This window comes from Abrus precatorius, unplaced genomic scaffold (assembly GCF_003935025.1).
Source record: "Abrus precatorius isolate BTA unplaced genomic scaffold, Abrus_2018 Scaffold3, whole genome shotgun sequence".
NCBI lineage: Eukaryota > Viridiplantae > Streptophyta > Magnoliopsida > Fabales > Fabaceae > Abrus > Abrus precatorius.
Genome location: NW_020874373.1, coordinates 18,636,836 through 18,699,277, shown reverse-complemented (window position 1 = coordinate 18,699,277; position 62,442 = coordinate 18,636,836). Strand labels below are relative to the sequence as shown.

The following is a 62,442-nucleotide window of genomic DNA, read 5'->3' as shown; positions in this document are numbered from 1 at the left end:
GTTGAGCTCCCAAGCTCAGGTTTGAAGGAAGATTGAAGTTTAGAAGAGGATTTTTTGAGAAGAGAAGGTGAGAGGTCGAAAAGAATAAGAGAGAGATCGGGATTTTGGATTGTAATCCAAGTTCCCTAGGTTGAATCCCCTTAAATACCCCTTAACTTGCGATATGCTCGCTACAGCAAGCTCTCCTCTCGCTGCAGCGAAAAAATCAGACAAAATTTTCCTTTGCTATCTGTCATTATAGCTACAACGAGAGCTCCTCGCTACTGTGAGAGTATCCTTGCTACAGCGAGAGAGCATCAAAATGCCTAATTTTGGATGCTCTTTCTCGCTACAGCAAGAGATATCTCGCTAAAACGAGATACCTTGCAACCAAAACTCATATTTTTCTATACAAGGGCAACAAAATTGAGGGTGTTATAGATTGAGAGCTCTCTGAACCCATTCTCGCTTAGGCAAGAATATTAGAAAAAGCTAGAAAAACCATTGTTTGATGTTTTTGCCCAGGTGTTAATAATTTGGCAAGTGTACAAAGATTTTGATGTAGTATAAAAGGTTTTTGTATCCACAGGAAATGTTGATAGTCAAGTAATTTCATTCATCCAAATTTAAATTAACGAACTTCTAAATATTCATAAATTTACAACTATGGTTGTTTGGTTTTTGGTTGATTGAATTCATGACAATTAAATAGGATGACAGAATGCAGATTTACTACGATAATAAAATGCAAGAATTTGATTTCATCTATCACCAACTTCGTATTATGCACTCCCATTATATTTACTCGTTGGATTCTTCTCAAAGATATATTTATTGCGTGAAAATTTCTTACATAATCAACAAACAATCCAACATTGATAGGAAGAGTTATTTAACATATAATATATTATAATCAATTCCTAGAGTTTCAACTTAATGTGTGAGTTTATCCCAACTGGGTCTTAAGGTAGTTTTCTAACTCACCTCGAATTCCTGGATCGTGAATCATTCCCTGTAAGGTAGAAACAAGAATTAACATCAAAATAAACATCCAACTCATGAAAAATGAACAAGCTATATTAATAAACTAAAATACCCAGAAAGTTGAGATAACATTCAATCCCCTATGGAGTTTTAGTCACTTATAACATACAAAACAACAAGGAAATACCTGAAAGAGATAGAAATTAGTTCCCAAATAATGTAGTTTCGTCACCACGCTTATTCTTTGCTCTACACTCCCTGAATAATGTCAATCCTTTGTGCTATCTCCTTTTTGTTCTTGGGCTCTTTTGAATTTAGGGCAATTAATGAATTCTTGCTTGAGCAAGTTGTAGGTCACTCAAACGAGAACTACACATAAGTGTCTTGGCAACACCAGACGATCTCACTTAGGCAAGCTCTCTTCTCGCGCTCACGCGAGATTCTCGCTCAAGCAAGACACTTTCCACTCAAATGAGAATAAGGTAGAATAAAATATTGATCAACTTCATGTCCTCGATCAGGCAAGCCATATCTCACTTGAGTGAGAGTTGGAGACTTTGTGCACTTTACTTTTTTTCTTTTCACTCTTCATTTTATCAGGTCTTATCCTTGATATCTAGCACAAGAAAAGAAGATCGAATGCCTTCATATAATTAACAAACTTAAGACTATAATTACTAAATTTAAATGGCTAAACTTTAAATGACATGAAATGTAAATTGAATGGATCAAAAAGAAATTTAAATACAACTAATTAAAAGGGAATCAAATAGGTGCCAAAATACACTGAAGACTACTAAAGTATGGCACTTATAACCAGGCAAGAGAGATCTCGCCTAGGCAAGAATGACAAGTGAGAGTCCACTCACTCAAGCAAAAATTTGTGAGTTTTGAGAGGTATTTATAGAATTTTCTATTTTGAAACTTGCATTACAATCCAAGAAACATTTCCTCACTTTTCTCCTCTCTAAACCCTTTCTTCTCTTTCTCTAAGAGAAAACTCCTGCGTTTCGAACTCCTTCCAAATCTGAGCTTAAACGTTCTACTTAATCTCAAGTAAGTTTTGTAAAGCTTAGTTCTTCAATCTCACATTTATTTTCTCTGTTTTCTCTTTTCTCAAAAGTACCCTCCTTTGTAATATCTAGAAAGATCTTGATCTTATGGATGATCTCTTTAGCAAAACTCTTCACAAAATCATCTCCTTAAGTTAAGGAAAGCTTTATTACATTACTAAAAATATTATATACTTTTGTACTCATGAACGTGTGATAGTTGGATTCTATATAAATTATTGAAATTTTTTGTGTTTATATAGGTAATTATATACTCTTGTTTGGAAATATATATTTGAATGAGACTGTTGACAAATTACTTAAGTTGATGAAATATATTTTCTTTGTTCTTGGTTGATGTGAAATATATATTATGTTGAGAATATTCGATTTGGACTGAGTCTAGAAGTGTTCAACCTTCGACATAATTAATTGATGTTATGATGTGAAAAGTAAAGTTGAGCATAATGACAAAAAGGAAAAGGATGGAAGTTATGTTATTATGAAAATGAACAATCTACAGTATGGTGAAAAATGAAAAAGAGTGAAATTATCATAGGAAATAAAAGGTGATAAGGATATGTATGGATTTACAAAGATATACTTGGAGTGTGGAAGACGGAGGCAATTTTAGAAATTTGGAAAAAATGAGGGTGATAAATGCTTTTCTTTTATTGTGCACAATTAATGAGAGTAAAAGCATTACAAGCTTCACACTTATTTTCTAACCTAAACTTTTAACTATGTTTTTGCTAAAAGGGGACTGTGTTGACACATGGCGTATTTGTGTTGCTGTGGCTAACCAACGATTATCTATACAAAAGAAGATCTCAACGGATCCCAGGGGTAGTGAATGATTGAGATAAGGACTCCAGAATACTAAGAATGTTAATGGAATGTAATCGCAATATTGATAAATGTTGTATGTATGTGAAATTACGGTTAATGTGATTGTCATTACTGATTGGTTCCTGTGTCATTTTAATTATGTGTGCTTTGGAACTATTGATTTTGATCATGTTTAGTGGTGAGAAGAAAAGTTCTTTCTTACTAATATTTTCAGCAAGACAAGATAACCAACCTTTAAAGACTCATTAGACTATTCGAGTGGCTAGTAAGCATTAGATTGAATTATGTATTTAGAGAATGGTAGCGAATCTACCATTGTAAGTTCATAATAGATAGTGAGAATGGATCCGAAACTACTTTTACTTTAAAAATGACGATGGGGTATAATGTTCCTTTTAATTACCCTGTCAATAATAAGATTCACTATACTCTCAGTTTATATATATAGAGAGGGGTAGTTAGAATACCTACAACAGTAAATTTTGTATACACCTTCCACAATCATGACTACTTTAGAAGACCAATTTGATTCACCCAAGAACAAGTGACCAATACAGAGGTTGTTGTTGATGCTAGAAATCTCTATGATGAGGACCTAACGTCGAAGGAGCTAGAAGAGTTAAAGAACTGGTTTAAGTATGACGACTAAGATAGCATTCTCAGTGCTTTGGTGTGGGAATAAACTACTCATTAAGAAGACTTAGGGTATTTTGATTCTTTTATAAATTATATAAATGAGTCCTAATGCATTTTTGGAATCATGGTTTGTAATTATCAAACTCTTGTAACTGAACAAAACTTAACATATGTATATTTTCTTATAATTCTGTTGTAAATTTTTTTGGAAGTTAAACGGATTGATATATATATATATATATATATATATATATATATATATTATCATTTTGAATTATGGTACATTTTATAAACTAAGTAATGAAAATGAAAGTTTTAAATTTTTGTTAAATTTTTGCATTAAGAACATAAATAATTCATTTTTTATTTCCCTTCTTCGATATAAATTATTTCACTAATTTGATAATAAAATAAGAGCATTGCATGACTAAGTAATTCTTGGAAAAGTATTTGCCCCTATCTAGATTTGTTAACTTATCACAGAGATTTTTAGTTTTCAACAGTACGAGTCTGAATCCATATTTGGAACATGGAAACGATTCGAAGAGCTTTTAAGTAGGAGCCACTAAAACAAAAAAGAATGGTCCTTTATTATCCAGTTGTTAGTTTTGGGAGGTCCTAAAGTACATTTAGTTTTGCCTCCATGCAGCAGTAGTTTGGTCCAATTCTCTCCAGCAACTCATGCAATTATCCAATTGTAGCCAAGTAGAGAGAGCAAACAGTTGGTGCACTTTTAATTTCTTTGGGATGAACATGTAGGGTTTAAGTGAGTAAGACACTTAGTTTTATTGTAAAAGAGGATGTTAAATCAACATATGCATGCTCCACTTAAATCCTACCATTGTTTAAAGCATTTTTCCTTTTTCTTTTTTTTCCCTTTTTCAAATTGCAATTGAGGGGAAACAAAGTTTGGTCCTTAGGAGCTCTCAATTTAGGCTTATAAGAATGGGAAATACAAGGCTAATATTAAAATGAAAAGGGTAGAAAGGGTGTAGTTGGTACCAATTTTTTTTCTCGCTTAACACTTGGCATTATCTTACCCATTTTGATCAAGCAACCAAGAAAAAGAAAGGTGTTTACCATGTGGTCCTTGGGTTTTGTATGCATGGTATAAACATCTATACAATTTGCTATCCTCTAAGTTGTATTAAGAAAAAGTTTGAGAAATAGAGGCTTGGATTTTGGGAATGGCAATGTAGGTTATATTCTTCTTTCTTACTAATAGAATTTAAAACAATAATTAGAGACTATTTTTTAAGACAAAAAAAATAAGATGTCACAACTACTATTTGAATACAAAAATGTTAGAAATGTGATTAGTAATTGAAGAATGACCAATGAAAATTGTTGGTTGAGTCATGGTTTAGACAAGAGAAAATTGATTCCCGCAAAAGAGTTTTCATAGATTGTTACAAGTTGTTACTGCTAAAGTGTGACCATTTGTATTGGTTCCATGATTTTTTTTGTAATTTGAAATGCTTTTGATCCAATTAATTGCCTAAAAGGGTGGTTGTATAGTTTGGTTGAAAGTTGAAAATGAATGTAGTTATTAGGCAATATACTAGGTTGAGAGTTTTGTTTGCCCAAAGGCGACTATTTTTGAGTTCAATATGTGCTCATAGATTAACACAACTGAGGCATTGACCTAGATAAATGGTTTTAATTTGTTCATTCTACCTAGAGGAAAATATACTATTTTATTTGCCTCACTTTGATAGCTTATTTTTTTTTCTTAAGCCATATATTGTTTACATATTTTCTCATACATCCTTGTTTTGTTTTGATAGTAAATTTTTCTATGAATAATTGTTTTGCTACTATTGAAATCTTGATTGGATCAAACTATAAAAATGGAAGTAAGATTTTAAATTATCTTTAGGAATTGCTTATCTTAATTTAATTTTGGTAAGGATAAGCCTATAATCAATTAGTAGAGTGCCCATGAACAAAAGAAAGTTTTGGATCAAAGGAAGAGGTTTGATTTGTTAAGTCTAATTATTATCAAGAATGATGTCTTTTGACATCTTTGGAGTGACCTTTTGAAGAATAGGACTAAAGAGAATAGTAGTGTCTATAAACGTTAAAATTTTTAAGTTTAATATAGTTGATCCTATTATATTATTCAATGAGATTGATGTCCTATTGCTTAAGATTGTTGTTATGCCACTACTTGTTTCATTATTGTCACTTCAATAGTTCTATTAGTTGAGATTGAAGTTTAAACTATTCAAGTTAAGACTGAAGTTCAAACTATTCTAGTTGAGAATGAAGTTAATCAATTTATTTATCATAAGGTCAGTGGGAGTAAATTCTTAGACCTAACATTACTTTAATAGTTGACATTTTCATTATATACAATTCATTCCTCAAAATGATTACTGGATAGTTGCTCAAAAAGTAATGAAGTACTTGCAAGGAACCAAAGAATATAAGCTTATGTATAGGAGAGTTGACAACTTGGAGATGTGGGGTATACAGATTCAAATCTTGGATGGTGTCTTAATGATAGGAAATCAACTTTGGAATACATATTTATGATCGCTAGAGGTTCCATATTTTGGAAAAATAAAAAATAAACTCTTGTTGCCTCTTATACTATGTAATTAGAGTTCATTATTTGTCTTGTTGCTTGATAAGTCTATATTTTGGTCATTTTTATAACTCATATATTTATGTTTGACCTTTATTTTAATTAGATTTTACACTAATTCATATATATATATATATATATATATATATATATATATATATTGCAGTTTAACATAAAAAGGTTACAATTGGATTTTTGGACATTTTTAGGCCCAAATTGATTAGAAAATAGAGTTTCGCAGCAATTAGCATGCCCAAACCTAGCATTCAACACAGAAGTGCTTCAAGCCTATGCACGGTCGTGCATGTGAGCTTGCACGACTGTTCTTACCTATAGTCATCCCAACTTTTAGGGTTTCAAACCTTATTAAAGGAACCTGGAGAAAAACGAGAGGACACCTTTGAATACACCTTTTCATCTCATCCTTCGCACATCTTTTTACACGAGATCTCTGGCACACTCTTGGTGGAACTTAGAACTTTTGAGAAATCAGACTTGAAGACCATGAATTCTTCTCATCCTCAATCTTTAGAGACAATCTAGTTTGTTTTTCTCTTTTCAACTTGACTTTCTTTATGATTGTTTTAGTTCTTTTCTTTAGCATGAGTAACTACTAAGTCCATAGCTAGGGCTATGAAAATTCTTGTTCATGAATTTATAGGATTTGATGTTTGAATTTAAGTTTGATTTTTGTCTATGATTAGTGTTTGTCTTATTGCGCATAATTGTATATTGTGAATTAACCACTCGTAACATAATCCTAATTAATTATATCATCAAGCAACCATACATCGATTAATTAATGGATCTATAGGATAAAACAAGACAAAAGATTAGGTGAAGCAAACAAATCTTTCTCTTCCAATCATTATTAAATTAACAAGTTCATATGTGCTTTATGCTTTTTTGAATTGATATATTGCATGACCATTATGAATGTTAATTTAGAGAAAAGAATAATTAAATTACATAACCATTGGATATTAATAGTATTTGTATGAATGATTGGTAATCACAAGGAAATCAAATTTAGAGATAAACAGAAAAATAACATAAAAGATTGAATGAGAAAACATATATGTCCTAAGTTCTTCTCCTATAAGTTCAATCAAGACGTGCATTGTGTTACTTATTTTTCTTAATAATTGATTTTATAATTAAATTCTTGTTTTTTCTTTAATTTTGCATCTTTTAGAAAACTTAATTTTAGAATCCTTTCGACAAATACACTTGCCCACAAACATTGCTACTCATGTTTGATTATGGACTTTATTACTAGGTTATTGAAGATTATCTACAATAACAATGTTGTAGTGTTTTATACAAGGAATAATAACTGTTAATGGATCCAAGCATTTGAAGTTGAAATATTTAACTGTTAGAGATCTTGTTAATCATGGTTCTATAATGGTTGATTATATTGACATAAATTCCATGTTGGTTGATCTCCTAATTAAGGAACTTAGGCCCATTGTCTTCAAATGACATGTTAAGAACATGGACATTGTGATTTTTATTTTTTTTATGAATATGCATACATATTTATTATATCAATTGTTATGTTTAAAACTTAGTATTGTTAAGAGTCAGCATGGTTTAGTATTGTTAGAACTATTATATCAGAGGTCGATGCATTTTAGAGTTAAGGCATTATAATATGTAACATCCTTTTCTTCTTTAAATAATTTTCTTTAAATACTTATATTATTAAAAATATAATTAATAAATTTTGTAAGAAATAGTATAACTATGAATAAATGATACATTGTAAGAATGCAAATTAATAAAATTTTACGAATTTAGAAAATCTCTTTACAAAACATTTCGTTGTCAATGAATAAAAATACATAAATGGATTTATACATCTATTATATTGAATTTATTATATTCGAGCAATTCTTTTCCCACAATTTTTGACGAGTATGATCCTAGAATGGATCATCCATCTCCATTTGTTTTCCTTTATTACCTAAAAATATTAGTAATAGTGAGTATTTCCCGCCCTCTAAAACTCTTTTATTATAAATTATTTTAAAAATAACTAAAGTTATTGCCTAATATCCTTATCTAATTCATTATTAATAGTGCACAATTCATATTGCTACTTATCATATTCAAGCACACACAATAAGGCAATCATCAATCAGAGCATATACAATAATTCACTTATTACACATACATTTCTATGTTGACCTGTATGTTATTATACATGTATCATATCTTCTCAATTAATATGTCACAATACATGTATCCCAGCCGCACCCGTCGATATACTACAAAACACATATCATAACAACATAAATCGATCTGTTACGACACATATATTATAATCATACAAATTTTATACCATTTCACATTTATAACACTTTCATAATAATTGTCCCTGAGATCCCTTGAGAATTTCATAGCATAAATAACTACTGGTTGGCCACAACATCATAGATACATGTATGCCGCCCTGGCCCCTTTTTGCAAAGGTATAGTCAGGAGCTTTGTCAGGAAATGAGGATGTGGCCTGTGAATTTCTATTTTTTGTCGTTAGCATTCACCATCCTCATTTCTTCAATATTTCCTAAATCTTCTTCAGACTCTATACCCCCAGTATATCGTTGTACTATCTATACTTATTCTCTTTCTCATCCTTTTTCATTTTCATATTCTTTTTATCGATTAGCATGTCATAATACGTGAGTTACAATTTATATAAATTCGTGGATCACCATAGATATTATAATACACCCTCCAATGTGCTATAATATATATCATAATCACCCTTTTTAAGTTACTTTAACCCACACATTATAATCATGCATATCATTCTTTCTTAAACATATTCCCTTTTCTCTTTCATATATCACATACTTTCAAAATCAATCAACACTTTAATTATTCATGTGAATTTACCTAATTTGGATATATTTCAGCTATCAAATCATATCTATACTTATTGCATCATGTCAGTCTAACATAAAAAATTATCATACAATATCACACCATACAATAAGTACAATAGGTCATTCTGACACATAAACTATCATAAATATCCCACCATACAATCAATACAATATGACGAAGGTCGGACACCTTCGGACTCAGTCCAACTCGTACAATCTCAATATGGTTTTCTAACCTAAAGTTCATTATTTTATATCCTTTATTACTTAACTTATCAGCATTCTAAGGAACTTAGTTCTAAAACTTCTTAAAACTATTCTAACCCATATTGTTTTTTATGAATCTAATTTCATTAGTTTCAAATAAACTCAAAACCTTTCTTTATACTAAAAATACATTTTTACCATATGATTTCATAAAAATTATAGATTATTATAAAAATAAGTTATTCAGATTCTCCTAAGCTCACCATATATGTATATAAAATTAAAATTAGAGAATACTCCCATTACCTGATGACAGTTCCTCAAAATTAGTTTTCTGAGGGATCTACGAAGAGATTCTACGATATCAACGGGAATATTGTCTGAAAGATGAGGTTTCCTAATGTATTTTAAGATAGATGTCTTAATATGAGAAGAGAACCAAAGAAAAGGAATAAAATAAAGATTTGAGCTCCGAGAAACTTACTTAGATCATAATGAAATTGATGTTTGAGCTCAGATCTGAAAGAGATTTGAAGTTCGAAAGAGTTCTCTTTAGAGAGAGGAAGGAGAGAAGATAGAGAAAATGAAGAGAAAAGGTCGTTTAGTGAGAAATGAATTTTTTGAGGTTAAGGTTCCTTAAATATCCTTCTAAACTCGCGCAATCTCGCTTGAGCGATACAATTCTCGCTTGAGTGAGCTTCCATCCTCGCCTGGGCGAGCCTTCCTCGGCTGAGCGAGACAACCAGACAACAAGACTACCCATTTTTCTGATATTCTCATTTGAGCGAGAACACTCTCACTTGAGCGAGATACAATTTTGCCTGAGTGAGTTATACCTTGCTTGAGTGAGTTATACCTCGCCTAAGTGAGATTGAGTCCAGAGAGTACCTATCTTTCCTGCGACTCCTTGCCTGAGCGAGCTCTATCTCGCTTGGACGAGCTACTCCCAACCTAAGCAAGATCCCTTTCTGGCATGGGCGAGAGGACAATTAGGATAATGTTATCTCCTTCTCACTTGAGCGAGGGGTTCCAGAACGTTCTATTTTAGGAAATTCTATGTCGCTTGAGCGAGATATCTTTTACCCATATTCCTATTTTTCCTATCCAAGAGTAATAAAATTAAGGGTGTTACATGATCAAATTTTAAGTTCAACATTGTTAGGACCACTATGTTAGTTGTCGATGTTATTTGAAAATGAGATATGATCATTTTTTGAAAGACTGTGTAATTTCTCTGCCTTTAAAGCATTTGAAGAAAATGTAAAGACTAATGAAGAAAATGATGGTTTGACTTTTGGATCACATTGGCATGTTATTTTCTTACTACACTCCACACTAATGAGTAGTCAATAAAGTGGTTAATATTTGTAAGCATGGAAATTCATATATCAATAAATGATATAACAATTGTCATGATATTATTTGACTTTCATTAGATAGATTTGTCATCAAATATTGCATTATGGATTATGTGTTTTCTAAAATATGACCACATAAAATTAATCATTAACTTGAAAGCATTTTAAAAACTTTTTTTTTAATAAAAATTATGCAATTGATTTTATTCAAGTAGGAGAATATTAGAATATCTAGTAATTTTTAATAGACTAAAATCAATATTTTTTCTTAATAAAGTAGGCCAATTCATAATCCAAAATGGTGCATAAATAAGTTTACTAATTAATTGAAGTGATTTGTCTAAACATCTGTAGTTGATTAATATGAATTAAACTGTAATCCGTAATAAAAGGAAGTCAATATTAGTTCCTTATATATTTGGTTAGGTCTCCTTTATAGTCATTTGAGAATTAATTAGTAACATAGGTTGTTTGATAACTTGTCTTATCGAGAATTGTAATTTTAAGAGAATGAATTATAGATAAAATTTTCACCTATTAGTTATTTCAAAATTTAAAGTCCGAGCATACCTACTTTTATAACAAAGATTATGTGTAACATCTTCAATTTCTTATTCATAGAAATAAATTTTTATAGCAAAAAGAAAAAATAGAATAATTTTATTGTGTTTCGTTGATTTAAGAATTAAAATAAACAAAACTCATATTTCTCTTATCAAATTTTATAGGATTCAAAAACGTTTAAAACTTTCAAAGAGATAGTTTTGGGATTTTAAAGTGATGAGCAAACTTTAAATTTATATCTAACAAATCATTTGGTTTAGGTTGCACACGTATAAGTCTAAAAAATTACTAAGAACATTTTCAAATTATTTATTACAACAAAATTTATCAAAGTATTATAAATTCTAAAATCTGTTATAAAAAAATATTTACAAAACTTGGTCAACATAAAATGTAGTTAGAATAAAATATTATAATTTCTCAAATTATTCTAGTTCTACAGAGTAGTCTTCCTTCCAATATCACTGGACTATGATCCTGGGATGGATCAATCATCTTTATTCCTTCCTCATTCGTCTTCCTAAAAATATTTAGTAAGGGTGAGTAATTTTTGCCCCACTAAATCTCTTATTTGACGTAAAATTTATATAATACGAAAAATATTGGCCAACACAATTCTAACATATATTGGTTAACAATAACACTCGAATAAGATAAGTCATCATTTCAACAGAACACATACATTATTTCAGTCACCTTTGAAATATTTAAAACATACTTTTATACATTAATCTTTATGTCATAATACATGAATCCTATCACATCAATCAACATGTCATAATATATGTGTCCTAATTGCACCCGTTGATGTATTACAACATATATCATAACAACATCAACAATCGATATGTTACAATGCATATATTATAATCATATAATTTCTATAATACTTCATATTCATCACACTTTCACATTCATTATACTTCCATAATCATTGCCCTTGAGATTCCTTGAGGACTTCATAGCATAGATAGTTATTGGTTAGCCGTAGCAACACAGATACATGTGTGTCGATTCGACCCCTTTTAGCAAAGGTGTTGGTCAAAAGTTTAGGTCAAGAAATGAGTGTGATGCATGTGGTGTCTTTTCCCTCTATTTTCATTAACTATGCACATTTCATAGAAAAACATCCACCACCCTCATTTCTCTTAGATTTTCTCAATCGCCCTCATCTTCCATACTCACAGTGTATCTTTGTGACTATCTATACTTATTCTTAGTATTTCTCAAATATTCTCATTCTTTTCCATATCCTTCTCATAAATTAACGTGTCATAGTACGTGAATTTTGATCATATAACTTAATGTATTATAATACATGTTTTATTAGTACACCTTTCGATGTACCACAATACTTATATCATAATCATATTCATCAATCTATTCTAATTCACTGTTATAATCACATCTCTCATAATTCCATCATTATGTCTTATCATTCACTTTTATACATAAAACTCTCTCATTTAAGAATAGTCAAATACATTTCATCAATAACATAATTTTACCCATTTCAACATACATTAATCATCAACAAACATTCATATTTATGGTATGATATCCGTGTAACACAAAAGTCATCAAATAATTTCACACCACACAGATCAATGCAATGTGTCGAAGGTCAAACACCTTCGAACTCAACCCAAGTGTACAATTTAATATACACACTTTCTCGGTATTAGTAAAATCGTCTATTCTAAAGTTCAATATTACTTGCTCATATATAAATAATAGTAAAATCTTAAAAATTTCTCAGAAACTTAGTTACTCATCGTTTTTACTATATAAAATAAATGTTATCTAGATATTCTTTGGAATAAATTATTGATTTCTTATACCCAAAATTTTATTTTTAGTACTAAAATCTAAAGAATCTTGACTATTACCCAAAATGAAAATATTGAAGTTAGGGTTCAAAAAGGAGTTTTCTCACTGAAAATCTATTTTCTATACCATGATTTTACAAAAAAAAAAAAAAAAAAAAAAAACCTTACAGTTTCGTTATTTAAAATCAAGTAGTTGAGTTTTCTAGTTAAATTACATAAATAAGACTTAGGGTTCGAGATCAACTCCCCTTACCTAAATATAGGTCTCTCAAGTCGAGTTTTTCTCAGGGGTTCAAAGGGAGAGGTACAACATTCTGAGAGAGGATATCACCTTAAAGGTTGAAGTTTCCTTAAGTATCACAAAGTATCAAACTTTAGATCAGATAAAAATGAGAAACAAGAATGAAGTTGGAGAACCAAACTCCAAAAAACTTACTTGGATTTGAATAGTTGAACTTCCAAGCCCGAATTCGAAAGAAGATTAAAGTTTAGAGGAGGATTTCTGATAAGAGAGGGTGAGAGATTGAAGAGAACATAGGAGGGGTCGAAACTTTGGATTGAAATCTAAGTTTTTTAGGTTGAAAGCCCTTAAATACCCCTTAACTCGCGATATTCTCGCTACAGCGAACCCTTCTCTCGTTACAACAAAAAACTATATAAAATTTTCCTTTACTGTTTGTCATTCTAACCCTAGCAAGAGCTCATCGCTACAACAAGAGAATTCTGGTTACAGCGAGAATGATGTTAGGTCATCATTATCCACTTCTCGTTACAGCAAGAGAGTATTAGAGAACTTGATTCTAAATGCTCTTTTTTGCTACAACGAAATACCTTGCATTAAAATTTATTTTTTTTTACAAGGGCAACAAAATTGAGGATATTACATTGTCTTTAAAAGCCTAAAAAATTTTATTATAATTATTATTAATATTTCTAATTATTTTAGTGTTTTGATTTCGTATAATTTCATTTGTATAATTTTTTAAATCATCTAACTTAGTTTTATAATTTTTACTTACAAAAATATTATTAAAGTATTAAGATAAAAAAAAAAACTTATACCAAAATTATTTTAATGATAACTTTAAATTTTTATCAACTACATTTATATATATCTTACAAAAAAAATTAATCTTATATAACTAATAATTCTTAAACAGATACCGTTATAGTTATAGGCAGATAAGAAAAAAACTTATACTAAAACTATTTTAATGATAGCTTTAAATTTTAATTAATTATATTTATTGTATCTTTTGTAATCTTATATAGCTAATAACTCTTTTCTATTATACTTATAGGCACTAACTTAGAGTAAATTTTTCTACTCCGTTTTGTTCATAATCATTCATAATTTTCCTATATTTTAACTCAAAATAATTAAACACAAAATTTAAATTATAAATCAGTTTCATATTGAAAATAAGTAAAAAAAAAAAAAAAACATATATATTAACATTTTGCTTTATTGACCCATATAAAATAGGTTTGATGAATGCATTTTATTAATAGGTAAGAATAACTAACTTTAAAGATAAAATATACTTTTCATTTTTTTCAAATGTAATTAAATTTTATTTTAATCTTCTAAATATACTTTTGTTAATTATAATTCTAATAAATTTTAAAATTTTAAAAAAATCCTTTTATATCTTACTTATATCATGACATTCATTTAATTATATCACATTACATACACCCTCAAATAGTAACAAATAGCATGTCTAATTACATATCATTTCATTATTGAGTAATAGAAATCAATATTGAAAAACTTTAAAAATGATAAAAACTAAAACTAACAGTTTTTTCTCTTAACAACTATAAATAAATTAAACCATATTTACAATAGCTTATCATATTTAAACCCCAATTTTCATATTCAAGTAAACAAAAACTTGCATCAAATCTACTCAAATGTTAAGTTTAACCAAAATAATATTTCAAATCAAACTAATTCTTATTCTAATCTTTTTAACCGTAACATTTCAGTCGTAAATAAATCATTTTGATCGGATATAAAATAAAAGATCACTTCGCGATGCTCAATATAAGTTTGGAAATAAACGATGCTATCACATTTTCTTTTTGGTTTAACAGAAATACACATTGCCTTACAAGTACAAACAGTTGTCTCTTTGATTGCATACCAAGTCTGTACTTAATAATACAAAGATATTAAATGTCATGCAACAGCTATAAAGCATCTTCATGGGATACCACAACATTTATTCACCAGGGTCTCACTCTCAACACGCTCCCCTAGTCCCCAAAGATGATCCGCCAAACAAACTACTTTCCAAGCTTACGCTTCATGGAAAATCTGCCAAAAGCACACAGCTGGCACACCAAAACCTACCTATTTTGCACATTCCTTGTTTGCTAATGCTGCCGAACCAGCTTGTTCACATAGGTCCAACAGATCCAGAGTCTGCAGAATCAAATAAGAAATTTCAGTCCATCCAAAAAGGAGATAAAGAAAGAAAACAACAGTAATAAATCAATGTCACAATAATTCTTTTAAATTAAAATAGCAATATTCCATCATACCTCTGGAACTGACAGTTCAAGACGAAACTTCGGACCATCATAATGATGCAATACTGGCCTGAACGAATCTTCTTCCAAAGCCTTGCAAAGTTTCCTGACACGGATTCTTACCTACAATGATGATGGGGAACAAAATATTATTCATTCAACAATTCACAGACAAGCTAATATATGGACTCTCCCATTTCAAAATCCTAGATTCTACCTGAGCTGGAAACCTTGACTCGCCTTTGCATTTTTTATCCTCCCATGCAGTAGGATCTATGTTAGAGCCACCAAAACTTGCTGCCTGCAACATAAGACTTACAAATTAAGCAAACCAACTAAATTTTATTAAGTCTATCGTCAAATTTTCAGTTTTACTAAGAATTGAATAGTGGTTAAAAAATAATACTACTAAAGGAGGCAAGAAAGTATCAAAATTTGGTAAAGATGGACGATTTCCAATCTCTAATCAGAAGAACATACACAAGCAAAAGAAAAACAAAAAACAGGAGACTAAATTAGAACAAAGTCGTTTATATCCTATGCATTAGAAAACCCCATCACTAACTATGCCACTGCATCTGAATGAAAATTCCCAATCATTTAATCCCACATAATTTCTGAAAGAGACAATATTTCCAAGCTTAAAACATCTGTTTTACAGACTTTAATTATTGAGCAACACAAATAGGTCCTATAACTGTTCTTGGTGCATTGATTCTCCCTGAGAAATTATGGCCAGCCTCTTTTCTTACCAGTATAATTTAAACAGGGGGCACAATGTCAATACTTTATAGCCCTAAAAATAAAATATGGTATTTTCCTGCACTGTCTGGAACACATCATAATTAACTGTACCCAGAAATTTGGAATAGCCTACCTCAAAAATACCATGCAGCTGATGCGTGGTATAGTTATACAGAAATAGAGGTAATCCTGGTGTTATTGCCCTAACAGAATCTCGATACCTTGGAGGCAAACCTACCAAAACAATTGAAAGAGTCAGCACTCATTAAATATTTGATTAATAATCTTCAAGATAGAAAAATAGAATACACTTGATAAGCACACACCAAATAGCTGGCGTTTTAGGTCTTCCTGCATTGTGTCGTTGTTACAGACAAAGATGTATCCTCCAAGCACCTCATTACGCGGGAGTGTCTCAGCTGCAGGCAAGGTCTTAAACCTTTTGTCAGCTGCATTTGAGGAGTTGTTTTCATTGTTGTTGTTGTTACTGCTGTTGTTGGTCTCTTTGTTATGCTGAATATTACCATTATACTTGTTACTGTTCACATTACCCACCAAGTTTGCATTGCTTTTCTGATACACTGCATTCATGTTGTAAACACCATTTCGAAGGGCGCTTTTGCTCACATTTTCAGTAATTTTAGAGTCCAGGTTCAACATGCTTAAGTTAAAAGTGTCAAATTTATTCTCTTCCTGGAACCCAAATTTATCCCTTGGCCTTGTTTCAATGGGGCCTTTTGAAAGATCAAGGTTATTCACACGCTCCCCCTTTGATCTTGTCTGCTCAGCCAATTTTGAAGCAACCATTAGCCATTTGTGATCCTCTGATGCTTTTGAGTGTCCACGAAGTTCATCACCCAATTGCCAGAAACTGTGCACGTTGTCCATCTTTTGAAACCCTAACAAGTTTAAACACAACATATACCTTATTAAAGGGGCAAATCAACACAAAAATACAGCATGACATAGAAGAAGATCGCAGACATGCAATTGAGGAAAAAGGGAATACATCAATAATATCTTCCTTTTTTGTCCAAAAATGAGCAAAGACTATCAAATTGATATAACCAACAAAAATGGTTTGTGTATTTATAAAGATCCGCATTTATAAACATCTCACAACAGCATAGATTAAAATTTAACACAGGGGGTACCCCTTAATGCCCAACCCATTGCCAACTCCAGACAAGTAATAATTCCTTCCTACTTCAAAATGTAAATTACATCAACATTGGGGACTAACAACTACAAATACAATAAACTAACAATAGGTAACAAACAATTAATAACATCGACTTTCAAGTCATATCGCAGTATTCTAGAATAGCGGTGGCTTTGCCACTCCTGATACATACACCTATTACTCATTTTCCAGAATCAGGGTCTGCTGACAACAATGGTTTACTCATTTGACTTTCATGCAACCCATCGCAGCAAGACGCAGTCACAAATCTGACATCGAATCGAGAAGGTAGCAACTCGAGTTCAAACTCAATGAAAAGCACGCAAATAGAACAAATAAAAAAAAATCTTCACTCACATCTGAACAAAAATGGCCACAAACACAACCACTTAACAAGTAAACGAAATAACCAAGATCACACAAGTCAATCGAGGATCCAGAACACGCATTCAGTACGAAGAGAAGAATTTACCAAAATCAACACAGTGAAGTGAGCAAACACGAGGTCAAAAAAGAAAGTAAAACACAAGACGAAGCCTCCAAATCAAGAATTGAGGACAAAAATTAAGGTACTAATTCAGCAAATTTCGCATCGAAGAAGAAGCCCTAGATTTGGGGATCCAGAGAAGAGAAGAGAGAGAAAGAGATTACCTTTTTACGACTTCGGTGTGAACCTCGAAGACGCTAGTCGGCGAGTGAGAGAGATAAAACGAGACCAACCAAAGAGTTTAATAAGGTTTATTCTTTTGTTTTACATAAATGCCCATACATCTTTCGCAGAATTACTGAAATTTCTAATGCTGATTTTGACTTTTTCTTCCTTAATTGCATTTTTTGTCTCGTAATTTTTATTTTCTTTTAGTTTTAACTTATTTATCATTTTAATTATTTTTATTTCATTTTCATAACTGTTTAAATTTGATTTTTTGTCGTAAAATGTTGTCTAAAAATTCATAAAAATACAACTTTTAATAATTTAGATATATTTATAAAAAATAACATATATATATTGTATATTTTTATTAATTTATATAAATTTAAAATATATTATATGTATATTAATAATTAAATATTTTAAAAATAATTTAAATATTAAGAATTAAAAAATTAAATTCAAAATAATTAAATTTAAGAAAATCTAAATTATACATCAATTAAAGTATACGATCAAAAGTGTAACAAGTTTTATATTTGATTTTATATTTAGTCGGTGCCTATGAGACGGTATATATACATTGAATGTGGAGGGTGTACTATTGGCGATTCACGTGGCCCTCGCGCATGTTGCCGGAGATGTTACGCCATAAATTGTGGTAAGTGAGGTACAGATAAACTTGGACGACACATTTGATATTTCATAATGCTATGGGTTTTACCCATTCGTTTTAATGGTTTTTAATTGGTACGTTGAAGTAAATATTTTTTTAATTTTTGCAGTTTAATATTAATTATGTTCTTAAATTAGTGCTACTTTTTAGGTTTAACTCATTTCTTTTTTCTAAGATATATGTTGATGCAAAAAAGAAGATAGTAGCCTATGCTGTTTCCTTTGTAAATATGGAGAAATTATTTATACGGAGTAAAATTTGAAGTATACATTGTTCATAAAAATATTTAAATTTTATTTGATAAAAAAGAGTTAAAAATAAGACGACAAAGATGGATAAAATGTTTGAAAGACCGTGATGTAGAAATAAAATATTATCTACGAAAAAGAAATGTTGTAGTTAGTTAATGCACTTAGCAGAAAGATTTTTCTCCGTCTCGCATGAAAATTAAGGAAATAGACTTATACAAAAATTTTAGAACTTTAAGAGCTCATTTGATAAATACAGTAGGAAAGGAAAAAGGATATAAAATAATAGGATAAAAATAAATAAGATAAGAGAATTATTAATTATTATCTATCTTATCTTACATGCATGTTGAGATAACAAAACATATAATATTATGTGATTAATGTTTTTATATAAATAAAAAATAATATAACAAAATATAAATTATATTTAAAAGATAATATTACTCTTTTTATAAAAGCAATTAATATAATTAAAAAATTATTTAAATATTTAACTTGAGCCTTTTGTTGGATTTTCGGGAGAGAGAGTAACACATCAAGATACATTCTTGGTGGTTCATATGAGTACATCGTATAATATATTGTTGGGACACTTTTTTCTAAACAAGTTGAAGGTCATAGTCTCCACCCCTCACCTCACCATGAAGTTCCCCTTGGACAAAGGCAGGATTATTATTGTCTATGCAAACCAAAAGATCGTCAAAGAATGTTATTTTGCAAGCCTACGTTTAAAATCATTACCTAATCCGAACAGGGATGTCAATATAGTATTCCCTCCTCTCGGACATCGAGTTTGATCCAAGAATAAATGAGGGGTTTCAAGTGGAACCTAACGAGGAAAAGACGTCCTTTCAACTAGGAAGAATGCCTGAACAGGTTACATACTTAGGAACTGGATTATTACAGACCGAATGGCAAAAGATTTATGGAGTACTACTCAATCATGCTGAACTATTTGCATGGACAGTAACAGACATGCCTGGGATAAATCTTGGGTTCTTATGTCATCAATTGTCTATACACAAGGGAGCAAAGCCGGTCACTCAGAAAAAGAGAAAAATGGGAGGTGAACGAGCCCATGCAATTCGGGAGGAAACCGATAAGCTGCTACAAGCTGGCATTATCCGAGAGGTGCGATATTCAACATGGTTGGCCAATATAGTGATGGTGAAAAAAGCAAATGGAAAGTGGAGGATGTATATCGACTTCACGGACCTAAACAAGGCATGTCCAAAAGATGCATACCCCTTGCCCAACATAGACGCTCTTGTTGACAGAGCAACCAGTCACAAAATACTCAGTTTCCTGGATGCATACTCTGGCTATAACCAGATTTGGATGTATCACCCCGATGAAGACAAAACAACCTTTATTACTGACTCGGCAAATTTTTATTATAAGGTTATGTCTTTCGGTTTGAAAAATGCAAGTGCTACCTATCAAAGGTAATGGATAAGATATTCACCAAGCAGTTAGGAAGATGTATGGAAGTATACGTCGACGACATGGTGGTCAAATCAGCCAGTATAGTCAATCACATAACCCTCCTAACTGAAATCTTTGATGAAGCACGACGGCACGGGATGTAGTTTAACCCCAAAAAGTGCGCGTTTGGGGTTTCTGGAGGAAAGTTCTTAGGCTTTATGTTATCCGAAAGAAGAATTCAAGCAAACCCGGACAAGTCTCAAGCTGTTATCAATATGCACAGTCCTCGTACAGTTAAAGAAGTACAACGATTGACTGGCCGAATAATTATACTATCTCGGTTCATTCCTAAAATGGCAGAAAAATCATGACTATTCACTGATCTCCTTAAGAAGGCACCGACATTTGCTTGGTCCGAAGAGTGCGAAATAACTTTCAGACAATTTAAAACCACTCTAACAATCCCTACTATCCTAACCAAACCAAAGCTCGGCCTGGACATGGTCGTTTATTTGGTAGTATTAGACAAGGCCATTAGCTCAATTTTATTACAAGAAGACCCCGAATAGATGCCGATATACTTTATCAGTCAGACACTACATGACCCCGAGTCTCGAAACCAATTAATGGAAAAAGCAGGCACTAGTTCACACGGCAAGAAGGCTAAGACACTATTTTCAATGTCATTGAATCGTCGCACATACCGACTACCCGATAGCCAAAGTGTTATGCAAACTAGAGTTAGCCGGCCAGATGATGTCATGGGAAGTTGAGTTGTCTCAGTATGATATCCATTTTGAGGTACGAGGACCACTCAAAGCATAAGTCCTCGCAGAATTCATTAATGAATTTCATCCTAAAAAGACATCTGCTACCAACATTTGGAACTAACATGTTGACGGATCTTCGAATCAACACCACAGTGGAGCAGTTGTAATCCTAGAGGGACTGAACAGGCTGGTATTAGAGCAGTTAGTACGGTTCAGTTTCAAGGCATCTAACAATCAGTCTGGATACGAGGCACTGCTCGTTGGCCTCAGATTAGCAAAAGATATCAAAGTCCAAAAGATCACATGTTAGAGCGATTCCCAAGTTGTAGCTGAACAGATTAATGACACTTATCAGGTGAAAGACCCCATTATGCTGCAATATTACCAAGAATTCAAACAGATGCAATCTAAATTTGACAAGGCACACGTTCACCATACACCGAGGAATCTTAATGAACAGGCCGATAGACTCGCAAAATTGGCAAGTCGTAGAAAGTCAGGCCAACTTCAAAGTATGATCCAGAAAAAGCTTGATAAAACTAGCATTTCGGGACAAAAGTGTATGGAAGTCGAAGACACATCTTAGAATTGGATAATAGACATTATCTAATATCTCGGCACCGATAAGCTTCCTAATGATCTGGAACAAGCTAAAAAACTTAGGATATGAGCAGCTAAATATACCCTCCTGACACGTGGTCGCACACGGGTCAAATAAACCTAATTACTATAGTACGAGGTAAGCAATTAGGGTCGTTTCTCAAAGAATCACAAGGTCGAATTAATCTATTTAGAGAGTATATAAAACAGGGGGTGTGGTTTGTTTATAAGAGAAACCAAAAATGCACTTAATTATAATTAGAATGAAGAGTGAACAAAAATTGAAATTCCAATCCAAGAATTAAGAAGAAAAAAATGACTACTCTATCACTGGATTTTTAAGAGAGTACATCAACAACTAATTCGGTAATTAACAATGAATCCGAATAAAACCTCAATTCGAACTCAGCATTCACATGAAAACCTTCATGCATTCAATTAGCACATAATTAATTAAAATTCAGAAAACTCTAGAACCTAATTGAATTGTGCTAATTTAATTTACCAATGCCGTTAATCGTAGTTTTCAAACCTGAAAATCCAATTCATGTTCCTTAAAACTCAATTACATACATCAATCGAATAATACGTAATCAACCAGATGCATAATCATCAATCCAAATGAACAACTTCAAATCGAAAATATAATTAGCAAAAGGAGAAAATAAGGAATAGATGAAACCGAAATTGTTATTGAATTTATGCCAATGTGAGATCAATCCTCAAGAGTGTCACGTCTCTTTTAATCCTTGAATTAGATGGAAATCTAAGCCTCCATGGATGGAGGGAAACAAGTCGTAAAAGGGGAGAAAAAAATGAAACAGAGAAGAGAGGAGAGGAGAGGAGAGGAGCCAAAAAATTAAAATTCCAAATTCAAAATTAAAAAATTTCGTTCGTCACTTTGTTCTTTTTTTTCGGCTATGAAAACGGCCTCTTTTTGGTTCATGGCCTGAAGGAAAATTGTAGCCTTGGATGTTAGCTTCAAAACGCCATTAGAATAGGCTTAATCAGATGTCTGTGGACTGAGATATGGCCCAAATACTGCACCTTACTCAGGATCCACGACTGCAGCGTTCTGACTTTTTCCAGACCCAGTTTCAGCTTCTTATCATCAGAATTGTTTTTTAACCTCTTCATAGTAATTGTGCACCTTTCTCTTAGCTTTCCGAAAAATCAAGAATCACAATGAAAGGATTTCTACAACTCAAGATATGGCCTAGAAACCAAAATAGTATTAGAATTTGCCAAATATTGGAAAAATTAAATAAAGCCCAAATAAAATTCAAACATCATAAAATGATCTAATTCAACCAATTAGGCACAAAAGAGGATTAATGAGCTAGGAATGAGAGGAAATAATGTTATAAAAATCCAATTGATCACCTCCGTAGCGGAGAACTATACAAAAGAGGGATATCAACTCTGTTGCTAAAGTGTCTTGATGAGAACAAGCCAATTATGTAATGCAGGAAATTCATGAAGGCATCTGCGGAACCCATTCGGGAGGGAGGACCATGGCAGCAAAAATATTAAGAGCCAAATATTATTGGCAGACCTTAACGAAGGATTGCGAGTTCTTCGTCAAAAAGTGTATCCCATGTCAACGGCACGGGCTGCTCATTCATCAAAACGTCGAGTTCCTTCTCGTCACTGGGGGATGAACTTGCTAGGCCCATTTCCTTCGGCCAAAGGACAGTGCAAGTTCCTTCTCGTCACTGTTGACTATTTTATCAAGTGGATTGAAGTTGAACTCCTCGCGAATATCACGGCTAACAATGTTCAAAAGTTTACTTGAAAAAATATCATTACACGTTTCAGCATACCAAATGCCTTAGTCACTAATAACAGCCTCCAATTCACAGATCGGCGCTTCAATAAGTTTCGAGAAAGGCTTAAAATAAAATACCAGGTCACTTTGGTCGAGCACCCTCAGAGTAATGGCCAGGCTAAAGCAGCAAACAAGGTTATTCTTCACAAACTTAAAAGATGCTTAGCCTCAGCAAAAGGAGAATGGGCCGAGAAGCTCCTAAAATTCTCTAGGCATATCGGTGCACTCCCTAAACCACTACCAAAGAAACACCTTTCTGGTTAACTTATGGAACCGAAGTCATGGTTCCAGTTAAGATTGGTGAACCTTCGTTTCAGCGACAAGACTTCAAAGAAAAAGTGAATTCTATCTCTCTAACCACCAACTTAGATGTTATTAACGAAGTCTAAGACCAAGCCGTTATCATGACTGAAGCAAGTTAAAGGATGATGTTGTGGAAGTATAATTCAAAACTCAAATCGAGGCAGTTTTAGACTGAAGATCTGAAGGAAAGCTTGTCGCTAATTGGGATGGACCTTTTCAGGTTACAACCAGCTTAAACAATAGATCTTATAAGCTCGAGACCCTCGAAGGCAAAGCTATCCTAAGGACCAAGAACATATCTCATCTCAAGCATTATTTCAGCTAAGCAAATGTAAAGTGTAAACTCAGTGCACTCTTTTCCTCACTCAGGATTTTCTCCTCTTAAAAGAACGTGAAAAGAGATTTTTTCGAGAAGGTTTTTAACAAGACACTTCATCAATAAAGAACCTATTTATTCAAAGGATATTCTTATTTTCAATATTCCTTCCTGAGTAACCCATTCTGCTAAGGTTGAATAAATATTCATTCCCAAGTACCCTTACTCGGCTAAGGTTGAATCGATTACTCCCCACCAGATATCCTACTTGGCTAAGAATGAATCATGTCTCCCAAATTACTCGGCAACTGACAACAAAATAGTGTGACTCACGAGTACCTTTCAGCTAGCTCATTAAAATACAAATATCGATATTTTCTCGGATAACATCTCGCTTAAGTTAAAAATTTGATCAATCATCTTATCGTTTGCCAATAGATATTTTCTCGGATAACATCGGATAATTTGATTAATTCTCTGTTAGAAATTGCATGTTACATGTCATTTTAATGAAAGTTGCACTGAATAATACATAAAAAAAAAAATATGATCTAAACTTGTGCATTTCATTCAAACGGGCATAAACAGGCCAATAGGTATTACAAAAATTCAAGTACAAAATTCATTTTAATAACCCCACCCCTGATGACAATCACAAACTATGTTGTCAAATTAAATTATCTTGAATTAGATTTCATACAACAAAAATGAAATTATTAGGGCACAAATAGGAATTGAAATAAGAAGAAAATTAATAAAAAGTAAAAATAGAATAGAGATGGAAAATGGCGCCACAATCACAAGATTCATAAGTAAAAGAATGATCGCCACAAGAGTCTTGACTTCTTGATAAGATCAAAGAAAATTGGCTCTCACAAGAGTGTTCAATCTCAATTTGTGTTCAAAACTAATTAAAAGTGTGTTTACAAGAGCTTATATATGTCTAATACTTATAAACAAATACTAACACAAACCCTAATGGGTTTCTTGTACTAACAAACATAAATTCAAATAAACTAAATAAAATAACAAGATTTTATCCTAAATAAAAACTCAAAATAAGTAATGACTAATATTAAAATAAATAAACTAAACATAATAATTAAATCCTAATGAAACACGTTAGAGTCCAAATTCTCTAAGCATATGTAATTGACCATCTTGAACTTTTCTAACTCCAAATTAAGCTCTATTTCAATTAGCACAACAACAATATTTTCTAAGTCTCTATTTATTCTCTTTGCCCTTGCCCTTGTCATTGGTCCTTGAAATCCTTTCAATGCCTTTAATTCTTTGTCTTCAATGGGCCTTCCTTAATTCTCATCAATCCAGATTCTTCAAGAGAATTTGTCCTCAAATTTGACTCTTTATTACCTACATCAAAAAGAGATAAATCAAATATATTAAAAGTAACATTAACACCATACTTACCTAATAAGTCTACTTTGTATGCATTATCTCCAATCCTCTCTAAGACTTAGAATAATTCATCCCCTCTTATTTGAAGCTTTGACTTTCCTTGCATAGGAAACCTTTTTTGCGCATATGTACCCAAATCCAATCTCTAAGTTCAAATTCTACTTTCTTCCTTCCCTTATTGATATATTTTACTTGTTGTTCCATTTTCTTTTCAATTTGATGTTTTATCTTTCTAATTGGAGGTAGGCAGTAAGATACTTCTTTAGAGAAGACATCTTCAAAATCCTACAGAAGAGAGAAAACACCACTAGGCAAAATATTGTTGGTAAAGGAATCCATAAATTTATTATGAGGACTTTCTTTATACAAAAGTAGACACATTGACCGAGAGGCCACAAAACTTTCCTCACTTCTTTTTCTCTCACAAACAAACTTTCTCCTCTTCTTTCACATTGATTTTTCTCTTCACCTTTCTTTTCACTCTCATATTTCTCACTTGTAAGTGACTTCACTTTTTTCCTTTCCATTTTACGTTTGCCCTCAAACTCACTCTTTTTCTTTTCATTTCTTCTCTCATCTTTTTTCTCTTGCTCTCTTCTTAACTTCATGACTTTTTGATCTTCATGTACTTGACTAGGAGTCATGAGTACTAAAGTAATTGTGCACCCTTTATGTACAAACATAAACTTTTTAGAATGATCATCATGAATAGCTTTCTTGTCAAATTGTCAAGGTCTTCCTAAGAGAATATGACTTGCTTCCATAGGCACTACATCACATAAGACTTCATCCTCATACTTGTCAATAGAAAAAGTAATCAAAACTTGTCTATTAATAACCAACTCTCCTTCATCACTCAACCATTGTAACTTATAGGGCTTAGCGTGAGGAGTAATAGTAAGATTCAATATTTCAACAAGTCTAACATTAGCCACATTGGTACAAATATCATCATTAACAATAAGAGAACAAATATTTCCACGTACCAAACATCTTGAATAGAAAATATTTTCTCTTTGTGTAGTGTCATCCTCTTTAGCTATCTAAACATATGTAATTGACCATATGTAATTGACCATCTTGGGCATTTCTAACTCCAAATTAAGCCCTCTTTCAATTAGGACAACAATGATCTTTTCTAAGTCTCCATTTATTCTCTTTGCCCTTGCCCTTGTCATTAGTTCTTGAAGTTTTTCCAATGCCTTTAAGTCTTTGTCTTCAATGGGCCTTCCTTGATTCTCATAAACGCCCTTGACCTAAAATATGTAGTCTTCTTGACCCTGCTCTTCGGTAGTCTCATCAACCGTTGTATTTTCATTTTGAACTGCATCCCGCATGGTTGCATCTAGCCGAGCCTGACAAGGAGCAAGTGCATCAGCCTCAACATTAGTGGCCACCTCGTCATAACTTAGCAACTTCCCTTGAAAGAAGTCCTTCATTGTGTCGAAGTGGAAAGCAAGAAGAACTTGGCAAAATTCCACTGCCTACTTAACAGCATGTTGAAAGTTTGCCTCATGCTAAGCAATAATTTTCTTTTGGTATTCAAATACAAATGCCTTATGTCAGCATCGACTTTCTCTTTATTGCACCTCTCCCTTGCCAAGGCATTGGCTAGCTCCAGACATTTCACCCTTTGTGCCTCCGCGATAGCAGCAGCCTGATTTTTGGTAGTAAGTAGCTGGTTCTCCAGAAAATGAAGGTGCTCCTTTAGCTGAGCCACTTCAACTTCCATTGCTTTATTAGTGTTGGCTAAATTTAGCCCAACCTCCTTACTTTCTTCCAAAGCTTTTTGCGTTATTGAGACTTGACTTTGGACCTTTCCAAGTTGTAGTAAAGGCTCCAAAGCCAAGTTGTGTGCCATTACCATGGCTCGAGTCTATAACTCGCAATACCATTGCCACCAGGACCTGCTATCTTGTTTATTGACAATAGCTTTTTCAGTATTCGATAGCAGGTCCGGGGAGACGAGTTTGGTAGTCCTAACCCCTTTGGCAAAAAAAATATTTTGTCATAACTACCAAAGGGATTACGACTTGGGATGATAAGTTACCTTAACCTACAGAGGTTTCCATGCAAGCATCTTTTCTTCTGCAGTCTTTATCAGATTCTTTCCCCTTGCCCTTGTCCTTTCTTTTCTTTGGATGCCTTTAGGCAAGAGGAAGATATTGTGGAGGGGGACGTGCTTCGGTTAACTCTGGTACTCAGTCTATTTGAGGGTGTCGATGCTGTTCAGCATAAGTTCCCTCAAGTGCTCGACACCATAACGCTTGATGGTAACTCAAACCAGCTCCTCTTTGCACCATTATATCTACACCGAAAACAATGAATCATATCAATATAACATGGCCAGGAAAACAAAAACAAGAGTCATAAAGCATACCCTCTAAGTCTAAGTGGCGCTTAGAAGATTTTGGCAAAAGGATAAGTGCTCGGGTAGGAAGTTCTCTAGGGAGAGATTTCAAGTAACTCAATGCCGACAGCTCATCCTGAGTAAGCATCTCCTCTGGATAAATATCGTATCGACGAGGTACTCGGGTCTAGTGAAGAGGGAAGAAGGGTCTATCCTCACTATCAAAAAAATACCTTTTGCCGACAACAGGGTCGACGGTTACTTTAAAGTATTTGGTCTTGAAACCCTTGAAAGAAGAGGTATAAGGTTTAAATAGGGGCAACTCAGCCTGCCTTATTAGTGATACCCATCTTGCCTTATCTGAAGGTCGAGTACAAAAAAAATGAAGAAACAAACCTATGTTAGGCTTAATATAATAAAATTTACACAAGATTCTGAACGCCTGTATCGGCACCCACTCGTTCAGATGCAGTTGCATCGATGCGACATTCAAGACCCTCAATACACCTATTTGAAACTCATCAAAAGGAAGCATTATCCCTAATTCCCTAAACATACATTCATATACAAAAAAGATGTTGACCATCTCGGCACCATCACCTAAAAATAAAAGTTCAGGGTCTGCCGAGTCATCTCCTCAACAGACCTTATGGTTATTAGATAGGGGTCCAAAGCATCCCGCAACACTATGTTACATTGATCTACAAAGGTTTGTAGCTACCTGCTTTGTTTGAAGCGCGAGAAGTACGCGGGTACTTCACCGTCCATCTACTAGTAACCAGGAATGGTACAGGGCAAAAACTTGGGCCTTTCCCTAGACAGGCTGGTGTTTGGAAGAAATTCATATGATTCAGAGTCCATCTCTTTGGCATTAGACATCTCGGCCTCATCCCTCGAATGCTTAATGATAGTACTCGGGTTACCCACATTTCCATCACACAGTCTTGGTGAAATATCCCTCATCCTTTCGATTTCAACCGCCTCACTCATATCACCAACTAATTTGGTATTTGGTCCCGACTTATCTGACAAAGAATCCTCCTACTCCATTGAATGATTCATATGTAGAAGATTAAAGAGATAAAAGACAAAGAGGGTAACAGTGAGGCAAACGTATCTTAGACTTCAAAAACCAGAATACTTGAAGCAATCTAAAAGAGTATACCCCTCGGTGCAAAGCAAAAAGTGTACCTAATGCTTGGACCATAACCTTTTTTATAGAGCACAAGGCTTTAGGTATATGAAGGGCCACCCCTCTACTTAATTGTTAGATCTCCTTTTAGATCAACAGTTACAAACATGCAACCTTTCGTTTCATAGCACAAACCTAAGGAAACCCTAAATCGGTAAAACCCTAGTTTTTCTGAAGCTTATGTCATACCTCCTCGGGCTTGGGGGCAAGTGTACTGGATTAAGGCACTGGTCATTCCTATAAAGGAAATCAAGCACCCCCTCGGCCTAACCTACATCGAATGATGTCCATCACCATTCAAAAGCCCTTGTGTCATACCTCCTCGGACTTGGGGGCAAGTGTACTAAATAAGACACTTCGGTCATTTTCATAGGAAAAGGAAATTGATTACCCCTTTAGTCAAGACGAAAGGTACCTATGCCATTTTGGCCTAACCTCAGGACAAACACTTCTCCAATCGTCTTAAAATAAATTAATAAGATAATTAGAGATTAATAATTGATAATCAATAAAAAAAATGTTAATTTAATAAGAAAATCAGAAGGCTAAGATAAGACTGAGTCATGAAACCCATTAGCCCAATATCTTTTCTATAAAAGGAATGTAAAAAGTACAGGTAGGGATGAACTTCAGAATATTAAATAGTATTTATTACCCTAAACTAAACATTGACTTCATCATCAAAGTGCCTTTACAAGTACCCTCCCCCACGTCACAACAGAGAAGAATATGGAATATTCCACAAAGATGTCACGCCAGAGGATAAAAGGAGAGACTGCAGAATACTAGTGTATCATTTAACTGGAACAAAAATTATTTATAATATGATCCCATCAAACAACACTAAACATAAAAGCAATCTCACAACTAATGAGTATTTGCATAACTTAATTATTCATACTTATTTTTAAATTTTGAAATTGACCTAATCATCTAAGTTACAGTAGGTCAACGTAGTCCATATCCAAAAATCCTTTTTTTATATATCACTTTCTTACAATTTTTTATAATATTTGTCAAGTAATCATAACTTATATATAATACATTTTTATTAAAAATCACATGATTATTATTAATAACATTAAATATTGTAATTTTAAAAAACAATTATTATTCAAATTGTGAACTCCTTTCTAAAGCAACAAAATGGTCAAATTCATGACTAGGATTTGTTCTTTTCCCGTGCTACTCATATATTCTATTATATTAAAATGGACATTTATTGAAAATAAAGCTAATGTGTTTATTCTTACGTTCCTCTCTCTATGCAAATTTCTAATGTTGTTCTCAAGGAAGAGTCCTCAAAATGTTATCAAGATCATATGCTTTATAAAAATACTCATAAAAAAACTGAAGAGGAGGGGCTGATTTTTTATTCTTCCTAAAATTTAATTTGGTGATAACAAAAATTAAGATTCAATTTTTTAGATCAAAACATTCAAATATGAAATTTTGAAGTAAAATATTGATAGTTGAGTTTAATTAAGGGCTTAATAACTTTAAAGTGATAAAGTTAGCATGGGGTTTGATTTTAATTAAAGGTAAATTTAGAATGTTATGTAGTAATATTTTGAAAACCAATATGGGAACTAATTCTAATTTGTTTTTTAAATATGTGCAATTTGTTAAAAATTAATTATCTAGTAAATATGATGGAATGGAATATTTTCATATCCCTCCAAATCCTCTGGTATTAGAAGGGAAAAACACAAATGAGAGAAGAGGAATAATTTTCTCATTTATCTTTTCCTCTCTTCCAAATTTTTAAACCGAACTACATAAAATTTTAAAAAAGAAAATCCTCCTCTCCTCTCATTTAATTTGTTTTCCCCAAACAAACACATCATTGATGAATATCATACTTATTAAATTGGTTTACTTATAATTTTAATTCACATATTTTTTTTATTTTAATCCTTACATAGAAAAATCATTTTAGTGTTTATAAGTTTATGATTAAATTCTTACTATTAATCAAATATAGAATATTGTTAAAAGTGGTTCCTATTCTTTAGATTTATATATATATATATATATATATATATATATATATATATATATAATTTTAAAGCCCACACACTTACACGTCATTTTAGTTTTTTGACATATAAAATATTAATCCTTTCATATGACATATTATTACTTTTTATTTTATCTTTATATTAAAAATATACTAACACCATTTTAACTTCAATGAATAATAAAAAATTTATATTTTTTTAATATAAGAATTTAACCTATTAAACTTAAAAGATAAAGTTTAATATTAATGAATTGTAAAATTATTATTATTAACTTTTTAGTTTCATAACAACTTTATGACATGACGTTAAAGATATGTTAAAAGAGATTTCGAAGGAAAGATATATTTTTTAATTTTAAATTAAAAAATTATATATTATTTATGATAATAAATATATTATTAATATATTTATATTTTTTATTTTTTAAAATATAAATTTTAAATATATTTATTTAAAATATAAATTTTACTCTCCTCTCTTTTACTTTTAGGAAATTCCCTTCTCAACAACTCTTAAAAAAATTATTTTATAATAGACGTCTTAAATTTAATAGATATAATTCTTTAACTAATTCAATTTTTATTATAGTTTTTTTTCTTTCCATGACTCACATGTCAAATTCCTTATTTAGTTTGGTAAATTTTTTTTCTTAAAGTTATGACTTTAAATGTTGATAAAAGCGCTTAAAGTAATCTTAATATTAATAATTTTAATGTGTTGATTCAAGACCTGTATATCAATTGGGTTTAGAATATTCATTGTCAATATTAAAAATTGTACTAACATTTTTTCAAAACTTCTTGCTATATTAAATGATTTATCTTAGAGAAGTGAAAGTTATAAAATAATTTATTATTAAATAGATTCTATAAAATTAATTCATCTAATTAATAATAATAATATTACTTTCCACTAACATAATGTTATCATTAGACAAATTCAAAGCTTTTTTTTTTTTTTGCAAAAAATAATATATATATATATATATATATTTATTTATTTATTTTTTTTATTTTTTTTATTTTTATTTTTAGAAGACCCTAGCACACCATAACTAATTTGTTTGTTTATACCTCTCGAATTTGATCCACTCTGCCTCATCAAACTCGTACCCGCCTCGAGGCAAATGAAAACTACCTCTTCGACTCATTCTCTGAATGTCGTGCATTCTCAAGAGCTTCTTGAGCGGTGGACGGTGGACCAAGAGCTTCAATGACGAACAATGCAGCTTGACCTTCACCGTGGGAGCACAACTACGAGCTTGAGAGAGAGGGAGATCGAGAGTGTGCAACGTTCATGAGTTCAGGTAAGAGAGGTGGTTTTCAACTAGCTTAAGGGAGTGCAGGATTGACGAGTTTGAGAGTGAATCAGATTTGAGAGGTCAAATCAAATGAGTCTATGAGATTGGGAAGGAAACATGGATGGAGAGCATGAAAATGAAATTTTGGGATCTATTATAATGTGTTCGTGCTTTTTTTTTTTGTGTGTAGCTGCTACATTACAGTATATACACGTTTGTGTTAAAATATCATTGTTTGTTCTTTACTTACACGTTAGCTTACCCAGTAATAATTAGAAGTCAAACCTATCCACCCATTGGACGACTAGTCAATCCCTCTTCACTGATACGCTACCAGAGGAAGAGAATAGGAGTAAAGATGGGAGTTGTTCTGTTCTGAAGAGCAACCCAAAGACAACCAAAAGTGAATATAGAATAATATAATTGAATAGAGCAGAATACTACACCATTTCTTCATACAAAACCTCTAAACCCTAACCAATTTTTTTCGTAAGAAAATCAGAATCCCGTGTGCGAGTCCATGGATTTGCAGCAGAGCGAATTTGATCGCCTCTTGTTCTTCGAGCATGCACGTAAAACTGCAGAAGCCGCATACGTTGCTAATCCTCTCGATGCTGACGTTAGCTTTCCCCTTCTTCCTTCCTCTTTCGCGTTTTATTCAAAAAATATATATTTTTTTTTAATGAAAATTATTGGGGGAGTGTGGGACTGGGACCTTGTTCAGAATATAAAAATTGTTCACTGTGTAATGTTTGCACTTTGCAGAACTTGACCAGATGGGGTGGAGCTTTATTAGAGTTGTCTCAGTTTCAGACATTTCCCGAATCCAAAAAAATGATACAAGGTTTAATCCTATGGCTATATAAATGTATATGGGTATGCTTAGAGAATTTTAAAAAATAAATAAACTATGCAATGAAATGGATGCTTGTCTGTTGGTCCTTTTTACTGTTGTGGTTATTTTTCTGAGCTTTCAATGAGTATTTTTGGAGTTTTTGAATTCTGACTGTGGGGTGGTGGCTTGATTTGCAGAAGCTGTTTCGAAGTTGTGATTATTTTTCTTAGCTTTCAATGAGTATTTTTGGAGTTCTTGAATTCTTACTGTGGGTTGGTGGCTTAATTTGCAGAAGCTGTTTCGAAGTTGGAGCAGGCACTCTTGGTTAATCCCAGGAAGCATGATACTCTTTGGTGCCTGGGAAATGCTCACACTGCAAATGCATTTTTAATTCCGGACCTTGAGGAGGCAAAAATTTATTTTGATAAAGCTGCTGAATACTTTCAGCAAGCTGTTGATGAGGTGCATTTCAGCTTTGTATTAATATTAGTCTTATCAATGTTTGGGAAGTGTTTTGCTGCTTAAAATAATGTGTAATGGGAATGTTTTGTTTCAATAGGACCCTTTGAATGATTACTATCGCAAGTCCTTGGAAGTGGCTGCTAAGGTATGTTGTGTTTTGTGATGTTTTGGATTTAGTTTTTTGGCTCTTTTTAATGCCTCTTGTGATCTGTTTTGTATATGCAAGTGTGATGACCTTGTGCAATGTAAAATTGGCTGTCACAATTTTGTTCACTTTTGACATAGTTTATTTCCCCTTGATTTTCATCTTTGTCGATGATAATACAGGCAAAACAAGGAAAAGTGGCAAGAGAGATTTTTGGATTGTCAATATTATTTTTTTACATTGTTTATTTGATCAATGATCATGGAACCCTGCAAATATTGTGCTTGTATGACTCACATAAGCTTAATTGCCGAGGAATCTAGTAAAATGATTCTGATATCTGCAAGTTAAGTTTGACAGCATGTGAGAATGTGGTTTCACTCATAGATCATGGAATACAACAGTAAAGCCAGGCATAACTCAATTATGTTGACTTTGGTTCAGAAATTTTGAAAATTTTACTTCTGTGTCATACGATCCTCAACATTGAACTTATATTCCATTGGTGAGTTATAAATAAACTAAATAAAGTCATTGATTGAGAACTTTTCCACTGAAATTTTAATATATCATGTTCTCCCTGTTAAGAAATTCAGTCCTATTTGCTCATTATGGGTGAATGATACGGTATCTGATAGGAGTCAGGGTCCTAGCCCTAATATCATTGTAAATACAAACTCAGACAAGGCCAAGCCTTGGCTGGTTTATTCTAGGAAAAAGAAAGCTGTTAATAATGACAGCTAGCAGTTAGGAGTTGTTTCTCTGTTTCAAGCCCCAGCTATAAATAGCAGCTAGTAGAGTTAGTTAGGGGTCTTTTTTGAAAGTTAGTTTATAAACTTGGCAGAGAAAATTCTCTGAGGAGCATTGCTCCGGGGTACAAGATTGTACACTAAAAAATTCATCAATTCAATAAAGATTTTATAAAGATTGTCTTTTCTTCCCTCTTTTCTTGTGGACATAACAATATCTCTTGAATTTATCTGTTTTACAAAGAATTGGACTACTCAACCCGATGCATTCCTCCTTGTTCTTATTTCAGCTCTATAATCTTTGGTGTTTTTAGTGGCTATCTTTATCCTCAATGTTTTCATTCTTTCTAACATATGAACTTTCTTTTTCATTAAAAAAATTTTTAGTAAGTAGCAATTCGTTCTAAAATTAGCTACTAGACCAGTTCAACTACTAACAACAATTTTTAAGGCTCCTGAATTACATGCAGAAATACACAGACATGGATTTGGTCTGCAGGCAATGGGGACAGCTGCTGGACCTTCTACTTCGAGTACAAAGGTAATACTTTGTTGTCTCTTTCCGGTTATTATTTTGTTACCTATGTTTTTCTTCAATGAAATTGAGTAATTACCTCTTGACATCTTTGAGCCCCTAATGTTTTTTTAAGGGGTTGCAAGTTGTTTTGCACTTAAATTAAGTCCTGTGTTCAAACATTTCTTCATTTATACAAGGTTCTCCCTATTCTTTTATTAAAAAGAAAAGAAAATATCTATTCAATTCTCTCCAATTGCTCACACACTTGTTGACCGGAGTTCATTGTATGTTTGTGCCTCTTGATTGAAAATTGATGGTTTTTGTGCATACATTATTTTATGAGATTAAGAATATTGGAGTAACACTTATAGTGGAAAAGATGATTAAAAACCATTTAAGATGGTTTGGTCACGTGTAAAGAAGACCTTTGGAGGTACTAGTGAAAGGGGTATAGGCAGATCCAAAAAAACTTTAGAAGAAATTATTACAAGTGACATTTTGATTAATCATATTTCTAAAAATTTAGTTTTTGACTGAGCTCAATTGCGTTGTGTGATCCATGTAACCAACTTCACCTAGTAGGAGGATAAGACTTGGATGTTGTTGTTGTAATTCATATTTTATTATGAAGAATCACTAACTTAAGTTTCCAGATCTTTAGATCAAGTGATTGCAGCCACAAATGGAAGTCAGTCAAGCTTGGTTGCAAGTGGCTCATGGCTCAATTTAATAGCAATTCATTGAGCTGCACTCACAATCTAATGAGTTGAGAACGAGCTTTTGTCTTCATATGTTTGACTCATTAGCTTGTGAGTTAGCTTTCTTTCTCTCTCTATATATATTGCTCTGAGTTTTATATATATTTAGATATACACATGTATTTGATTTTTCCTTTTGTATTAGTAACAATTGTACGGTCCTCTATTTTCTAACCTGTCTATTAGTTCTCGATCAATGTAAACTCTAATAGTAACTGAACAATTTCATTGAAAAAGGGAGATGTTTGCCTTAAGAAAATATTTTTATTGATGATTGGAATGTACAGCAATTGTTTGAAATTATTTTGAGGCATTTTTTGCCTAATTTAGACTGTTCGGTAATTGTCCTGATATTTGTCGGGAACACTCCTACAGTCTGACAAACTAGGAACTGTTAATGTCTATTTAATTTATTTAATTAATGAAAACTTTTTCAGAAATAAAAAACATTTATAAAATTATTTTCAAGGAAATTTCAATTTCTGAAATTTATTTCATCAGTTTTGTAAATAGTGCAGGTCAGAATTCTACTAATAGATAAAATTTTTGGAGTAGAATCATCTGCATTTTGAGACCCCTAGAGATATTTAATAATATTGAATTGCAGATAAAAACCGTTTTTGAGTCGAGTTTGGACTAAGAATCCAGAGAATCTCTTGATGTGACTAGTCATCACTGATGTGACAACTAATCATTCATTCTCATGATGTGTTGTTGTGTTAGCATTTTTTGCAAAATCCACTTTAAATCTTAGCCATTTACCTTCCTTGTAAGGATTGAATTTGAGCCATTGATCTTGGATGTAAGGAATTAATATTGGACCCTTAGATCTATTTCACCTTTTCCAAGACTTACAAAATTCCAAAATTTTCCCTTTTCTCCCTCTTTGGCCATGCCACTCTTTTCCTCTCTCCATATCATTTTTTTTCTCCTTCTCTCACTTGGCCGGAATTACACCACTGTCTCTCCCTCCCTCACTTAGCTCATCTTTTTCACACTTTCCTCTCCTTTTGGCTGTGACAAGTTCTCCTCCTTTCCTCCTCCATTTTTGTTTTCTTCTTCACCCTTTGGCAACCTTTCTCAAACTCCTCTTTGGCTTGAGAAAGCTTTGTGTGTGAGCTTGAAAGAAAAACTCCCTTAAAGACATTTTGGACGTCCTTAGAGAGTTTGAAGGAAGTTATTTTTGAAGCTTGTTGGGCATCACATTTGAGCAAGGAGAAGAACATTCTTGGAGCTTTCATTCTACCTCTCTCACTCCCTTTTTCTTACACAACATAACAAGGTACAAAGGGAGGTTGTTTTTCACATTTTGATAGTTTTTCTTAACTAGGAATGAAGTCCTACCTTGGAGACTCCTTGTCGGTGGTCATAGGGAGTAAAAATAGGTGATTTTGGGGCTATTATATGTCCATTTCAAGAGGAAAAGGAGCACAAACCCGGGTAATAAAAGAAAAAGAAAAGACCTGAGATAAAGGTACAACAAAAAACTTGAAATTACATGCCTAGGTTAAAAAAAAAATGTCCGTCTCAACTAGCCTAAAGCTAGTTATACTTGAGGGGGAGTCTTAAGATATAAGTCTCACATTGGTGGTTTAGCAATATATCAAAGAGTATATAAGCTAGAGGTCTTGTATTAAAATTGCCGAAGGCATTTTAGATAAAGAGGTTCCTCAAACTTGTAGCCCATATACTTTCCCTCACTATTGAATCGAGCTCATATTGAAATTCTAATACATAGTGTGCTGTTCACTTTCTAACCACGTGAGAAAATTATAAGATTTGAGTGGTGAGTGTATACTCCATAAAAAACCAAGGTGCTAAGAGTTCTAAGGTTGCATGTGCATTTTGGAAAAGAAAGCATGTTTTTGGGGTCAAAATGCTTTTAAACTCTTTAATTACTTTTGAAGTGGGGAAACAAGGATTTTGTAACTAAACTATGCATAAAATTTCCATCTTTATAGCTTTTAAATTAGAAAATTTAAATGTATGCTTATGCACCTACTATATTGGCCACTAAGTTACATAATACATACTTTGATTTTTCAAGAAAGGCATTTTGCCTATGTAGTATCAATAACCTAGTCAACCTATTTATTTTGAAGAGATTTTGTAAAAATAAATGGTTATGGGATATATATATACACACACACACACAAACACACACATACCTACATTGTTTATGTGAGAAAACATTCCCTTAGTACCTATAAAGTGGACATTGGATGTGAGCTTTATAGACTTGTGGATATAGTCACGTGAACTTAGTGAATGTATCAGAGTTCATGGAGAGTCTTAAGTAAGGCAAGCACATTGGTTGAGAATAATTGGACGTCTAGGGACTATGCTTCAGATTTTGAAGCTGATTTTGAAGTTAAGCGTGGATTATATGAGTGTTTAAAAAGAATGGTAGAAAACATGGATGAAGTGAATAAGATTGATGGTCAATTGGAGTATTTCAAAGCTAAAAAAAGGATATTTTGGTACAAAATTAGCAATTATTGGAATGAAAGTGAAAATTCCAGCACAATGGTGGGAATCTTATGGTGTAGAACATCGAGAGTTACAAAAATTTGTCATTCGTGTATTGAACTTGACATGCAGCTCATCTGGTTGTGAACGTAATTGAAGTGCTTTTGAAATGGTAAGTTGTTTCTTAAAATTACCAAATGGATTACTTTAATTATTATGTTAAATTATTAATTAATTATGTTGATATTTAGGTTCACACCAAGAAAAGAAATTGTTTAAAGCAAAAAATGATGAATGATGTTATATATGTCATTGCAAACTCAAAATTAGGCAATATTATCAAGAGGAGGAAAGAGCCTAATTTTGACGTTGAAGATGTTGCTTCTGATGATGATTGGATTGTAGAGGAGGAGAATGAGCTAATATCAGATATGAATTTAGATGAGAATTTGATTCAAGATGGAGAAGCAAGCAGTGGTGTTGATAGTGCAAGTACACCTATGGATGATTTGGACCTTCCACCTGCTGATGATGATGAGTCTAATGTGGATGATATTGATAAACATGACTATATAGAAGATGATTATCCTGATTGGGGCTTGCAAAATTTATTGTAATAGATTAGTACTAGTTTGACTAATTATGTGTATTGGATTTAGAATCTATGACTTTTAAGTTATATTTAATTAAATTATGTGATTTAGATGTTAATTTTTTTATGTATGTTATTTTTTATGCTTATACATATGTTTAAGTATAGTTTTACATGTGTGGTAGGATCTTACGATCCCACGATTTATGATTTTTGACCTCCTTCCCGATCCTAGGTAAGATCCAGATCTTGACAACATTGCTTCTGACTTCTTAGACATTTCATCCCAAATGATATTAGTATTACCTTGTGCTTCCCAATTACCTTCTACTAATTGTTTTCTAAAATTCAACTGTTTATCACCTTTAAGTAGTTAACACTTGATTTTTTGGTCAATTGAATTCTTTGTTTACCAATTTAAAAACAAACACCAAGAACTAAGACTATGTTGTGTAGTAAGACTCTCTTTTGAAATCACTTTGCAATCATTGTAAATTCTTCTATCTAGACTGTGTACAAAAAAGACATTGATTTGTGACCTTAAGATCCCACTTTTATAAGTGATAAGATGATGCTCCTATTTCTTAAAATAAGTGTTCATAATCATGAAGTCATATATAAATCAAGAATAAATTATATATCTCATGTAACTCTTCAAAATCAAAATCACCATGAACCCTTATAAGCCTCACAACCAACATGATTGTAAAGATATGAATGACAAAAAAAAAAAAGAACTAACTACAGTCACTGTTGGTTTTGCTTGTTGCTCAATTTGTCTGCTACTGAGAATAGGGTGTGGACCTTGGATTATTTTTGGGAGTTCTCTTGCTTCTTTCTACATTTTCTTACTCCTACCCCAAATTTTCAAAATTTCTTCGTGACAAACATATTTGGAACTCCACAGCTCCCTCTGAAATCAAGTATTTTATTTGAACTAAAGTACTTGACAGGATTGACAATATGTGTTGTATATTTCTTGATATCTCATGTTTCTTTCTCAGAGACAGTAAGCCACCTATTTTTACATTGAATGACTTAAAAGTCGCTAACTACTATTGGAATTATCTTTTCTAGTTCTAGGTTACCAGAGAGCCCTGGGTTTATATTGTAACTTGCAGTAGTTTTGGGGGATTTGTCATAAAGGCTGTGGTGAAAACATGGAGAAAAAACTTTTTTTGGCAGTCTGATGGGATGGAATTACTCTTTTGACTTTTCTTTGGTGTTTTACTTGTGGTTGCTTCATGGGAGTTGCTATCTTGAATAGGTAGAGGTTGAACTAATGTTATTGAATTTGCTCGACATCCCTGTGAATCATGTATCAGATTTGCTGTGTCACATGCTGATATTCCATAAAAAGTAGTCTTGTAATATAACCACAAACTGTAACTATGGATTGGACCACTATTGCCTTTTTTCCCCTATGTATATAATATTTCTTGTTTTGGAGAATTCCTAATTCTCTGCCAAGTTGTATTCACCTTTTTTCTCTCCAAATAAAATTTCCTTTTCCATTTGCCAAACCCAACAAACTCAACCTTTGTTCTATCATTTTGATATCGGTAATCATTCTATCTGATTTTGGTTGGGCCTTGGACTGTTGTTTCTTATGCCTGCATTTTGGGCAGCAAACCTTAAACTTGTCTTTCATTTCTTTTCTGACATTTAAAAAGATGGTGAACTTGTTTGCATGGCAGCATAATGTAATCCCCATATTCTTGTGTCAAAAAACTAAATAAGTCAAAATTGAAAATGATATGCAATGAAGAGAGAAACCGTTATCTTCATCATTGAGTTCTGTCCATTTTGCCTAAGATTTTTGTTATTTTTTCAGACTAAAAAGAAGAGCAGTGACCTAAAGTATGACATATTTGGATGGATAGTTCTGGCTGTGGGCATTGTTGCATGGTTGGGGTTCGCAAAATCACAAATGCCACCACCTCCTCCCGGATGAGTGAAGCTTTGGATTTGATGCTTGGTTATTTGTCGACTAAACATGGATCAAAGCAGCTGATCTTTATGGAAATTACTTTGACGTTTTTGCAGTGTAACCATTACTTTATCTATCATATGAAATTCTATTTATTAACTAATCACCATTGGGTTGAGATACTAAATTACATACTGACAGGTAGCTAGGCCATCAAAAGGTCTCATGAAAACGTTCATGTGTGACTAAAAGGCTCAGTTGAGTCATGAAGGCCACGTTTCGAGGGAGGAATTTTGTAGAGGAGTAAAAGGAGGGACAATTATTTATTTATGAAATTAATAAAATTATAAGATGTTTGGCATTCGGCTTCCTAGATTTGATTACCCACTCTCAGGCAATATTAACCACTGTTACGTTGTGAGGTAGCGCCTCTGTATTTTATTTTAGAATAATGCTTGATAAATTTTACTATGTAACACATCTATTGAGGTGTTAAAATTAGAGTATAATAGAGAGCAAAAAATTATAATCAAAAGATAAACTTTGCACAGATGTGAATAGATTTGCTTCCTCAAAAGTAATCAAATGCATAAAGTGAAAAATGTGAAAGTTTATTTATTGTTGATTTAAAGTTAGTTATATTTATAAAATATTTAAATTTGTTAGATATATTTTTACTTTTTATTTTGTATATATTTTCATTTTTGAGAAATTTTTTACTTTCCTTTTTATTCAAGCAACATTTGACCTTTTATGTTGGATGTTGGTACCACTTGCATCCCTGGATTATTATCGAATTCTCTAGGAACTACAGCCACGGAACTCTTCTAGATCTTGCACGAGAAGTGAAGTTTTGCGCTTTTTGTCTCGTGTATTGGTTCATTAGATTTTTCCGTGGAAATCTTATCTTTTGTTGAGATGTATGATATACTTTTGTCCCTTGATATCCCAGATGTATGATATCTCGTTAATTCACTGTTGTGAATATGTAAGGAATGCTTGACTGAGAAATGAAATAGAGAATAGAAAGATGAGAAATAGATTGAAAGTACAGTTATAAAAAATAATGTATTGTTTAAGTGCGATAAATAAAAAAGAAAGTAAAATGTAAATAAATAAATAATATTAAAAACAATTATAAAAAATTAAATTTAATAAAAATTATCATCATATTAAAAAATAAATTTATTCTTTTATAATTAAATAAAATTCATTAATAAATATAAAAATAATTGTAACAGATGAGATATATTTTGCTATCGAATATGTAAATTAACTAGTAGAGAGTTATTTTTTTAACTTTAATTTAATTGAATAAAGTTGAATTAAATATTTGGAAGAAAAATTTCAGCGCCTACAGGAGTTATATCTCTTATATCAAGTAAAAAATACATTAACTTTGATAAAAAAAAAAAATACAATATATTAAAGATGAAATATAAAAAAAGTGAGTTCCATTGAAATCGTGTTTTATCTCTCCGTTGCAGCTCAACCAAGATTAGTGTTTTTAGTGTTATTTTTATTTTGTTTAAAGGAAATGTATGTCTGGAAAAGACATTTGAAAAAGACAAGTGGGGTAAAATGAGAAAATTTGTGGTAAGTTTTATGCACTTAATACATTATTATAGTAATTTTATTACTACTTAAATAATTTTTAATTGATTGCGTTTGTAGGATAAAAATTGTTATAATAAAATGGGTTATAATGAGAAATTCTGCCAGGCAAGATTTTTTTTAGGATACGTTATTTAAGTAAGCACTTATTTAATATGATTTATCATATGAGGATTTAGATTATGAAATTTATTAAAGTAAATTAGGAAAGATTATATGAGTTATAAATTATTTTTATAATTTTTTTAAATTTTCTTCAAACGTTTCCTTTGTGGGGCTAAAAATAAAGTTTTTCCTTCCCTCTTTTATTCATGAACTAAAATAGAGTGAAACAGTCTTTGGAAAAAAAAGGTAGATATTTTAAATTTTAGAAAATAAGTTAACTATTTAATTATTTTAAATTAAAATATGAGATAGTTTTAACCTTTTAATCGTTTTATTTTATATTTTACATATATCTAATTCTTAAATTTATCTTTAAAAATATTAATTCAAAAATAAAATATGAATTTTTTTATTTTAAAAGACTTAATAATTAATTTTAAAAGAATAAAAATATCTTTTTTATTTGGTCCGTAATCCAGTGTGGGAATTTACTGCTAAAACTATAAAAATGCATTGTCAAGCATCATGGACTAATATAAACTATTAAACGGCGTCGTTAGAAAACGTGACGACGATGATGAACACTGCTAACCAGAAAATTCTTTTGCATTGATCACTGCTACAGGCCACAGGCCACAGCATAGGTAGAAGGCACAGAGTGACACGGAAAAGTTGGGGGTTGGCGAAATAGAGCATGCTCACGTTCCTCAACCTTCTAATTTGTTGTAGCAGATTACCCTTACACACTTGACTCAAACCAAAATGCAAATGATTTGCGTTTGTGGTGATAAGCTATGCCGTTTTGACGCTCCTTCATTCTTCGGCTCTCGTGTGTCGTTTCCTAGCACCCATTTGTCGTTTGGTTTACCCAGAAGCCACAAGTCCCGCGTAGTATCCATGGGCACTAAGCGCAGCCCCAAGCGTCTCAAATACACTTCTGCTTCTCGCTTCACCAAGGTCTTCTTCTCTTCTCTTCTATTCCCTTTATCTTGTTTCTTTTAACGTGCCACGTTTAATGCAACCGTTGACTTGGATTTGATTGATTGATTAATTAATGATAATTAACTGATAAATTAATAATGGTTTATGAATAGGAGGGTGGTTTGGTGTACATTGAAGCAAACCCATCTGCTTCTGATTCATGGAAATTGGAACCAGTTATCCATCTCTTGAAACAAGGTGCTGTTGGAGTTATTCCCACTGATACCCTGTGAGTGTTCCTTTATCCACTGCCATAATTTCACAATGTTTCTACATTTCAACTATGATATCATTATATAAAGCCATTTAGGCATTGTTTGGAAGAGTTTATGGAAATAGCTTATGACTCCCTTAAGCTCTATTTTCTTGATATAATTTATCAAAATAAACTCTTTTTAGCTCATTCTAATAAAATCTGTAGTTAAATTTATGGTATAAGCACTTAATTAAGCTGTGTATCCAAACACACACACACACACAAAGCAGTCTTGTTATCCATTAACATTCATTTTATTCTGATCCACATGTAAATAATTTGATGGGGGTCCATAATTACCCAGTGTTGAGTTTTCTTTGTTTACGTAGGTATGCAATAGCATGTGACCTCAGAAGCAACTCAGCCATTGAACGTCTTCGTAGGTAGGTAGCATTTCTCTTGTCGATCTTAACCACTATTATTCCTGGATGCTTCATTTTCTATTCCATTAACATTGGGTGTAGTGTTGTGTTGCAGAATCAAGAATATAGAAGCTTCAAAGGTGAGAAGTGTAGCTTGTCTTTGTCAATTGTTGATGTGCTTCCAATTGGCCTGCTACTTTTCACATTATGGTGCATGTCACGTACTTGCAATTACTTTACATTTATTTAGGTTGGATTGTGTTTGTCACAACAACTTTCTTGATGTATATCTGTATCTAGTAATATTACTTCCACTCATTAATGTTTATGATAACTCTACTTGCAGCCTCTTAGTATCTTGTGCCACTCATTTCGGGACATAGACAAGTACACAGCCGGATTTCCACGTGGTGATGGTCAAGGCCATGCAAATTTATTCAAAGCTGTTAAGCATTACTTACCTGGTCCTGTAAGTATGTTATCTGGTTCTTAAGAGAAAACAATTGATGAATTTATGAACATTTTAACAATTTTTGGAGGGAGGAATTTAGTTGGTGCAACCTGCTATTTTTTGTAGAGACCATGAATTACTGCAATACTTCATACTATCAAGTAGGTTCTCATTATTTCCTGGTGTTTTCTACCAAGTTGAATGACCTTGATAAAAGTGATGTGTTTGTGTATCTTAGCATAAAGAAAAAAAAATTCTATATTTAAACACATTCAGATTTGTTTGCCAAAATCTCAAGGAAAAAGGAACTTCATATTGTAGTTGTTAGGTGCAAGGATGTCTCTATCAATTCATTTATCATTAATTTTTGTGAATGTGTATTTAAAATCCTATGATGATTACCTCCTAATAACTACCGTGTTATTTTTAACTGTGGTTATGTTTGTGTGACAGTACACATTCATCCTAATTGCAAGCAAAGAATTACCTAAGCAGTGCATAAGGTTTGGGACTTCTGCTGCCAAATATGCATCACGAAAAAATGTGGGTGTCCGTATGCCTGATGATGCCATTTGTCAAGCAATACTGAAAGAGATGGATGCACCATTAATAAGTACAAGGTTTGTTTAATTTGTTTGATCCTGTTTTCCTCTTTGCCTTGGAAAAAAATATTATTTTCTAGTAACCAGAGTTGTTGTGAGACAAAAGATAGATTGAGGCGGCCACCCCCCAGAAGCACATCACTTTCATTGAAGTGATACAGATATTTACAAGTAACTAAAATTATTAATATAACAACAAACATGATCAAATAGCATTTAAATGGAAACAAACCCTTACTTTACATTACATTACATTAAAACATAAAGAATCAAAACTGATAATGCTAGACACATATTAATTTAATTGCACCATCTAACCCAATGCAAATGGAACTCAGTGACAAATAACTGAGAATAAAGGGGGAAATCTGTTGCTTTAATCCAGAATAGACACGACACTGTGTGAATAGGAGCATAGGATAAGAAGTTAAAGGGAGCTTCAGATTCTAAATTGTAAATCTCAGGGCGACAAGTAAGTCTCAATACTATATTTAGGATTTTTTTTTTTATTACTTGAATCACTGGCTAATATTAAGTTCAGATGGTGTTAGGAATGAAATACCCATTTAGATAGACACCTGTTGAAAAAATAGGATTTTAGGTATTGATGGAGGAAATTGAGAGTAAAGACTTTGAATAGTATTTTGTTGTGTAGTATTCATATTTTCATGAAACCTAGAGCACCAACCATATTTATACTAATCATAGTTAGAACTAAAGAGGAAACAAATCATGAGATAAGGAAATATGATAACCAATCCTTATAGATAATTAGAAAATAAGGAAATCAATCCTAATGGATAAAATAAGATATTTCAAGATATGATCAAGATAATTGTGATTATTTGATACAATCTAACCATACTTGTCAATAGCGTGCTATAGCGGCACTATCATGCCGACACAGCACGACCATTGGCCACCACTGCCAGTGTGTTGTAGGGTGTTTCTCCTGTTGTGATGGTTGTGCACTGTTTGCAGCCAGAACAGGGCACACTCGCGTGCTATCGCACACTAAAGGAGAAAGAATGGGAAACCCTATTTTTTTTCCCTTCAAAATGAACTGTTTTGACCTTTTTTTAAGGGTTAAAAAGACATTTCCTTTATAAAAAATATATTAATAAAAATAGAGAAGACTGCATAAACTCAATCTCTCATTTTTCCTTAATAGGAAAATTCAATGACTTGAACGGTAACTTCCCTCCTCACCCACTCTATTTTGCTAGAGAATCACCTTCTCCAGCATGTGACCATTTTTTCAATGACTATATAATGGTACTTGTTTGTGCGGCTCTTCCCTGGTTGAAAACAAAAGTTGCTACAAACTCTAACTCTAGAAAAGAGAAGGGTCTTATGCAAGATGAAGAGTAAGAAATAAAAGTAAATGAACAAATTGAAGAAGAGGAATAACACATCTACAAAAGTAACAAAGGGGAGAATAATAATGAAGAAGAGGATTATCTATCGAAAATAAAATCTGATTAGATTAAGATCTAGGAAATCACTTTTAGACTTTAATTTTATCATATGACAATATTTTTTGTTTATGTAATAGTCTTGACTCATGACAGCATGCTATGGTTGTAGTAATGTATTTATCTTTTTACTCCATGACAGTTTGTAATATTTTTTATTTTTTGCTTAGGTAAGATTCATTAGATGTGTTTGACTCTATGTTATTGACAATATATTTTTTTTTGTTTATGTGATTACTTATGATAGTATATTTTGTCTAATATAATACTTATGTTATACTGTTTTACACTTTTACTTGAAATGATAATTATGTGGTTAATCATGAGCACTTTTTGAGTCTTATGTATGCAATTTTGTTTATATAACATATAATATGTGTATCATAAAATTTTTACATAGTGGTCATCTCACTATACATTATCTCACTATAGCGTTTTAAGGGTCAGCCGCTATCCAAAATTAACAACTATGATTTTAACACTTCCTCAAGTTAAAGCCCATTAAGTTTTAAGCTTGTTATAAATATTAGTTTTTAGATAAAAAGAAATTAAACAATAACATTTGTGGCCGTAAAACTAAAATAGCTAGGCTAGGATGATTCACTTGGAAAGTTATGTAGTGGGGATGATTCTCTAGGAAAGCCTTGGGGCCAAATTGATTTCCTGGGAAAGCCATTGGGCTAGGATGATCTTCTGGGATGTCCCAGGCCAATTGGAAAGCTATGGAGCCAATATGATATCTCTTTGAAAGTCACTTGACCAAGTTGATATCTTTGAATAGCTATGGGGCTAGGCTAATAACTCAAGATAACTGCAAACCTAGGATGATGCCTCCAAGTTCCCACAATGCACAAAGCAAACCAAAGATAGCAGATTTGAGTAGAGGAGATCATGTATCAATAAGAGGAGAGAGAAAATGATACCAAACAATAGTGAAAAACTTGAATAAAGATCCACAACCCACAACTAATCAACCAAGGGCAGATCTAGAATGAGGGGGATGGCATAAGTCTGGTATTTCTAAGATTGTTTGGAGAGTGGCTAGAATGCACTACCACACAATGGTCAAACATGGCAATTAGGTTTTGACATATGATTTCGAAAAATCCCATGTGTGTGGGTGTGTGATCTAGGCATGGGTTGTTTGGCAAGGTTTGATTGATCTTGGGATGGGGGGGCAGATTCGGTGGGTGGTAGTTAAATAAGTTATCCTAAAAGATGGCTTGCAACAATGGATAGCAATGAAAACATCAAAAAGATAGGAAAAAAGGTGGTCGGGAAGGGAAATAGGGGATGGAGACCAAAGCAGTGAAGTAGCAAAGTTGAGTGACTGACCCTAAAACGCTATAGTGGGATGATCGCTATTTAAAAACTTTGTGATACACATAATATGTTATGTACACAAAATTACATACATATTGCTCAAGAAATTTTCAAAAATAATCATATAATGATCATTCCAATTAAAAGTGTAAAACATTATAGCATAAGTCTCATATTATATAAAATATACTATTATAGATAGTCACTTAAGCAAAAAAAATATATTGTCAATCTAACATATAGTCACAAACACATATCTAAAGAATCTTACATACAAAAAATAAAATACTACCATATTATCATAGAGCAAAAAGACAGAGACACTATCACAACCATAGCATGTTGTTAAGATTGGATACATGCAAAAATCGTACATACATAAAAAATATTGTCATATGATAAAGTTTAAGTCTAAAAGTGATAATCCTCTTCATTGCCACTCCTCATTTTTACTTTTGTAGATATTTTCTTTCTCTTCGTTTTTAGTTTCTTCATCTACTTTGATTTCTCACACTTCATCCTACATAACATCCTTTTCTTTTCTAGAGCTATAACTAGCAACAACTTTCTTCTACAATTAGGAGAAGAGCCGCACAAACATATACCGTTACACATTCACCGCAAAAATGGCTAGATGCAAGAAAAGGTGATCTCTCCGAAAAAATGGAGTAGGTGAGGAGGGAAGTGACCTTTCAAGTCCCTGACTTTTCATATGGAGGAAGAATGAGAGACTGAATTCATGCAATCTTCTTGTTTTTATAATATATTTTTCATAAAGAAGGAAATGTCCTCAAACACTTAATAAAGGGTTAGAACAGTGCATTTTAAAAATAAAAAAAAAAGGGAGGGTGTCCCATTGTTTCCCCTTTAGCACGTGATGTGTGTCCTATTCTGGCCACGATCATTGTAGCAGGAAAAATACCTTGCAATGTAGTGGTGGCTGCACTGATGCAATTGCACACTGTTGAAAAGTATGTGAAGGAGATGATCAAAATAAAGAACATGACTAGGATACTATTTTAATAGCCAAGAAGGAAGATAGGACAATTGGTAAAAAAGCATGGTGGAGGAGATTAGAAATTGGAGAGAGACACAACACAAGTATTAGCTCTTGCTAGAAATATAATGACGACGATCAGTGACCAAGAATAAGTGGACCGGGGATGCTTTTTTTACTAGAGAAGCATGATACCTAAAAGACAACAGAACAAGATAGATGATTAGTTTGAAAGAAAAATCATGAAAATAAATTAGAACTCTTAGAATATTACTAGTTAGTAGTTCTTATGCTATTTTGGTGTTTGTGCTTTGTAATTTACCAAAAACACGGTGATTTGGATATTTTGGGTTGTTAATTTGTTACATTATGGATTATGCTTGATAGCTTTCTTATGGAATACGGATTATTTGAGTACTTTTAGTGATTTAATATATATTTTTTAATTTCAGCTATTTTATATGCAAAATATAAACTTATATTCATGTATATATAATTTTTGTAAAATCTTACGATTCGATTTATGATTTTTACTTCCCTTAACGATTTGAAGTAAAATCCTGATTTTAACTACCTTGCTTGTGAGTGAAAAAACGACTAATTATGTGGAGGGTGAGTGCACTGATTCTGATAATTACCAAATTTGCCAGTGTTATAGCACTGTACAATACCACGACCTCCATTACGTCCACGGCCACGACTACCTCTACCACCACTGCAACCATCACGGTGACTGTATTGGGCTGCCAAGGTAGAGTGGTCAAGAAACTCATTTTCTGTAGTGCTCTTGAGTTCCTCAAAGGAAGACAGCATAACTTTAGAGAAGACATTGGTAAGATTATCAACCTGCTTACTTGACAGAATCTGAGATCAAACTCCCTCATTCTGGATCAAGTCCGGAGAGCCAACTCAAAGCCATAAGTTTCTTTTGTTAAGTCAATGGTTTTGCAGGCTAAAAGAAATTGTATCTCCTCAGTATGTTTCTTAAACTCCAAAAAGTAGTCCTTTTCTGCTTATTTTTTTGGGTCAATAAATTTCTAGCAAGAGAGCATACAACTGATTCAAATTTTCAGATTTCCCAAAAATAAATTACAAGAAGTCCCACAACTCCTTCACGGTTTTGCAATAGGTAATAATCACTTGTATTCGCCTATTAACAAAGTTTACTAGCAACGCAAGGATCGTCCATGTGTCAACATCCTTAGGACTGATAGGTGTCGTTTCAGTTAAATGATTATCCTTTCCCAGTCCACCTAAGCTAATCTCAACCAAATACTTATACTCCATATAATTCGTATCATCTCCATTCAACTTAACATTGGTAAGTTTGGATAGAAATACAATATCTGTAACAGTCCCCTTGTGCTGCGCATCCTGCACATTTTGGCTATCACGTTCAGACATTGTATATCCACAAACAGTGATGGAATTGCTTGGGTTTCGTCTCAATTGCTGTGGGGATGAAAATTTCTTCTAGTGACCATGGTCGACCTTTTTCTGAAGCTGCTGTTTTTTTTTTTTCTATTTTTTTTTTTGCAGCAGCGGTGGTGGTGGCGGCAGCGGCGGTGGCAACGAAGGAGGAACCCTAGAAGGCTCTTGATACCATGTAGAATTAAGAGAGAGAACACAGAGAGAGACAGATTAGTGTGCTGGAATTGGATTACTCTTATATATATAAGGATACATATGTAACCCTACTGGCCAAGTCCGTTATTATAATATTAACATAAATTTGAATTCTAATACGTCTATTATAGCTATTTATAACAGGAATGTAACCCTAGAAGGCTCTTGATACCATGTAGAATTAAGAGAGAGAACAGAGAGATAGAGAGATTAGTGTGCTGGAATTGGATTTTCTACAATGTGTAGAGACCCTTATATATATAAGGATACATATGTAACCCTACTGGCCAAGTCCGTTATTATAACATTAACATAAACCCTAATCCTAATACGTCTATTATAATTATTCATAACAGGAATGTATTACAATGTGATGATATGTTCTTGAAACCTAAGCACTAGCTCATATTTATACTAATCATAGTCATAATACAAATGAAATAAATCATGAGATGAAGAAATATGATGAGTAATCCTAAGAGATATTGAGAAAATAGGGAAATTAATCCTAAATGATATTCCAAGATATAATCAAGACAATAGTGAATAATTTTATATATTCTAATAACATCCTTTTTCTGCCAAGCATTTTAGTGAGAGTAATTAAAAATGCATAATCAAGGAGCATCAACCACTTCACCCTGATGCAGCCAGCAGCCGCATTGCTCACTTTGTCCAATCCTTTTTGCCTTAGGCCATCTAAGGCAGGTGGCTGTTTTCCATCCCACCTCAGCTACCTCGGCAGCCACTTTTGATCATTGTGCTTGTGTATGTTTGGCTTGGCATTCAGCACCCAAACCCACATTTCTTATGTTTCAATGGATTTTTGTTTATGAAATCTTATTTGGAATTTATTTTCCTGCATGATTATGTGGTGGTTAAACATGATTCCAGTAAAAGCAACTCTTGTTAACTTTTTGCATTGAGTCAAGAATTTTATACTAAAACTTGCTTTTGAGATTTCAGAACATAAATCACTTTGTCAAATTCAATTTTAATCCTAAATCAATTTTGCAAAATCAAAGTTCATCTAAAGTCAAGGTTGTAAACACACACAGTAAGTGCATTACTCATTAGGGCATCAAACCCCCCCCCCCCTTCTTTTTTCCCCCTTCTTCCTCCTCCAAATTTTCGTAATTGTTGGATAAGAATATGGAGAATAATAGTTGATAATTATACCTCAATATTACTTTGGAATTTTTTTATCTTTCTTTTAGCATCAAGTTCCTGAAAGAAGATGAGTGGATGATTGATCCAGTTATGATAGCTGATACGTATGGACCTGAGGTATTACTCTTCCTATTAAGTGTTAATGTGTTTTGTCAGTATAAATTAAATATAGAAATAATTATTTTGGCCCCTGTTCTATAGAAAAAGGGAACTAGTATTATGCTTTTTAGAAATAGACCATATCATGTACATTGTACATTAATTTGCGTAGTCATCTTTCTCTAGGGAATCATATTTTTCATTTTCCCATAAGAATGTGATTGAACACATGCTTTGCATCCTATTTATTATAAGAATATTGGCTCTAGCCGCTTTACCAAACCCAAAGAGTTTGCTATTTGAAAATGAAAAAAGAACAGTTAAAAGAGAGGCACTTAACACCTTTATTTTGGTTGTTCAGGGTCTTGATTTTGTTGTTGATGGTGGTCTTAGAGTGGCCGAACCATCCACAGTGGTTGACATGACAAAAATGCCTCCCAAAGTACTACGACAAGGAAAGGTAGTAAGCTGTCAATTTGCAGGTTCTATGTTTTAGATGGATGGGTTAGTTACTTCATCATGAACGCCTGAAAAATGTAATGAGGTGCAATGCAATAATAATAAGGGTCTTGGTAAATGCTAACTAGTATTCTAAAGGCAGTGGTTTAGAAGTATTGGTTACATTTTTTGTTTTTTTAATATAATAAATGTTTTTGTTTTCATTGAATACTTTGTAGTTTTGTTTCTTCAATCAATCTTTGGAGGAGGATGTGATATCATATCCTTTTGCTAGTTATCACGTTTACTTATATAGCATGTTGTATAGCATCTATATTTACTGCTCGTTGCAGTAACCTCGAAAATTAATTAGACTTTGTAACTAATCAAGTATGATGTTCAGGGTCCTGTTTTACCTTGGATGGTATTGGAAGATGATCACAAAACTGATGTTGAAAAGGATCTCATCCCTGCTGGCATTTGAAAGCAATCATCCATTTCATTGAAGATATAGCATCCAGTTCTTGACTCTTTCGAATTTTGGCCCAATCCTCTCAACAAATTTTGCTCGTGTTTTGGGGAGGAGAAGGCATGAGCATACAATGTATATACTGTATGTAAATAAATATTATCTTCGGTCTCATTTTAGCTGAAATGGAGTAGGCGATAGTACTTTAACAATGAGTTACGAAAGACTGAAATAGTGTAATACGTTTTTGTCTGTCTTAACACTCAAACCATGGAGTTTAACATACCTAGTATATTCTTTATACTAATCTGCATTATATATTATTTACATAGTTATCTAATGTTCATTGGAAAGTATTTATAAATTGTTAAACAATAAAATCACAAAAAGAAAAATAATGTTGTTACTTTACATAACTGTAGTTATTTTTTAATTAAATATTACATATAACTATCTTTTATTAATATTTAACATTATTTTACGTCAATGGTAGTAGCTATTTTGAGAATTTGTTTTATTTTACTATTTTTATAATATTATAATTTCATTTCTTATGAATTGTGATGGTATACTATTGCTTTTTTTTTTAGTTTTTATAATATTAGATAATTAGTTTTTATTTATAATTTTTTAAATATTATTTACAATTTTACATGTTTATTAGGATTTTTTTTTCATCACAGATCAAAGCATTACTCTGTTAATAGTAATTTAAAGCTCAGGATTTAAGGTTTAAGATTACCGTGATCATAAAACTATTTTTATTTATAAGGCAATCTTTTATTTCTTTTTTTATTTTTATTAGCAGTGGAAGATTGATGAGAAGTGCTATCTTAAAGAGTCTTTTTTAGAAATTAAAGTTAGTGATGGATTAGAAATTTCATTGTTATAATTTTTATATGATACTTTGATCATATGCAAAGTTATTGAGCAAAATTTATGGATGATAAAAGCTATTTTACAAAGCTTTGAGCTTATATTTGGAATTTAAAATTAATTTTCATAAGAGTTGTATTGTGAGTGTGAATGTGATAGGTGATTTTTTAGACATAGCATCTCGATTTATAAATTGTAAGGTAGGATTATTGCTTTTTCGGTATTTAGGCATCTATGTTGGGGGTAAACTAAGAAAAATTGTTTGGCAAAAACTTAATAAGGTGCTTAATCATAAACTAGTATCTTGGAAGTATAAATACATTTCTATTAGGGGTAGAGTAACACTTCTTAATGATGTTTTAAATAGTCCTTCACTACATTATTTATCCTTTTGAAAAATGCCACCGGATGTAACTAAAAAGGTGATGAAGATTCAACGTTAATTTCTTTGGAGTGGCGTAAAAGAATCACTAAAAATAGCTTAGGTTAAACTGGAAAGAGTATGGATGCCAAAGAATGATGGCGGTCTACGGATGCGAAATGTGGAATGGTTCAATTGGAGCTTTTTAGGTAAATGGGTTTGGAGATGTTTAAAGTCTCCAAACTCGTGTTTTGATGTGTTATGGGTGTGATATGAATCATGTGTAGATATGTTAATTTCTTTTGAGATAGCTCAATGCTTCAGATTGGTGGAGGGATGTGGTATGGGCTTGTAAGCAAGTAAATGGATGGATAGATTCTAATGTCACGCAAGTACTTGACGATATTTGTTCTTTTAGTTTTTGAAAAGATAAATAGGCAGAAAATATTGCATTGACAAATTTATACCTAAGGCTGTTTTCAACATGACTAATAAGAAGGTGTGGGTGATGGATAATGGACAATTTGAGATGAGTTAATGGGTGTGAAAAAATCTTTGGAGAAGGCAATTATTTTAATGGAAGGAGGATTTATAACAACAGTTGTGGAAAACTATGGAGAGTAAGAGGCCGAGAAAAAATATGAATGACATGTTGCTTATCACTACATTCATCATTTTTTTACTGCAGGTAGTGGTTTGGAGTTAGGTCTAGTGCAGGCCTTACACAAGATTTGGAAGGTTAGTACACTGAGCAAGGTAGTGGTATTCGTTTAGCGTCTATTGCTTAATGCAGTCCTGATGCGAAAGAACTTAACTAAACGTTGATTAACGATTTTCTCATAAGCTTGTGGGTTGTGTGATACTGAAGATTAGGACATATTACATCTTTTTTGCATTGCAATGTCTCCATGAAACTGTGGTACATGGTATTTGAATGATTAGGTGTCAGTTTATGCTTATCTGAAAATTTGCACAAGACGTTACTAAGCATGTATGGAATCTAATGTGAAAAAAAAAAATAGAGAGGAGTTGTAATTGTATATGCGAATTGGATTAATAATCCCTTAACATGTATTATTAATTTATTTTAGAGTTATAACAGGTTAGAGTACTCCTTATATTCTAAATTTATCCTTAATAAAATGTTATTTAACAAAAAAACAATTACGGTAATATAAATAATTATCAAATAATGTAATGTTACGATGTATATTACAATAATAATTACAAATATAAATAAAAAGTAACTAAAAGTACGTTTCTTTGTATTCTTTAAAAAATGTTTTATCTTTTTAAAAATTATATATATATTACTTTTAAAAAAAGTCTTTAAAAATACAAATAAATATGCTCTAAATATTTATGATTGTATAAAATAAAAATCTAATAAAAATTTAAATAAAAATGTTATAATAAGAAGACACCATTTATAATTATACATAAGAGTTAAATGTTTAATAATATTGTTTATGTAAAAAATGAAAATAATAATATTTTAGTATTAAAATAAAAAATAAAATTGCTAATGTATTATAATAATTACTGTGTTCTTATATTTGAAAGTCGATTATATAACTACAATACCAATTATTAGTTACTTATATAAAACAACAATATTTTTTAAAAATATAACAAAGAAATATTATATTTATCACACAATATTATAGAATTCTACTCTTTACTATTTTCTATATAATTACAGTATGAAACTTTGAAATAAAATTATGTTATATAAAAAGTACGTAGTAGAGATATTCTTCAATTCTAATAAAAAAATTAAGATTTTTAATTTAAAATTTAATATATTATTCTATTATAATTTTTATATAAAATTATTTAATATATTATTATAAATTTTAAATAAGTCATTCTAATAAGTTTAATAGGTTTTTTCTTAAGCTCAAGTCTAATCTATTTAATTAATTAAATTTTTTAAAAAGTCTAAATTAAGCTTATTAATTAAATAGACTAGGCTGGCATAGACTTTAAAAATATTCGATTATAAGTCTCTATCAAACAGCCTGACCTATTTCTATCTCTAGTTACACGTACTAATAAATTTGTTATTTTATAAAATAATTTATTATTTTACTTTAGCTCAATATCTTTTTCTACTTTAAAATAGAAAGCCGTTTAATGTATTTATCTCTTATTAAAAATTTTGTTATAAAAGAAAGATGTTTGTTAACATAATTATCACTTGTATTTTTTTATTTTTATTTTTGGAGTATGTAAGTTAACAGTTTCCATTGAAGTTTATAAGTAATAAATTATTATAATATATTTTTAAAATATAAAAAAATATTAAAGGTGTTTTTTTGTTTTAATTTTGAATTTTAAAAAATTATATTTAAAAAAATTAAAAAATAAAATTTGTTTATCTCTTTAGCTTTTTTAAGATGATAAATTAAAAAAATTTGTTTGATAAATTTATTTTTGAAAACAAATTTTAAAAACTAAAAAAAGTGTTTGGTTTTATTTACTTTTTTCATTTAGTATTTTAAATTAAATGAATATATATATATATATATATATGATATTTAATTTCAGTAATTTTTATTTACTTAAAGATATTTTTGTATTTAAAATAAATATTAAATTAAACAATTGTTAAAATATCAAATCTAATTAATATTGAACTGAAAAATATTCTTGTTTATGAAGTAATAATCAATATATATAGAGTTTAATAAATTATAAAAACTACAAAATATAATTTAATATTAAATTAAAAATAATGATCAATTTTAAAATTAAAATCATTTTTTAATAAATAAATATAAATAATATGAATAGATAATATCACAAAAAAAATAGTGAATAACCCTATACATTAAGACAAGTGAATATGTATTTTAAAAATATTTTTAACTATTTTGAAAAGAGAAATGAAAAAACCAAAACACAACACTTTAAAGGCTATTTTTATTTTTTGATTTTAAAACTAAAAATGAAAAACTATTTTAAAAAATAGTTTTTAAAAACTTATGTTAACAAATAAGTTTTATTATTTTTTACTTTTAAAGATAAAAAATTGTATTTAAAAAGAGAAATAAATAGACTTTACTATTTTAGTTTTGACATAGGAATATGATTGTTTGAGTTGAGATGAGATAATCAAAGTGAATCCTATTGTTGCAGGAGATGTTTAAATTTTTTTTTTCATTTGTTTAATTGTAATAAGATATTTTTTTTTGGAAATAAAAATTTTCTATTTTTTGTTTTGGTATTTTTTCAATTGGATACTTTTTTTTTAGTAAATTCTCTCTTTAGTTCCTGAAATATACAACTTGACTAAAATTAATCCTTTAAATTTTAGTCTATAAAATTAACAATTGTCAATCACGTTAGTTCTTACCATTAAAAGATGTTAAAATTAAATAACGGAATGATGACATGGAAAGTTAAGTGACACGTGACAGTTTATTTTAGATATATATAACGTTGTTTTATAATATTTTAAAAATAATTTACTTTTTGTTCCCAACTTTTAATATTTTTAGACAATTAAGGTCCTTGTTTAGCCTTCTTCTAGTGTGTCTTTTTTCTTTCCTTTATCTACTGCTACAATGACATTCCCTTCTTTCATGACATTTACTTCGTCTTTTTTTACTATAGTAACTTCACTCTTCCTCTCTTTCCCAATTCTTTCTTTCCTCATACCAATATCTCATCTTTTCTCTTTCAAATACAACCCAACAAACTCAAATTTTTATCAATTCAAACTTCATCTCTCAACTACCAAAATTATTGTAGCATAAATGAAGGAACATGGCAGTGTGAATGCTATTGCAGTGATGGCCAAAGGAAGGAAAAAGACACCTTAGTATAAAGGTGAAGCAAAAGATAAAGAAGGAAACTTATTGTTCAAAATGTTAAAAGCCAAGGATGAAAATGAACTATTTTTGAAATATTATAAGACAACATCATTTTGTATACAGAATGATCTATCACATGTCACTTAATGTTACATGTCATCACTTCGTTACTCAATTTTAATATCTGTCACATGTCACTTAATATTACATGTCATTACGTTGTTACTTACTTTTAATATCTCTTAATGATAAGAACTAACATTATTAATGATTGTTAATTCTAGAGACTAAAAATTTAAAATCAAAATTTAAAAGATTGATTTAAATGATACGCATATTCCATTGATTAAAGTGAATGTTTACTTATTTTTTTTGTATTTAGATTTTATTTAATATTTTAGAAAAAGGACCAAAATTTTGCTATTGTAACAATTGCTTAAATATTAATTTTAATAAATCAGATAAGTTTGGATAATGTTGATTGAATGTCTAGACGTTGACTTAGTGTTTTTCACATTTGTTGGACGTAGTTCAATTTTTAATTATTTCTTTTTATGTCAGTCGAGTGTTCTTGCACACTTTTTGGTGATATTGTTCTTTTTACTTTGTTCTTCAATGCTAGTTAGGTACTTTTCACACTTTGTTCATCGATGTCGTACTCTTCATACCTTTTGACCAAAGTGTTTTTCACACTTGGTTCTTCAATGTGGATCAAGTGTTCTTCACATTTTTTTATCAAAGTGCTCTTCACACTTTGTTCTTCGATGTCAATTAGGTGTTCTTCACACCTTTTGGACAAAGTGCTCTTCACACTTTGTTTTTTATGTCAGCTAGGTATTCTTCATGCCTTTTGACTAAAGTGATCTTCACACTTTATCTATATTTGTGTCTTTGAGCAACAAAAATTTGGGGAATGTCTCATTTTATTATATAGATATACATTTTAACTGAAATAACATATGAGGTTTGCAGCATTAAATTTTCTTGGAAGTGGTTTACCTTACAATGTTTCCAACTTGTATGCTTCATTTACAGTGACTCTAACAACTCAATATGGTCCTTCCTATGTTGCTACAAGTTTTCCAATCTAATGGACTCCAATGTCAACCCATCTAATTATGAGATCATTAACTTCAAATTTCCTTGGGATCTCCTGTTATACTTTGCCCTCCTTTTTGTTTTGTTGCTTCAGTCTTTAACAATATTGCTTCTCTAGCTGCTTCAGTGTTATCCAAGTCGACCCTTTTATTCTTTTTTATTGCCTTCTTCTCTAAATTTCAAGTCCTCTAAGAGTCAATTCATCAATCTTGCTAGGAAGCAAGACTTCACTGGTTAAATAAGAAGGGGTTTTGCCCGTAGTGGAGTGAGGTGTGGTGTAGTAGGACCACCCTACACTATCTAACTCTTCAACTCATATGCCCTTAACATCTGAAACGCTTTTTCTTTAGCCCTTTGAGAATTTCTCTATTAACCACCTTAGCTTGACCATCAGTATGGGGATGCTCAACCAATGAAAGGTTGATTCTTATCTGTGAATTGGGTCCTGTTGCCTGTGATTAGGATTTTAGGAATTCCAAACTACTCAAAATATTCTTCTTAAAGAATTTTTGCGCCTTCGCCAAGGTGATTTGAGCTAAGGGTTTTACTTCAATCCACTTGGTAGATTGGTCTATTGCTAAATTTAAGAACTTGATTTTTTGGAGGAAAAGACCCAAAATGGCAATCCCTCATTGGTGGAATGTCCACAAGACAGGTATGTGGAGTTCCTTTTGGTGGAGCAATGTGAAGATTTATATGTTTTTGACAAGTGTCACACTTCATATAAACTAAGGCATCTTTTTCTATGGTGGTCAGTAATTTTTGGTCGTAACAAATTTTTGCTTAGTGTTTTCCCTTAGGTGAATTTCACAAATTCCTTCATAGACTTCGGCCATTGCATAAGCAGTTTTGTTTGGGGTGATGCACTACAACACAAGGATAGAAAATCCTCTTGTGTATAGCCTATTGTTGATGTATGTATTGAGTGGCTTTGCAGGTAATTCTCTTGGCTTCCTTTTCATCATATAATATCTGACTTAGTTAGATGAATCCCTTGATGGGGATAGCTATGACAACTATTCTTCAGTTATTGCTTCTACTTCGGTTGTGGAAATGCTTAATAAAAGGTCTTCTGAATTATTGTTTTATTATTTCATGCACTTTTAGTGCTTACCAGCCGTGATAGCACGTCCACCCTGATGTTTTCAATTCAAAGTGGGTGCACATTATTTTCACCATTGCTAAGTAATGGGAAATAGTTGGTTCTCGTGCTTGGTATTCTCCATTAACATAGGACACCATTAATTGTGAGTCATTACGAAGAATTATTTCTTTTGTCCCTAGCTCCTTTATAGTAGTCAGATTCTTCATATTTTTCTTGGTTGCTTGATGCGGGAGAGGTGAAGTGGAGGCTATGTTCAATGACTAATCCTTCTCCATTGTTTTAAGACTATGCTTGCTCTCGCCCCCTTCGAGTTAGAAGACCCATCAACATAGATGGTTCATACTCTTTTCAAGCTCCTCTACTCCTTGGTCATCTCACTAATGAAGTCGATCAAGAGTTGTTCTTTAATTGTTTTTCGTGGACTATCATGTTATTCTGCCAACCAGGTTAGGTTTGTAAAGAATTGGAATTAGGGGGATATTAGTTCGTACCACAGTAGGGTAAGCCTGAAAATTGCGTTGTATTTGTCTCGCTGTGATGACTAGAGGGACAACAATTTGTTCTACATGGTATTTTTGCTATTGTCCTTGTAGTACCTTGTTAATGAAATACATTGATTTTTTGCCATCTTCTATTTCGTTGACCACAATTGCTTCTACAACTTCATGTATAGGTATAAGGTTTTCCTTAATATGTTTTCGAGCAAATTGGGGGTGAGGCCAGTGTTTGTTTTAGGCTTATGAAAGGCATCTTTGCATGCTAGAGTCACAAAATTAGAACCATTTTTTAAGAGTTGATAGAGTGGGAGTGAGCAATGGATGAGCAATAGACCTCCTTTTCCATAAATTTTGACAAGGTAATTATCCTTTCATTTAGTCTATACTTCTCTTTTATTCTTAAGGCTTTGTACTGCTCCATGTTGACTTCAATACCTCTTTGTCAACATGAAGCCTAGAAATTCCTTGTCGACATTGCAAAAATACATTTAAGGGGATTAAGGCGCATGTTGTGCTTTTTTAATCTTGCAAAGACTCTATTGAGATATGCAACGTGTTCCTCATGAGAAATGGTCTTTACAATGATGTTATCAACATACACCTCCCTTACCTCGCCAATCATCCCTTTGAAGACTTTATTTGTCATCCTTTGATATGTGGCCCCATATTTTTATTTCAAACGACATGACTTTATAGCAATACACTCATTTATCCAAGATAAAAGCATTTTTCTCTTGTCCAGAAAAAATGTAGAAATTCAATTATAATTAGAACATGCATCCATGAATGACAATAATTGATATTTGGAAGATTTTTCAACTAAACTGTCAATACCAGGGAGTGGAATAAAAAATCTCAAAAGCATGCTTTATTAAGGTTGGTATAGTCAATGCACATCCTCCATTTGTCATTATGCTTCTTTACTAAAACCATGTTCGATAGCTAAGATGTGTATTTGACTTCCCTTGTAAAATCTGCCTTAAGCAATTAGTCTATCTAAATAGTTACAACTATTTACTTTTCTAGTCTAATCTTCCTCTTCTATTGTACTACTAGTTTATTGGAAGGGTTAACAATTAGCTTGTGACAGTAAAAAAATGAGGTCAATGTTTGGCATGTCTGTCGCAGTCCATACGAAAAGGTCTTTATTGGTCATAGGAAGTTCTTTTAGTCATGTTTCCAAGCTAAGTCGATACCATCTCCTATTGTAGTACACTATTCTGGTAAAGATCCTAGCTGAAATGGAATGTTTTTTGCTTTCTAGCCACAATCACTTTGACCTAGCTAAGCTTTGAATCAACTCAAGAATCGAGGTTGATCACGGATACATTGTAAGCATTAGGAGGTTGTCTTTGTCTTAAGTTCTTGCTTGATCTCTCGTTCTTGGTAACTTGAAGGCCAAGGTCGTAACAATTTTTAACTATTTGTTGGTCTCCTCCTATGAAGCCTAGATACTTAGTACAACACGGATACGATACGAATACGGGCGTACGGAAAAAAAATTAAAATTCAAGATACAATACGGCTTAGATACGTTAACATAAATTTAAAAAAATAACATTTTATACATATACAAAATATTTATAAAGATATATTGATAATTCTTTTATATTAATATGTTATATTTAGATATCAATGATCACATCTTACAAAAAAAAATACATAAGATCATATTTTTCCTTTGTCTAAGTAACTAAGTCAAAATATTTTCCTACTATAAACACAAAAAAATTTCATACTTTACTCCTA

At 31.9% G+C, this 62,442-nt stretch overlaps 4 protein-coding genes across 6 annotated transcripts; 3 read left to right on the top strand and 1 right to left on the bottom strand.

The window, feature by feature from the left end:
• Positions 1–14,963: 14,963 nt before the first annotated feature.
• LOC113861946 (B2 protein) lies at positions 14,964–18,140 on the bottom strand. 3 transcript variants are annotated; one of them, XM_027495066.1, is made up of 6 exons: positions 18,059–18,140; positions 16,551–17,123; positions 16,358–16,458; positions 15,698–15,781; positions 15,493–15,603; positions 14,964–15,373 (listed from the first exon to the last, which is right to left on the bottom strand). In XM_027495066.1, the coding sequence occupies exons 2-6, from the start codon at positions 17,110–17,112 to the stop codon at positions 15,302–15,304; spliced, it is 930 nt and encodes a 309-aa protein (XP_027350867.1). In that variant the 5' UTR covers positions 17,113–17,123; positions 18,059–18,140; the 3' UTR covers positions 14,964–15,301. The 3 variants fall into 3 exon arrangements, with proteins under 3 accessions (XP_027350867.1, XP_027350869.1, XP_027350868.1); XM_027495067.1 differs by lacking the exon at positions 18,059–18,140 and adding an exon at positions 17,981–18,047 and having other exon boundaries at positions 15,021–15,373; XM_027495068.1 differs by having other exon boundaries at positions 15,020–15,373; positions 16,551–18,104.
• Positions 18,141–33,033: 14,893 nt separating this feature from the next.
• On the top strand, positions 33,034–40,994 carry LOC113862284 (mitochondrial import receptor subunit TOM20-like). Its single transcript, XM_027495373.1, has 7 exons — positions 33,034–33,132; positions 33,279–33,357; positions 33,641–33,810; positions 33,908–33,955; positions 35,156–35,237; positions 37,400–37,419; positions 40,875–40,994. Exons 1-7 carry the CDS (start codon positions 33,034–33,036, stop codon positions 40,992–40,994), a joined length of 618 nt encoding a protein of 205 aa, XP_027351174.1.
• LOC113863024 lies at positions 38,359–39,075 on the top strand. Its single transcript, XM_027496397.1, has 2 exons — positions 38,359–38,620; positions 38,700–39,075. Exons 1-2 carry the CDS (start codon positions 38,618–38,620, stop codon positions 39,063–39,065), a joined length of 369 nt encoding a protein of 122 aa, XP_027352198.1. The 5' UTR covers positions 38,359–38,617; the 3' UTR covers positions 39,066–39,075.
• A 2,268-nt stretch (positions 40,995–43,262) lies between the features above and the next one.
• LOC113862928 (uncharacterized protein YciO) lies at positions 43,263–53,257 on the top strand. The gene is made up of 9 exons (XM_027496236.1): positions 43,263–43,646; positions 43,784–43,899; positions 44,256–44,309; positions 44,404–44,428; positions 44,635–44,757; positions 45,193–45,359; positions 51,980–52,049; positions 52,393–52,491; positions 52,873–53,257. Exons 1-9 carry the CDS (start codon positions 43,452–43,454, stop codon positions 52,951–52,953), a joined length of 930 nt encoding a protein of 309 aa, XP_027352037.1. The 5' UTR covers positions 43,263–43,451; the 3' UTR covers positions 52,954–53,257.
• The last annotated feature ends 9,185 nt before the right edge of the window (positions 53,258–62,442 follow it).

Excerpts from the sequence above, each read along its gene's own strand:
- LOC113862928 (XM_027496236.1), top strand. The coding sequence starts at position 43,452 with ATGCAAATGATTTGCGTTTGTGGTGATAAGCTATGCCGTTTTGACGCT. Across the intron at positions 44,758-45,192 it reads AGCATTACTTACCTGGTCCT|TACACATTCATCCTAATTGC; the intron begins GTAAGTATGTTA and ends TTTGTGTGACAG. Across the intron at positions 52,050-52,392 it reads CTGATACGTATGGACCTGAG|GGTCTTGATTTTGTTGTTGA; the intron begins GTATTACTCTTC and ends TTGGTTGTTCAG.
- LOC113862284 (XM_027495373.1), top strand. The coding sequence starts at position 33,034 with ATGGATTTGCAGCAGAGCGAATTTGATCGCCTCTTGTTCTTCGAGCAT. Across the intron at positions 33,133-33,278 it reads CTAATCCTCTCGATGCTGAC|AACTTGACCAGATGGGGTGG; the intron begins GTTAGCTTTCCC and ends TGCACTTTGCAG. Across the intron at positions 37,420-40,874 it reads GAAAAGGAGCACAAACCCGG|ACTAAAAAGAAGAGCAGTGA; the intron begins GTAATAAAAGAA and ends TTATTTTTTCAG.
- LOC113861946 (XM_027495068.1), bottom strand. The coding sequence starts at position 17,145 with ATGTTGTGTTTAAACTTGTTAGGGTTTCAAAAGATGGACAACGTGCAC. Across the intron at positions 16,459-16,550 it reads CCTAAAACGCCAGCTATTTG|GTTTGCCTCCAAGGTATCGA; the intron begins GTGTGTGCTTAT and ends TTGTTTTGGTAG. Across the intron at positions 15,782-16,357 it reads AGCTGCATGGTATTTTTGAG|GCAGCAAGTTTTGGTGGCTC; the intron begins GTAGGCTATTCC and ends CTTATGTTGCAG.